The sequence below is a fragment of the Eurosta solidaginis genome, chromosome 3 (assembly GCF_040869045.1).
Source record: "Eurosta solidaginis isolate ZX-2024a chromosome 3, ASM4086904v1, whole genome shotgun sequence".
In the NCBI taxonomy this organism is placed as follows: Eukaryota; Metazoa; Arthropoda; class Insecta; order Diptera; family Tephritidae; genus Eurosta; species Eurosta solidaginis.
The window spans coordinates 15,314,706-15,376,269 of record NC_090321.1 but is presented as its reverse complement, the minus strand read 5'-3'; the positions used below and the strand labels follow the sequence as shown (position 1 = coordinate 15,376,269).

The window sequence follows — 61,564 nt, the reverse complement described above, 5'->3', positions numbered from 1 at the left end:
GGCGAAATCAAAAGCCCTTGGAACCTTGGCAGGAATACTGTTCGTGGTATGACATATACAAATAAATTAGCGGTACCCGACAGATGATGTTCTGGGTCACCCTGGTCCACATTTTAGTCGATAACTCGAAAACGCCTTCACATATACAACTAAGGGCCGCTCCCTTTTAAAACCCTCATTATACCTTTAATTTGATACCCACATCGTAAAAACACATTCTAGAGACACCCCTGGTCCACCTTTATGGCGATATCTCGAAAAGGCGTCCACCTATAGAACTAAGGTCCACACCCTTTTAAAATACTCATTAATACCTTTTATTTGATACCCATATCGTACAACACACATTCCAGAGTACCCCCTGGTTAACCTTTATGGCGATATCCTGAAATTGCGTCCACCTATTGAACTATGGCGCACTCCCTTTTAAAATACTCTTTAATACCTTCCATTTGAAACCCATGTCATACAAACACATTCCAGGGTTACCATAGGTTAATTTTGCTAAATGGTGATTTTCCCTTATTTTGTCTCCAAAGCTCTCAGCTGAGTATGTAATGTTCGGTTACACCCGAACTTAACCTTTCTTACTTGTTTTGAATTAATCACGTGACTGCTATTAGTCACTGTTACTTTATAATTTTAGAAGATTTCGTTTTTTTTTGTTGTTATGTTGTGATATAAATAAAATAAACACGATTTTTTGTATATTTATTTAATTGTTTCTATTAACTTGTCTAGTTTATCTATTTATTAATTAAAACAAAAAAAAATATTAAAAAAAAGATGACGCATATTTAATATAGTCACTTGCATTTTTTGTAGAATAAATAATTTAGCAAGCAAGTGAATATTTTATACAGAACTTAGCGAAGAATGCTTATGAGTCTTATGAGTTTTGATCACATATCACAATTTGAGTGAGTCACAGCTTAGCTGCATTATGAAAAGTATACATTAAACAAGACTTTGCAATCCCTAGTAGCGAATCCATCACTCACAGTCAAGGCCATTTAAATTAAAACTTCAGTTTAGAATAACTTTGCAAGTATGTAATTGTCGATCTTTCAAATTTCTTGTGAAAATAAAAAACTTGGTAGAATCAATCGAATTACGTGTGAATTTATCCATTGCAAATAGCTGTTGAATAAACTTCATACAAATTGATTATTTAAGTGTTTCAACAGTCAAATCAACAAAAAAAAATTTGTTTCCAAAATCTATTTCTAAAGATTTTGATTTCGCTTTTTCCAGAGCTTAAACCCATAATTTTCGGTGTGATAGGCATACCACGCTACTATCACACCGCGTTGGCTACATAGCTTTGCTCTGTTAACTAACAATTATTAATGTTACCCTAATAATACTAATAAAAGCTATTGAGACGAATATTATCATCACTAAGTTGCTACTAAATAGATGCACAACAACTATAAAGCAGCCACTCTTGTGTAGAAGTCGACAAAGAGATACATATCTCACACACACAAATATGTAGTCATCAGACGAAGTAGTTACTCACACATACACACGCATATGACTATGAGAAACGTATACAAATACAAATATACATGTATATAACTAATTACCAAGCAGGAGATACAAGAGTTCTAGAAGGTGAAACATCTAGACTTTTGGAGAAATATGCTGACGAGGCAACAGAGAGTATAAAAGCAGCAGAGGAATGACTAATCAGTTTGATGTAAACACGCTGTTGTGAAGTACGTGATATTGATAATGAAGTAGACTAAATAAAGACCATATTGCAATATTGAATATTGGAGTGATTTATTCAATAGTTTAGCGATTCGAACGTTAGCAGAAGGTTTGGATTAAGCGGAATTTCCCTAAATTCGTTACACTATGAAAATAACAGATTGTCGTCGATATTAGAATATGAGCGGCTGTTGATGTGACAGAGATTTCTGTGACACGATAGTCATAAGCATGGTATAAGTATACGAGGTTAAATCACTCTTTTACGTAAACAGTCATCCGAACCGTTTGACTTTAGCTGGGACTATGACATTTCATGCTACCAGAGTGAATATCAAGACCACGGTTGCCACTTTGGTCCGCTCCGACCCCATTTGGTCCGCTGGTCCCTTTTTTACAATTATAGTCGCTTTTAGGAATTAGCCACGATTTTGGCAATCTTCTTTTTTTTAATGGGGTAAACATTCACAACACTGCTTACAACATTTCCCACCTTCAGTAACCCACATATAATTTTCAATTTACTTCCATGGAATTCTTACCACACAAATTGCATAGTCAACTAACAACTAATTGCGATTAAAACCAATTTATTTTTGTATTCAGATTTTGAAGCAAATGTAAAAGAGATTTGATTTCGGAAGAAGTGTTTTGTGAAAAGTTATTCACGCAGGTACCGAACCCCATCAACTTAAATAATGATTTTTAATCCGAAGCCTGGGGCTATATTTAGAAAATGTGAGTTTTTCAAAAATTACACTTATTTCAGTAGGCTTTGGTATGAAATTTTAACGTTAAGGGCAAACTGCTTCGAAGAATTGCTTGGTTTCATTTATGATTTACTGAGTTTTCCACATAGTTCGGCAAAACCAGAACGCAGATTTTTAAACCGTTTCTTGCTAAAACCTCACTGCGCTATACATTTTAACAACATAATGCTGGAACTAAGAGCTTTGTCAGCAAAACTAGATTCAAAAGGTTTGGCTGTTAAAATACATAGACTTATCCTAGAAATGTGAAAATGTAATATATTTTGATTGTGGATCAATAAAATAAAACACAAATTTGGTTCTTTTTCTTGATATTTGGTCCTTTTTTCGATGAATTTTGGTCCCAAATGAAAACATGGTGTGGCAACCGTGATCAATACATTACTTGCGGTTAGTAAACTAACGTTCGTCACAGAATAAAAAGAAAATATTCATTAATTCAAATTCAATACAATATCATGTTCTTTGCTATTCTTCTTCTTGTTACAGTAAATCACCCCATCCCCGTCCCATCATCGTTGATATCCTTTAACGGAAGTTGAAGGAAATTTGCAGGCTCAAAAGGTTTGAACCAGAACGCAGATTTAGCTGTTGTTGCCATCGGACGGCACATTATATGCAGGATATTTTTTGAGTACCCCTATTGAGATTTTCGGATATTGAATTTTGAGAACAACGTTCACTGGGTATTTATGGGCATAAGACTTTGACGATTCTTTGTGGATGAGGTTGAGGGCCTCTCAATGCTCATCTGATTCAACTGGCTGAATTCTTGTACGATGTGTGTGATGTGCCCTTATATCCGCGAGGCGGGGCCTCATCAATTAGTTGTTAGTTGTTAGCGACCATTACCGTACCTTTGAGCGTTTCCTTGTCTTCGGCCTAAGTGCTACCGGCGAGGGACTTAAGGTTTTGTAACGGCTCTGAACATAAGTTGCAATTCTGCTGCATGCTCACCAAAATGAATATAATTATCGAACGTCACTCCATTTATTTTTGGTTGGCGTACAGTCGGTAGCGTAATGCCATCGACGTAGATAACTTATGTTGTCGAAATATGTATAGTCCGCGTCATTGACAAAATCGCCCAAGACTTGGTCGGTGCATACGCGAAAACTGGAAATTCTAAGAAGAGTGTTGCATATTTTACAGCATATCTCATCTATGGAAGGGCCAGAACCTGTTGCCAATATCATGCAGTCATCGGCGTAGGAAGCAATAGTAACTTCTTCTGGTGGGAAAGGGAGCTTAAATATAAAAAAACCAAAGGTTTGATGTGAAATAGTGGAGCAGGATGGCTTTCATGTTTTTTTGAGTTATATTCCCACAAAAATTGTTTAAACTCCCATTATACAACTTAAGCAATATGGCAAGGTTAATAGAAATCGGACTTAAAATACGTTCTGTTTCCGTCAAAAATGTCCAAATCAATAAACATAAAATTCTTATACCATGATCATAAGTACAAAGGAGTGAGCGCGGGACCGTAAGTTCTCTTTAAAATTAGCTGATGCATTTGCATAATATTGCAACGAATTTTGGAAAATTCCGCTTATTCCAAACCTTCTGCTAACGTTCGAATCGCTAAACTGTTGAATAAATAACTCCAATATTCAATATTGCAAAATGGTTTTTATTAGACTACTTTGAGAGTACTTCACAATAACACTTATAATTCACAACCAATATCGTGCCTAAATCAAACTGATTAGTCATTCCTCAGCTTGCGCTGCTTTTATACTCTCTGTTCCCCGTCCGCATAATATTTCTCCAAAGGTCTAGACGTTTCTCCTTCTAGAATCTCCTGCTTGGGTATCAGCTATATGCGTGTGCATTTGTAGTCTATAGCTTCTGGCATAGCCATATGCGTGTGTGTGCGTGAGTAACTACTTCGACTGATGACCACATGGGTGTGTGTAAAATATCTCTACGTTGCCTTGTATGTATGTGTGTAAATGATGACTGATGTATTCATGTACACCAGTGTGGATTGCTTCATGTTTTTGTTGTTGCGTCATCACCTACCAACAGCCTAGCGATGTCAACATTCGCCACAATCTTGATAGTTGTTCGCTGTTGAAACTACCAACCAGTTAGCAGTTACTTTAACAGAAAACAGTTAGATTGATTGATGAAAATCTGTAATTTTTATAGAATATGTTTTTTTTACCAAAAGAATTTACCACAATGCTATGAATTTAACTGAATTCCTGTTAATTCAAAAACTACAAAACTGATTTTTTAATTTACTAGCTTATTTTTTTTTCGGGGAAACGTGATTGTTACTATACATGCATTAACTGCAAATACATATATACATACTTATATTTAATAATAAGTTGTGCATTGAAATATAAAATGTTTTCCGTTAATGCAATTTTTTTGCAAAAACAACAATCGTGCAGCAACTGCTTATAACACAAAGGCTATAATATCCGGGTGAGGCTGGGGTGTTGGGAATTGGATTTTAAATACATATTGTTTCTTTACCTATTAAATTCTATTTACTTTCTTTTTATACTCAGCGTGCTTTGCCCACAGAGTATATTAACTCTGATTGGATAACGGTTGGTTGTACAGGTATAAAAGCATCGAAACAGATATAGACTTCCATACATAAAAATCATCAGTCTCGATAAAAATTTTATTGAGCCCTGTTTGTCCGTCCGTTCGTCCGCCCGTCCGTCCGCCCGTTAACACGATAACTTGAGTAAATATTGAGATATCTTCACCAAATTTGGGCTTATATGCACCCAGAATAGATTGGCATTGAAAATGAGCGAAATCGGATGTTAACCACGCCCACTTTTTATATATATAACTTTTTATATAAAAAATACACTAGCAGACCCGGCAGACGTTGTTCTGCCCTAAATTTGGCCTATCTCCATACATTTTAATAGGCTTTTTCCGTCTAACTCTGCCCTCCCCCCTCTTCACTCTTTCTTAATACTTTTATTCACCCCCACCTCCGTCTTTTTCGCTTCATATATCTCCATCTTCGTCTCATTCTATCTCTTTCTAAGTCTCCTCTCTTTTCTCTTCTCTCAAGTTCTTCTCATTCTTCTGCATCCCTTTTTGCCTGTCCCAGAGGTTGGTACGTATTTTGTTCCTGTCCCAGTCCCAGTCCCACTCCGAGTCTCAGTTCCAGTCTCAATCCGAGTCTCGGTCCCGGTCCTAGTCCTAATTCGAGTCCCAGTCCGTCTCTGATCTACTTTCCGGAAAAAAGGATCGTAAATACTAATATAGGCAAATTTATATACCAAATTTCAGGCAAATCGAACAGGACGTATGTAAATAGGTATGTGGGTATTATTAATTCATGTCTGTATTTCAGCTTCGCATGCATATTTATCAGTTTTACCAGGTTGATGCGACTAAATCGAATATCACAATGAAAATTACTTTAGAGCTCCACACAACAGCTTTCATTTGATATTCAATTTACCCACACATTCTAGGGGCATCCGGGTCTACGTTTTGGCCTATATCTCGAGACCCTAGTCACCCAGCGTTATAATATATTACTCTGTACTAAAGCACTTATCAAGAGCTTTCATTTCATATCCATATTGTATAAACATTGTCTAGGCATTCACGGCTCCACGTTTTGGCCTATATCTCGAGACCCTAGTCATCCAGGGGTATGAAAATTATCTTCTACTAAAGCACTCATCAACAGCTTTCATTTGTTATCCATATACTATAAACACATTCTAGGGATACCCGGGTCCACGTTTCGGCCTATATATCGAGACTGTGAACGGCAATCGCAACCAAACCTATGTAGTAACCACCCGCGTGAGGTATACGCAACTTGTGTGAAAGTTTGAACAAAATCGACCGACGCATCTCTTCAAAAATCGGCGACCAACTAACACACATTTAAGGCTTTCTTTTTATATATATAGATTTTTATTTTTCACACTTCACTATAATATTAAAACGAAATGCAGATTTTCGTTGCTTTTGAAATTCGGCTTAAAAATTGCACATGGAACAACTAAAGAATCTCCTGAATTAAAAAAAAATGTCATAGTACCTCTAAATCGCGGCCCCTTCAGGAACCCTGGGCCCGGGGCTAAACCCCCACTATAATATTTTTTATTGATAAGCACGTTGTTTAATTAAACACCAACTAATTATACGGAAGTATATCCGCACCACCTGAAAATAAGAGTGCCGGTGAGTATACGAAACATTTTATTATTACGTATAAACATATAAAAAAAATTGCAATAACATAATATTGCGACTATAAACTGAGATATAAGCTATCCTATATTTCAAGTTAGATCAAACTACACACTGGGTGCAAAACAAATTAAAAATCGGTTCAGTAGTTTAGGAGTCCATCGCGGACAAACAATGTGACACGTGATTTTTATATATATAAGATTTTGGAAATTTTACACGTAGACTGATATTGAGACTCCTGATAAAAATTTGGAAACATTTTTTTAAATGGGCGTGGCACCGTTATTAATCCTAAATCAAAAATGGTTAAACCTATCGTAACAAAATTCGACAGAGAGGTTTCCTTTACTATAAGAAATGCTTTGAAGATTTTAAAAAGGGTCGTAGACGAAAATAATAAGCTATATCTTAGCGAAAAAGAGCTTTGTATCAGTGGAATTTTACTTTTTAAATTGAATTATAAAATTAAATTGGAAAACACTAAAATTTTTGAAAATGGGTGTGGCACCGCCCCTTTTACGACTAAGCAATTTTCTATATTTCGGGAGCCATAACTAGAAGAAAAATTAACGGATCGTAATAAAATTTCGAACACAAATGTTCCCTATAGCAGAAAATATTTCTAGTAAAAATGGACCACGCCCACTTTTATATAAAAGATTTTTAAAAGGGTCGCAGACTAGAATAATAAGCTATAACCTAGCAAAAATAGTTTTGAATCAATGATATTTCACTTAACAAGTTTTATTGTAAGAGGAAATGGGGAGACATTTTTTTTAACGGGCGATGCCACGTGTTATGTAGAAAAGTGATTTATCTGAAATGAAGTGTACAATTGAAGCTCACGCTGAGTATATAATGTTCGGTTACACCCGAACTTAGACACGTTTACTTGTTATTGCTCACTTGATTTCTTTGTTGTTTTTTGTTTTTACATCCAAGCCGTAAATCAAAAGCATAACAATTGCATTTCGCGTGTACTGATTGCCTCCAAATGAATCTCGATTAGGTACTGTTGGGGGGAAAAATAGACAAAAAAATGCAATTTCTTAAGCTCTTGAATGAACACTGAGCTGCGATGTCTTATAAAAAAGGCAAATATTTCGTTAAAATGTAGAAAATAGTAAATTTCGGTTTTAACATATTTTACCATAAGGGGAAAAGTGCACGCCTCGCTGTCAATATAAGGTATGGAGATTCGGTAACAGATTAGTTGCTTGATTTAAAAGCTTTGTTCTTCAATACAAGTTGAAGTGAGGTATATTTGAAAAGTACTTTCAAAAAGCACAAATTTAAAAAAATTTACCCACAGTAATTGCTAAAATGGCGTTATCGATGTAGATGCTTTGAGTAGAACCTATTTAGTGATCGCTGCTCTTGAAATATAAACTTTGCTTTCTTTTAGTATTTGTGGGAAAATAACGTTAGTTTTTTGACAGATGTGTTATTAGTATTAGCAACCCAAAATATGCAAAAATAAATCGATTTCAGGCGCTTGAAATATGTTATTATATGCTTAAAAATATGCATTTAAGGTCTTTATGAGCCAAACAATATTGTAGTGGATTTTGGAGGACTCGGATTATTTTGCACCTTCTGCTAACGTTCGAGTCACTGAACTATCGAATAAATAACTACAATATTCAGTATTGCAAAATAGTCTTTAATTAGACTACTTTGGGAGTAGTACTGCACCATAACAATTATACTTCACTAATAGCGTATTTAAAACAAACTGATTGATTACCGCTTGCACCACGCTACTTTTATACTCTCGGTAAGCCTCGTTCACCTATTTCTCCTAAGGTCTAGACTTTTCACGAGCATGCGTTCTGGAACAATTGTATCTCATACTTGGTTATTTAGTTATATACATGTGTAGTTTATGTTTTTGTTCTAGCTATATGCGTGGGTTTGGATGAGTAACAGCTTCTGCTCTTAGCTGATGACTACATAGGTGAATGTGAAAAAATAAATTATAAAAGCGATAATCGACACTGATGATGGTACAACGCCGAAATCGGTTTGTCTCAAAACCAAATTTGACAAGGGATGACGGAAAATCGTTCCAATATACATCAAATTATAAAAAATCTCTTTGTTTCAAGCTGCTGGTTATGGGTGTGAAATAGTCTTCGTTGCCATCTATGTATGTGTATAAATGACTTACTGTTGTTGTGTTTATTTACTAACAGCATAGTGATGTTAGAAATACTAATATTCGCCACAATCAATTTGTGTCAATTTGGCAAACCGACTTACAACTTATGTATGACTTCTGAAATGCTCTACATATCATACACGTTCTCACACCAAGTCTAAGCACCGTAAGGATTTGGATTTATAATTGGCGTAACAGAATACATTCTTCAAAATCCTTGTGCGAGTTAATGTCGTCGCAGCAATAATAAAAAAATGCCTAAAAGATAAAAATGCACGTACAATAAATGAATCGTCGGCTTATATTCAATACCCTCTATTAGCAAAAACACAATTCTTAAGGAGAGCAAAAAAAACATTTTGACAGCTGTAATATGTAAATTGCTAATAATATGAAGTATCCCAATGTATGATAAAATATCCCGTTGTGTATTCAAATCCATTTTTTATTCTAAACTCTGCTTAGTTTAGTTTAAAATTCAGATAGAAGTTTTTGCTATTCGATTGGTAATCCTTTTCATATAAAATTTTGTTGATAGAGGTTATTGCAGTGCAAAACAAATATTAGTTTTTTTAGAGCTTACGATTTCTTCTCGGACATAAGCGAAATTTTCGAGACCCGATAAATCGAGAACTCGACTTCCAGCGAGATTCTCATGTCTCGAAGTACTCGTTAATCTCGCGAGCTTCTCGACATACACTTAATCGCTGTATGCACAGTTTTTATACACTTGGTTTTTTTACTTGTTACTTTTTTTTTGTTGTTTATTTTGCTTTCCAATGACACTTAACTCAAAACATATTTAATATACATATAATTTTGTTCACAATATTTTATTTTTTTAACGAGACATCGAGAACACGGCTTCCCGCGAGATTCTCGAATCTCGAAACACTCGTAATACTCGCGAGCTTCTCGACTTTCACTTGAGTCGCTGCATTGACAGTATTCTTTACATTTCGGTGTTTTTTACTTGTGATTTTGTGGACATTTTCGCTTGTGCTCCAGGAGAAATCGTAAGCTCTATAAAAAACAGGCAATAAATGGATTAATTTGGATGTCGAGTAGCTCGCGAGTCTTACGAGTATTTCGAGATTCGAGAATCTCGCGAGAAGGCGATACTTGCGATAAATATCTTCTTGAACAAGTTCGAAAAATCGTAAGCTCTAGTTTTTTTCCTGAAGCGTTTATATCGAACCGAACGATTTGAGTAACCTTTCTTTCCGAAAAGTGGATCATGGCCCGACCTATTTTAAAAAATTTTATTTATGGTGTTAATCTTCGACAAGCTTAATATTTGGAAAACTTTCTATCCGGAATGTGGACCAGGGGTCAACCTATTCCAAAAAATCATATTTAAAAAATAAATAAATGTAAGGCGCGATAGCCTCCGAAGAGATCTAAGGCCGAGCTTCTCTTCCAATTTGCGTCGTGCTCCTCTTGATTTTCCCTACAAATTGGCCGGATGGGACCTACATGTTTTATGCCGACTCCGAACGGCATCTGCAAGGCAGATGACTTTTCACTGAAAGCTTTTCATGGCAGAAATACACCCGGAGCGCTTGCCAAACACTGCCGAGGGGCGACCCGCTTAGAAAAATTCTCTTCTAATTGAAAAAATGTATTTCTAAAATTTTGATGTTACTTTGCCCTGGGTGCGAACCCGGGGCATACGGTGTGGCAGGCGGACCACGCTACCATCACACCACGGTGGCCGTCATATCATATTTATGATGCGATTTTTCGGAGACGTATTGTTTAGGCAGCCTTTTGAAAAGGGAAAATTAGCGATAAGGTTGAGGGGAAGAAAGGGGTGAGGGAGAAGGAAGAAAGTTTACATAGGAACTGGTGATAAAAATTAAGAAATTTGCGTGGAGAGATAGGAGGGAGAGGAAGCAAATGAAAGAAAGGAGATGAAATAAAATTGAGGGTAGTCAAGGAAAAAAGTGGGAGTAGAAGCGAGTAAAATCTATAATGTGAAAAGATACGTAAATGCGTAAAAGAAAGAAGATAAAAAGTATTTTTGCAGAAACTCCAACATGGAAAATACCTCTGCTTACTGGAAGAGAAGTTACATCGCAGGGAGTAATATTATGGAGCAGGAGAACGGGTCATTTTTTATTTTTATTTAATATGTGAAAATGAAAGCGATTTTAAAAACTGCGTTAGTTTCGTAGCGATTTCGATATTTAGTATAGAAACTCCATACATGTATGGGAAATTGAGGTGAGAGAAGGAGAGGGAATGGAGACGGACTTGTAGTGTGAGTGGAACTAGGAATGGGAGTGGAAGTGGGATAGGGATTTATTTTAATAAAATATCTTTTAAATATATTTGTTGGCAATATTTATGGAATCGCCCCTATTTGCAGAGAGTGCAGAGAGTGAAAACTTTATTTTGGCGCCTAGTGTATGCTTTCCACATATACATGAAATTATTTGTTTTGACAAGGAATTGCATTAGAAAAGTACTCATATGCACATACTTCCATACATAAATATTTTAATTTGTGGGAATTTTCACTATTAACATAATAATAGATGTGAGAGAATCTATTGTTAAATCGAAGAAAATAATTGTATTCCTTATTGTTTCTATTGAAACAAAAAATCCATTGCACGATCTGACGGATGTTTTGTAATTGTATACTTATATTTATGTATGAAGTTAGTGAAAGTATGTAAGTGTACATAAATATTTGAAAAAAGTTTGAATAATTGTTTTATGGCCATATTTAATTATAAGACAAATATTTTTCAAAATACCGCTTGGTGAAGCTTCCTCAAAAGAAAAGTTTTAAATAAAAAAAAAAAACATTTCTTTCTGTTATGAAAATTCGAACAAGTTCGCGTTCTAAGTCTTTGGTTAGCGGTAAGAGTGCGCTCTAAATCTTCTAAACAGCAAAACAGCAAGAAAATGGAAAAACAACAATTAAAGGTGTCTAAGTTCAGGTGTACGAAAATTATATACTCAGTGTGAGATTCAATTGCACATTTCATTTCAGATAAATTACTTTTCTACATAACAGGTGGCACCGCCCTTTTAAAAAATGTCTCGCCATTTCCTCTTACAATAAAACTTGATAAGTGAAATATCATTGATTCAAAACTATTTTTGCTAAGTTATAGCTTATTCTAGTCTACGACCGTTTTAAACTTGTTTTATATCTAAGTTGCCGTGGTTTTTAATAGGGAAAATTTGTGTACTGAATTTTATTACGATCCGTAAATTTGTCTTCGAGTTATTGCTCCCGAAACATAGAAAGTTGCTTAGTAATAAAAGGGGCGGTGCCACGCCCATTTTTTAAAATTTGAAGTTTTTCCTATTTATTGTTATAAATCCACTAGGGAAATGAAATACCATTCATATAAAGCTCTTTTTTGCAAAGATATAGCTTATTTTATTAGTCCACAACCCTTTTAAACATCTTTTATATAAAAGTGGGCGTGGTCCTTAACTGATTTCATTAATTTTTCTTCAAAGCATTCTTTAGAGTAAAGGCACCCTCTCTGCCGAATTTTGGATAGGTTTAATGATTTTTGATTTATGTTTAATATTATTTGTAAAATTGATTATATCACAAGTAGGCGGTGCCATGCCCATTTAAAAAAATGTTTTCAAATTTTTATCAAGAGTCTCAATATCAGTCCACACGTCAAATGTCAACATTCTAGGTGTATTATTTACTAAATATTCAGGTTTTTTGTGTTTTCCAAAAGTTGTATAGATAAATAGTGTGCGTGGTTATCATCCGATTTAGCTCATTTTCAATACCAATATATTCTGGGTCCAGATTGGTTCGTGTACCAAATTTGGTGAATATATCTCAATATTTATTCATGTTATCGTGTTAACGGACAGACGGACGGGCGGACATGGCTCAATCAAATTTTTTTTCGACGCTGATCATTTTGATATATGGAAGTCCATATCTATCTCGATTACTTTATACCTGTACAACCAACCGTTATCCAATCAAAGTTAATATACTCTATGTGCAAAGCACGCTGAGTATAAAAAATAATAGATTTCGTCAGCCCCAGCAGACATTTTTAAATGCTTTTGTAACTAAAGTTCTTTTCACTACATAAGTTAGACAGATGCTTGAATAGGGTTCAATAATTTTGAACCTAAATTACCAAGTACACAGATATTAAATTGAATCAGTCTACAAACGGTTCTTTACTTTACCTGCTCTCCTAAATGGGGGCAGCGATGTACGGCCCAGGGATGATGATCCCGCAATCGATGATAATGGAATTAATGTATCCCCACGCTATTATGGCGAAGTCAGAATAGCAATAAGTAGATTAAAAAATAATAAGACCACAAGCGCTGGTAGATTGCCTGCGGAGCTATTCAAATACGCCGGCGTTGAGTTGGTAAGGCGCATGCATCAGCTACTTTGCAAAATATGGTAGGATGAGTGCATGCCTAACAATCGGCATGTTGTTGTTGTTGTTGTAGCAATGCTTCGCCCCACCTAACAGCCGCGACAGATCACAAATTGTCATCAATATCCTCTAACGTGAGTCCAAGGAAACTTGCTGTTTCAACAGGGGTGGACCATAAGGAAAAGGGTGTTAGAGGCGTTGGTTCCACATTACAATTACAAATGGTTGGTGTCACGTGGGAACATATTGCAAGCGGGGCATACATTTTGTATGTCGGGGTTGATTCTGGATAGGTAAGAGTTTAACCTGTTACAGTATCCAGAACGAAGTTGAGCAAGAGTGACACGCTTTCCCTGGGGAGTATGCGTTCCTCTTCCGCGAGTTTTGGATACTTTTTTTTGAGTACTGGATTCACCGGGCAATTCCTGGCATAAAGGTCCGACGCCTGTTTATGGAGTTCACCAAGGACCTGCTTGTGTTTTTTCGCTTCATACGGCTGGGTTCTCAGGTGCCGTATTTCCTCAAAATGCTTACGGAGATGACTCCTTAAGCCCCTAGGCGGTGCTGATTCATCAATCAGATATCTGTTGGGATGCTCAGGTTTCTGGATATTCAACAGGAACTGTTTGTTCAGCATCTCATTTCTCTCCCTGATGGAGAGTATTCTCACCTCATTATGCAGATGGTGTTCTGGGGACATAAGAAGACAGCCCGTTGCAATTCTGAGAGCAGTATTTTGGCAGGCCTGTAGCTTCTTCCAGTGGGTAATTTTTAGGCTTGGCGACCATTTGGGTGACGCGTAGCACGTAATCGGCTGGCTATTTGCTTTGTATGTAGTAATGAGCATTTCTTTATCTTTTCCCCAGGTACTGCCAGCGAGGGATTTGAGGATTTTGTTACGGCTTTGAATTCTCGGAACAATTGCGGCTGCGTGCTCACCAAAATGTAGATCCTGATCAAACATCACACCCAAGATTTTGGGGTGTAGGACAGTCGATAGCGTAGTGCCATCGACGTGGATGTTCAAAATGGTCGACATTTGGGACGTCCATGTTGTAAATAAGGTTGCGGAATATTTAATCGTTGATAATGCCAGGTTTCGCGAGGCGAAAAAACTGGAGAGATCAGGGAGGTAGCCGTTTATTTTATTGCATAATTGTTGTTATTGCGTTATTGTTCTATGCCCAGTCCCAAGAAATGGGATCCTGCAAACTGAGCCAACTATCGAATCAGACTTCTTAAATCGCATATAAGACCCTGTCAAGAATATTGTACGAAATATTGAAGCCACCTTGAACCGACTGATTGGATCTTATCAGTGCGGCTTCATACCTGGCAAATCTATATTTGACCAGATTTTCCATATGAACCAAATCTTGAAAAAAACCCACAAAAAAAATTGACATCCATCACCTCTTCGCCGATTTTAAAGGCACCTTTGACAGCGCGAAAAGGAGCGGCATATATTCCACTATGCCTGAATTAGGTTTTCCCACAAAACTTATGCGGCTGGGCAAAATGAGGTTCAGCAACACGATCAGCTCAGTCAGAGGGAAAGACCTCTCCGAGCCGTTCCAACTAAACGAGGTTTCAGACAGGCTGACTCCCTATTAAGCGATTCATTTAATTTGATGCTGGAGAAAATAATCTTGATCTGCTTATTTCCGGATCAGCACAGTATACCGCAGACTCTACTACTTCCACTACTTTGGAAATATCTGTGTACACATGTATCGCCTCGTCCGCCATTTACGCACCCTTGCGCCAACCGTCCACCTCTATTGTGGCCTTAAGATTAACCTCGAAGCACAGATAGGGAATCAGGTAGTCTGTTCGTCTTGTGATTGATGACGCTATACTACTATGGCCATATGGTCGGCGCTCAAGCTGCCCGAGACACCGAGCCTGGTTGCGGTTGTTAATGCTTTGTTCTTTGCTACCAGGTCTACAGGTCCCGTAATGATCCCAAAATAAATATAAAAAAACTCGAAATCTTCCAAAAAATCATCCCCAAACAGTCCAGCATTGATTTCTAATTGGTACTGGAATAGTGCCTGAATAACCCATGTACGCAGCGTACAAATATAAAGCATTTTGATCGATATGTAGACATTAGAGTGTCCGTAATTTCTAGTTTATGCCAGATATATAAGATTATTTGACAAACTTAGTAGAAAATTTGAGTATAATTAATTAAAATCAAAAAATAAAAGATATCTTATTATAAGAAATGAACATCGTTTCCAGACGAACTTGAATTTATAGAATGAATTTAAATGTACTATATAAAACTTGACTGCCAAGCTCATAAAATTGTATGTGCATACATATGCATAAAGCTTTTAATTCAGGTATTTCGCAAAAAAATTATTATTAAGTTACGAACCAGTTTCTAAGTGAAAAAACAAACCGCAGATTACTTGCGGCTCAAATGTCGCCAAAGCGCGTTATTTTGTGGTCATAACCATATTGAGATGACGGATGGCCATGTGGATGACATCGATGATTCTGATGTTGGTAATTTTGGATTTCTCCTTTTTTTGTGTTGTTTTAGCAGTGAATTACAACAGAAATTATTATTTTGTAACAATAACAAATTGTACGCATACATAGTATAATTCACACAAGAAGTGTGACATTTTTGAGGCCACGCAAATGCTGTTAGATTAAAATTTTGCTGAAGAGTGCTTCTCTACCTCTAGGCTTCGTGGTGGTTTGCATAGCGAATTAGTCAATTACATAGCATTCTGAAATATCCGAAATAAACTGAATGACTTCAAGATGAAATGATAGAAACGCTATTGTTGTTGTAGCGTTAAGTCCCCCAGTGAGTTAGGCGACTGAAATACCCAAATGGTTCAAGATGCTATGTAGGGTAACCCTTTCAAGCGGATGCCAGCGCAATTTATAGCTTCTAAAATTGTCAATCTCGCCTACCTGTGGCGAATCCTGTTTTTCAGCAGCCGAAGCTCTCCATCGAACTAGGGGCTAGCAGCGGAATGGCCTAGAAGGTTCAATGCGGTTATATCGAATTGATTTCGAGATGGTTGGGGATAATACCTTAATCATGCTTGTTACCGGTACGTACCGGATCTATATCTGGTAAAGGACCACCAACATTGATAACTCTTCCCAAAACTTTCGGGGTGTGTCTTATCGCTACAACAACATCAACATGATAGAAGGGCCTACCAAAGGCGGTAAGTTTTTAATTTTATTCTTTCCCATGGAAATAGAACTCTGGCGCTTTTACCCGTCTGCCATACATACAAATATAAGATAAAATCTTTTGATGAGCAAATAGAAGTTAAAAAAAAACCAATAAAACCTGTTGTCAACGCTTCGTCGGTAATAAATTTAATATAGTAAATTACCCAAAATGCGTAGTGATTCACATATTTATACGCATGCCAACTTAAATGCTCGTTGATATGCCCAGCAAAAACTGGCATACGGAGTTGTAAGCAATTAGGAATACTGGTTTCACTCCTGACAGATAAACTTTAGATTCAGGTAAATAAAGTAAATCATTAAAAATAACGCCTTATTTTAGGTTTATTAACGCTACAAATAAGTATTATTCTTAAGGTAAGTAAAAAACAAGTAAGGAAGGCTAAGTTCGGGTGTAACCGAACATTACATACTCAGCTGAGAGCTTTGGAGACAAAATAAAGGAAAATCACCATGTAGGAAAATGAACCTAGGGTAACCCTGGAATGTGTTTGTATGACATGGGTATCAAATGGAAGGTATTAAAGCGTATTTTAAAAGGGAGTGGGCCATAGTTCTATAGGTGGACGCCTTTTCGAGATATCGCCATAAAGATGGACCAGGGGTGACTCTAGAATGCGTTTGTACGATATGGGTATCAAATGAAAGGTGTTAATGATTATTTAAAAGGGAGTGGGCCTTAGTTCTATAAGTGGACGCCTTTTCGAGATATCGCCCTAAAGGTGGACCAGGGGTGGCTCAATAATGTGTTTGTACGATGTGGGTATCAAATTAAAGGTATTAATGAGGGTCTTAAAAGGGAGTGCCCATTAGTTGTATATGTGAAGGCGTGTTCGAGATATCGACCAAAATGTGGACCAGGGTGACTCAGAACATCATCTGTCGGGTTCCGATAATTTATTTATATATGTAATACCGCGAACAGTATTCCTGCCAAAATTCCAAGGGCTTTTGATTTCGCCCTGCAGAAGTTTTTCATTTTCTTCTACTTAATATGGTAGATGTCGCACCTATTTTACAAAGGTTTTTCTAAAGTTAAATTTTGCGCCAATAAACCAATCCAATTACCATGTTTCATCCCTTTTTTCGTATTTGGTATAGAATTATGGCATTTTTTCATTTTTCGTAATTTGCGATATTGAAAAAGTGGGCGTGGTCATAGTCGGATTTCGCCAATTTTTAATACCAAGATAAAGTGAGTTCAGATAAGTACGTGAACTAAGTTTAGTAAAGATATATCGATTTTTGCTGAGGTTATCGTGTTAACGGCCGAGCGGAAGGATAGACGGCCGACTGTGTATAAATACTGGGCGTGTATTCAACCTATTTCACCTATTTTATAGTCCTAGAATCTATGCCCCTACCAAATTTCAAAAGGATTGATAAATTTTTGTTCGACTTATGGCATTAAAAGTATTCAGACAAATCAAATGAAAAAGGGCGGAGCCACGCCCATTTTGAAATTTTTTTTATTTTTGTATTTTGTTGCACCATATCATTACTAGAGTTGAATGTTGAAATAATTTACTTATATACTGTAAAGATATTAAATTTTTTTGTTAAAATTTTACTTAAAAAAATTTATTTTTAAGTGGGCGTGTTCGTCATCCGATTTTGCTAATTTATATTTAGAACACATATAGTAGTAGGGGTAACGTTCCTGCCAAATTTCATCATAATATCTTCAACGACTGCCAAATTACAGCTTGCAAAACTTTTAAATTTCCTTCTTTTAAAAGTGGGCGGTGCCACTCCCATTGTCCAAAATTTTACTAATTTTCTATTCTTCGTCATAAGGTCTACCCTACCAAGTTGCATCGCTTTATCCGTCTTTGGTAATGAATTATCACACTTTTTCGGTTTTTCGAAATTTTCGATATCGAAAAAGTCCGATTTTGTTCATTTTAAATAGCGATCTGAGATGAGTGCCCAGGAACTTACATACCAAATTTCAATAAGATAACTCAAAATTTACGGACAGACGGACGGACGTACGGACATGGCTAAATTAATTTCTTTTTTCGCCCAGATCATTTTGATATATAGAAGTCTATATCTATCTCGATTAGTTTATGCCATTACGAGGTACAGTTATGCGAACAAATTTAATATACTCTGTGAGCTCTGTTCAGCTGAGTATAAAAAGGAATATTATAAGGAATACGCCGTAGCCCTTCATGAGGTTCAAACTTTTTGCTGGGTGATTTTAAAATTTTTTTAATTAGTATATGCAATTAGGGTTACCCTTACATATGAAATAAGCTATTTTTTCCAGTCTCATCCCTCATACGGGAATATCTGGGTCAAAAATGCAACATACAAATTGTGGTCCCGTTTGGAAATGGTTAAGGGCTCAAAGTAAAGACTACTCTATGGAGACTCAACAAATTAAAACGGCTTTTTTGGATTCTAATCCCCAAAATCGATAATGCTAAACTTTGGGAAATAGTTAAGGCGCGCTATACAGGGTTCCAAACTCTACTTCTCAAGATACATCATACGCTTTCTGCTCCTTTTCTCTTGATTTTTTGGCAAACGTGGACCAAGGCGAATTCAGTATAGATATAGGTATAGATTCGCCTTGACGTGCACAGGGAAAGACTGGTTTCGCCAAGAAATATATGTGCGTCTCATTATTTCTTGAGTAACGACCCTGTAAGAACAGTGATTAAGACCGTAGCGACGTTAGACGGACACTTTTTAACGAATTCGCAAGTCGCCACCAATCACTGGAATTACTAACTGCGTTAAAGAGGTTAGTATTTTTATTCAAATTTTCTAATATTTTTGCGTTTGCAAGAGGCGTATGAAAGGATATGTGATTCGAAAGCTGATATTTTATTCGCAGCGCAATACAGGGCAACCACTCAGGCAATATATTGCGCCCTTGGCACACCTTAAACTGTAGGTGCAGATCGCTTTTATTATTATTGCTTTCGTATGCTATAAAGTAATAAATTATTAACGCCCATTCAACTCCTTGGCCAAAATTTTGTTTAATATTTATTGCAATTTTTTCGTATACCATTTAAGTCAAGTTGTGTATTAAAGATTTGAGCGTGTACATGTACGCAACGGATTATAACTTTGGTTGGATAACGATAGTAGATGATGGCATAAAGGGCCAATTAATGGTGACTTATAATTATAAAACCATAACCAGATAAAACAGCTGATCGAACCTACCTTATGGAAATCAATGTAATCGATTAATGGTACTATACCATAACGCTAACGATATAACCATACCATAGCCAACCAAATAGTTTTTGTTTTCTGCCATATACATAACCTAAAAATATTTGAGTTAGTGAATTTAATAACTTTTTGTAGATTTTATTCATTTGTTTGGATACGTTATGACTAAGAGACTAATTTTTTTGTGGAATATGTTTGTAATTTTTGCGTTTTCTTCATTTTTATGAAATTTTCACGATTTTTAGGTTATGGCACCATTAATCGATCACATTGGATATGGTTATGGATATGCGTATGGTTACAACTATGGCGTTAGGGTTAAGGAAGTTTAATTGGCCCTTAAAGGAACAGAGATAGAAGAAACAAACTTTCTTTTATCAAAAATTATCAGCATCGAAAATATTTCGATTGAGCCATGTCCGTAAATCCGTTAACACAATAACTAGAGTAAAAATTAAGATCTCTATTCGTAATTTGGTACACTGGTCAAGCTAAGCCCCAGAATAGAATGGTATTGAAAATAAGCGTAATCGAACGATAACGAGATACCTCCTTTTTCGATATCGAAAATTTCGAAAAAGTGGAAAAATGCGATACTTTAATACCGTAGACATATAATGTGATGAAACTTGATATGTGGGTTGACTTTATGACATGAAATAGAAATTTGGAAAATGAGCGTAACGTCGCCCGTATTTAGAAGAGGTCCGCTTCTTTTTTCAAATCGTAAATGAGATATCGTTGAAAAGATCATGTTGACATTTGGGCGTGACAGTTGTTCTGCCATTATGCTGACACTTATGGAAATTGACAATGTCGGTTGGTGACCACGCCCACTTTTAACAATATATCGATATCAAAACTTCGAAAAAATTATTACGAAATACCGATAAAATGAGTAGATTCGATACGTGATTTGATTTTAAAATATAGAATAGATTTTTTTAAATGAAAAAAAAAAAATGGGCGTGACGCCGCCCACATTTAGAAAGGAACACATAACAACGTTAACATAGATGTGTTAGCGAAAGAACGATGATTTCAAAGAATTGTCGATGTCCTGGTTTGCTTCTTTTAATTGAGCCCTTAACAAAACTTTCGAACAAAAATCGACCAAACTTAGCGAGATTTGGTAAAAACGTTTCTTTAACAGTAATTGGACCCGCATTACGTTTTATGATTCGTGATCGAAACTTATTTTTAAATCACTATAGCTCTGAAATGTTGGAGCAGCTTACGGATGACGATAACTACGTATGTGTAGGTAGTGTGTTCCAGCATGCATATCATTTAATTTTGGTGACATTCAGTATTGTTTTTTTTTTTTTTTGGGTTTTGGGGAGTGTTTTGGTCGAAAAATTTACGCTATTACCATTTTTTTCCGCAGGCTCGAAAATTATTTTTTTGGGCGTAGTGGAACTTTTTTTTCCTGAGCCCAAATCTTATCGAAAAATCGATGGTGCGATGTCGGTTAACTTTCGTCCATACAAATCGACCCGGCCCAACATGTATGTATATACATATAATACATATAAGAAAACACGTTGGGTATGCAATGTTCGATTCAGCCCAAACTTAGACTTCCTTACTGGTTGTTGTTGGTGATACATTTAACACTTTTTGAATTAATACATACATACGCAAGAAGTAAATGCTATATATGTACGATTTTGCACATATTCCCTGGATTGAAAAGCGGCAGCTACTGGTAATACCTGTAGTTCATTACCTAGATTATAATGGATTTACTACCGCTTGTCTGAGAGGCAGGATTTACATACTTAGAACGCTGTCGCATTGTTTCTTTGACCACGAAGATGATTTTTAACTATTTTTTTACTATTATTTATTTTGTCTTAAAAGTAGGGGGATACAGCTATCAGATCTAGCATACGCCAAGAGCCTGAGTTATCTTATAATAAGACCCTCGTTTTTGAAAGGGCTCCTCGTCGCCGAGCAAACTTCTGGGAATATTAAAGACACTTTTAGTCTACACCGGTCAGTTCAGCCTAAATTTTGTTAAAACTACTCGGAAAGAAATCCTAAATTAAATACGATTCAAAGGTTGTTTTTAAATATTTTTGTTTTATCTAAAAAGCGATTTTTATGGTCATCGAAACACAATTGGGGCAATCAGTTCAACTCATTATATTACATTGACAAAAAAATTTAAAAAACAGTTTGCTGTTAGTGATAGTAGTGACGTAGTTACCAACTAGTTCGTTTAGGTGCAGGGTTCATACAACCTACTTGCAGATTTACTTATAAATATGCCGGTTTGTCTGGCTAATTTTATTATTTCTCTTTGGTTTGTTTTTTTTTTACAAATTTTTTTTGTTGATGTATTTAGCACCGCTGCATTGTGGATTGGCTTCACCCTGACCTTAACACACATTTAACAGCTCTCAGATGACATCACATCTTGGAAGATGTCAGCATTATCAAAGATGTGCATATTTTGCTGTTTTCATTGTAAAATTAAAAAGGTAAAGGTAATAATAAATAAAACTAAAAAACGCAAATTAACAGTTTAATGCCGGGTTTTTCAGGGCGAGTTTGAACTAAAGTTAAAATTGACCAGAGTTTAACCCCACCAATTCGGCCGCTTAAGCTGAGATGAACAAAGTGGCAAGGTTAGACCTAGTTTACATATAACTAGATTATCTTCATTTTCGTACTTACTCGATAATCAGTAATTATGAACTAATTTTAGAGATGCGGAGTAGCACTGCATTGAAATAATTAAAAAGAAATTGGATTATTTTTGACGCGAAAAGAAATATAAAATAATGTGGAAAACCTTTGTACTATCTGGGTATGGCTTAATTTTGCCCTCTGATGGATCCAAGTTTACAAATAAAGAAATGAGCTTTGAGAGAAGTGTCAAAAGACGCGGATGAGGAAAATTTTACTTTTGCCAGGAGATATTTTCAAAACAAGTTAAAATTTGCATGTGGTTGTTAGCATTTTGGGGATTTTGCTGCATACACACATTCTTATGCAGAAAGGTGTTATGCGCTGGCTAAATTTTTCCAACCAAACTAAAAAAAAGTATTGGGGCAAAGCGTTCCATTGTTGAAAGCCATGAAAAGTGTGTAGTATTGTTGTTCCGATACAAGTATAGTCAATTATCTCGTACAAAAACTTCCTTGGGTAATGAGTACGTAACGCCTCCTGTACCTTTGCTATAACACTATCCGCCATTTTTTTTTTTTAAGATTTACAACATTTGGAAATTTTTAGTACCCGTAAAAAAATTACTCAAAAAAGAATCTATTTTGCGAAAATTTCCATCCGCTCATAACTTAGTTGGCACCAAAAAATCGTCCCCATACAAAAACGGAAGTAGAACCACATATAGTTGAGAATAAAAATAGGAAATCTCACGTCATTGTGGAGTTTATGGAATTTACCGAAATTTTACTAAATTTTTTTGTGGTATAATAAATGACGCGTATTCACTCCAATGTTGAGACCTTGTTTATATATAACAAGATTATCTTCATTTTCGTACTTAACACCTAATCGTTAATTATATAACTACGTTTTCCATATAAAATTTTTCTCTCGATAATCGGTAATTTTGAATAAATTACACTCATAATACACATCCAAAAATATCGGGAGGGGTGTCAAAAGATGCGTTTTGGACTCAGATTCGCGAATCTGAAAAAGGAAATAAAAAAATGTGTGTCTGTGCAGAGATCTGTGCAAAAGAAATTGCAACTTTTCATGTGGTTGTTGTAATGTTTTTGTACACAGGAAAGCATTTTGTGTACAATGGTATTTTGCATGGATTTAATTTTGATCCCACCCCTTTGTTGCACCAGCCAAGGTAATATTTTTACAAGCGCGGCCGAAGCCCGCCAACGCAGAAAGGTGTTCTTCCCAAAAATACTATGGATCACACCCCCGGTTTCGGAGGCACCCGGGGTAATTTTTCGGATTTTCGTTAATATCTTTTGAACGACTCAAAATTAAATTTTTCCGTTTTCGGATACGTAATCCTGACATCAAAAAGCGCCTTTTCTAAATCCCTCCAGATATTTTTAGACGCATATTAAGAGTGTTCTGCTGTCGTATACAATTACCCAGTTAATAGCTATCATCCGGTGGAAAAGAGCCTGAGCCAGGTAAATAATTTTGCATGTAAATGCAACAACGATTTGAGCCAGATAAATCCAGATAGAAGTCTGGTTCAATTTGTGAGCCAGATAATTTGTTAATTACTTGTCTTTAGTTTGGCCACGCTGCCTTTAATAAACCTACTTTTTCAAAAATAGATGTTGCTGCTTAGCCTTTCGCCGTATGAGTTAAATGAAAAACAGCGGTGACATCTGCCTATCAGATTTCACGTGTGCGAAAATATCACGACCTCTGCTTCTCAAGTGTCTCAATGATCCAGAGCAATCCCGTGAAAATTGAGCGTGAGCCGGAGCTGTAAAACTCACTGGATGACGGCAGATATTACAGTTCCTAGGGATGGAACATATGTAAACGCGTATATCATCTATTGAGAATTTATTGTATATTAGAGCATGTATAAACTTACGACCTTTTTATATATAACGAGATTATCTTCATTTTCGTACTGTCGGTAATCTAATGTCGAATTCTTATTATGATTTGCTTGCAAACAAAAGTTGGAAGTCGGCTATGTTATCATGTCAGATGATGCCAGTGTCGATCAATGTGCCATTCTAAAAAAAAAAAAAAAAAAACAAAAAAAAAACGTGCAACCTCCCTGCAAAAATCGTTGCATCATGTGGTCCACTTGTGTCATACTGGAGTACTCTTTGGATTACTCTGATGTAATGCTGAGCTGCAGTATATGGTCCAGTCCTGGGACATCGCAATGGTGATTGGACCATATTTTTTGTATGAATTGTGGTTAATTTTGGGGCACTCGCATACATGTATGCATGGAGTATGCGAGATTTTTGCAGGGCTACTCATCACGCTTATGTGACAGGCTTTAAAAGAGTAATGTGACAGATAATCATTACGTTCCAATGAACAGTGATCCAGATACCGATAAAAAATTTATCATGCAACTGCAACAACAAATTGATCCATATGGTCATTACCCTTCAAAAAACGCGAGTACTCTATAAATAATGTAAGGAATACTCCTTTGGGAGTATAGGACTGCTCCAAATCTAATCTGTATTCATACAAAAAATGTGCTCCAATTAACATTGCGATCTCCTAGGAGAGGAGTAGGTGATCTCACTCTCGCTTTGTTTGTGAGTAATCCATAGAGTACATACGTGAGAGTACTTTCCAAAGTACTTTCACTGTAGTACTCCATGGAGCACCCACAGAGGATCATATGCCAAAGTACTAAAGAGGAATTGTGTCGGAAAAAATTATCGGAGTGAATTTAATTTAAAATGAAAGTAAATGAAGAGGGGCAATACAACTTTTATATTTTTTACTACAAATATTCTTATGTTATTTAGCATTTGCGTGAATAAAGAAACTAATAATTCTCTATATTATAGTATGTATACATAAAACCAATGCGCAGTTGCATTATATCAGAGTTGCCATAGTAAAATTTTATTATCAGTTATTTGTATGCAATATTTTACTTTTGGCAACTCTGTTCGATCGTCATCGTGTCGTGATCACGGCCGTTAAAAAACGAGCAATGATTGGCTGATGGTGGTCCGCAAACGTATTGCAAAGGAGTATTGTTAGAGTACTCCAACATGAAGAAAATGGAACACGTAATCCAACAATTTTTGCAGGGTACATGTTAAATTTCCATCCGTGTCTGTATCACACTTTATTGGAACGCGAGGTATATATTGAGAATTTATTGTTGATTAGCCGTGTTTTTTTTTTACACGCGTATACGTTTACATTTGCGCGTAAAAAAACGCTTATACGCGCTTAGATAATGCTTAGGAGACCCATCTAGCGGCAACTAGCTACACAACATTTGCGCGAACGTTGAACGCGCGAAATTGCCATATCTGCTCCAATTTTGTGAAGAACGTTATGCGCTGTCATACAACGTAACACTGCTGCAGTTCGAACACAACCTACATCGCGCAAATAAGAAACAAATGGACAAATTAGCTTATTTTACACATCGCTTGGCTGAGATTTCCATTTGTTGATTTAACTGAAGCTGTTACGCCAATATTTTTCAGACAGCTTATTTTCAAATAGGTAATTTTTCCATAAGCAAAATAACAGAGTTATACAGCCTTAAAAATTTTTTTGAGGCGGACAGCATGGCAAAAGGGATGGTGAATTCCTAATACAGCCGTCCTACAATTTCCACAAAGTTTTAAAACTCTACAATGCACCATTTTATATTTAAAGAGTCTTTGATTTCAGTATAATGCGTATTGAAATTACTAGTACCTATTAATTTTATGCGCAGCAATTTCGGAAGAGTAGATACAGTTTGACGCTTAGCAGTCTATATAAAGTTTAAGCGTAAACGTACATAGATATAAAAAAAAACCCAGCTATTAGTGCATACTTAGACCACATAAGTTCAAATGTTCTTGCAAAACTGCCTAATCTGTCCTTTGAAACACCCTGTTATCAGGTTCTGTCGATAGTTTGTTCCTATCTTTATCGATTGAACGTGTGGCGTTGTTGTCATTTATCCGTCACTTTGCGAAAAGAAGAGCTCAACTTTCCAAGCTATTTTCTTTCGGAGGAAAATTCATGGTAAGTAAAAATTATTATTTGGAAAAAGCGTACGAATGCTCGTAAATAGGTTTTCTTTAAAAAAATACATTTTTTCTTGTAAAACTGGAACAGACCTTTGGTCTTTAAGCTTTTTCAAAAGTTTCTGGTGCCAGGAAGGGTGCTATCAGGATCATTTGAAAGTGAGGTTATGTGCAATGCTTTCACTTCACAGCGCCAGAATGAGCTTGAATCTCTCCCTAAACAAATTTTTTGGTGTTTGAAAATTTAGATCATGGCCGATTCCGATGATGAGTATGATCGCAAGCGTCGTGATAAGTTCCGTGGAGAGCGTAGCTCAGGAGGAGATAGTTATCGATCAGAGCGTCGAGATGATCGACGTGGCGGAGGCGGTACAGGCGGTAGTAGTCGTGATGACTGGTCGGAACGGTAAACATTGCATTTTCGTAAATAAATATTTGACAAAGTTTACTCATTTTATAAGCAGTAATCCTTTTCGTGGTGGTGGTGGCAGTAGTGCCAGTGCAAGACCAAGACCTGATTACAGAGATTATCGTAGTGGGGGAGGCGGACGCGAGCGATATGGTTCACCTGGACGAGAAATGCCACCAACAAAACGAATGCGCCCAGATTGGGGTGAAGAATTGCGTGCGAATCCCCGTTATGGTAGTTAAAAAAGCTTATTTACTGGAAGAAACTTATAATTGTTGTTGCTATTGAACTATAGGCTATGACCCATTTCTAATGCATGCTTGGAACGAACATTATGCTGCTCATACCTTTCACGCTGGTTTCGGTGGACATGGACATGTTCCGCATGCTCCACGGGAACCAGCAAGCACCACTGATCTGCAAACACAACCAGCGATGCTCACTTTAAAACAGTTTTTAGATACCCAAGATGATGGTATTTCAGACTCTGAAGTCCTTCGAAAGTACACCGAGTACAAAATTGAGTTTAAACGTCAACAGTTGAATGAATTTTTCGTGGCGCACAAGGACGAGGAATGGTAAGATATAAAATAATGTAAAAGAAAATTAGCAAATAACGCCAGATTGCTCTTGGATATGATATGTAGCTTTAAAATCTTTTCCTGCTGGTTTTATACGTCTAATTAGAACAAAGGCGCAACTGGAATTAAAAAAAAAATTGTTAACTTTCTTTTACTATAATTTCGATTTGCTTAAATCTATGAAACCAATTGATATGAATTTCTATTTTAAATTATTATGAAGTTTTTCTCTGCAGCTATTTGCGTATGGAGAGCTATACGTTACTTGAGATTTGCTGTTCAACTTATGTATGTGCATAATATTGTGCAAGCTGGTTGCAGCAGCAGCTCAATTTTAGAGAAAAGGCTACAAAAGCACACGCTCGTAGCTACCACAATATGTACCCAAGTACCACTTCTACTACAATCACCTCGATTTCGCGATTCTCGTATATATTCAGAAATATATAACAAGGTTTTCGATTTTTGTAAATTTTGCACTGGGCGAGCAATGCTCTAGTGTGTTAGTTTGATCGCGTTTTAATTTTATCCGTTTTTAAATTCAAACGAATACACATACAAATAAATATGAAAAATTTTGAGTAAGAGGTAAGATTTGGGTATTTAAATCATAACTAAATTTAAATGATATGGAACAAACTTTGTACTTTTCAACTATGTTTAGTGCACGAAGGGGAATTCCAAATTTTTAGATTAATGATTATTCAATATTTCCTAGATGAAGTAGGTAAACCTGGAAAAGTAACTTGATCTTGAATGTATCAAAGTTTTTTTTTTTTACGAAAAGACGTGTATATTAGATTAATGAATATTTTAAGTTATATGTTTATATAAAAACTGAATTGAGAAGAAAAATATAATCTAAAACATTATTCCAACTGCGTTTCTTATTAGGTTTAAAAACAAATATCATCCTATAGATAGTGTTAAACGGAAGGAGGAACAACTCGGATTTTTGAAGGTAAGGTATACTAAACACAATAGCCGTGCAAACTTTAATATATATTAAATTTAATTCACTTCCATTAATACAGTTTTTTTTTTTTTTAATTTATTTAAAATTTAGAATCGACTTAATGTTTTCAATGAAGTTTTGGAAAATGGTCAAATAAAAGCGGTAACGATCGATACATCACAAACCGATCCCTTGTTACGTCTGCTTGATACGGTGGTTATCAAATTGGAAGGCGGTACGGACAATGATCTGAAAATATTAGATGAAAAACCTCGAGAGTATACTTTTCCGGAGCGCACATTTGAGAAAAAAAAAATACACGATGATGATGTTATTATTACAGCGGTAGGGAAGAAACTCATTGAAGAGGAGGAGGAACCCAAAATTGTGTCGCCGCGTCCAGTTCGCCGTGCAGCCGCTTCAGATGATGAAGAGAACTGGGACGAAGATGATGGTAAAGAAATCAAAAATTCATCCAAGAAAAGTGATGACAAAAAAGACTCATCATCCTCATCATCTGATGATGATAAAAGCGAGGATGAAAAAGGCAAAATTAAAAAGTCTTTGAAACGTAAACGCACAAGTTCGGAATCATCTTCCTCATCTTCGTCAGATTCAGACTCGAGCAGCTCCAGCTCGAGCGATGAAGATGATGATGACGAAAAGTTAAAAGACAAGTATGATTTGGCTCGCGTTAAAAAAGAAAAAGATACTGAGAAAGAAGATGAACCTATAGAAAAGGAGAAAATTGCGGAAGACAAAGCAGTAGAAGCTGAAAAGGAAGTTGACCCTCCGCTAACAGAAGACCATACCAATGATGAGGAGACAAAGGATCCAGAAGTGTCAGAAAATGGTTTTACTCCGGAAATTCCTGCCACACCTGAAAACATAACTGAAACGGCTAATGGGGAAACAAATCCAGAAGAACCTCTTCTTGAGAAAGGTGGCGAGACGCCTCTAGCAGATGAAAACAAAAAAGATGAAAAGGCTAGTGAGGAAGAAGCTAAGCATGAGGAAAGTAAACAAGATAAGGATGAATCAGTTCCTCAAGAAGAAACAAAGGACAATATTTGCGCCGAGAAAGAAGAAGGACCAAAAGAACAAGATGACGAACCAGAAACTATCGATTTGGACAAGGTGAAGGAAGAGGGGCCTAAACCTCGTGCACTTCATCGAACGTCCTCAATATTCTTGCGTAATCTTGCACCATCTATAACTAAAGCTGAGATCGAAAAACTGTGCAAACGTTTTGACGGTTATTTACGAGTAGCCATAGCCGATCCCTTGGTTGATCGGCGATGGTACCGTCGCGGTTGGGTAACATTTAAACGGAACGTAAACATCAAGGAGATTTGTTGGAATTTGAACAATACACGATTGCGTGATTGCGAAATGGGCGCGATTGTTAATCGAGATTTAAGTCGACGTGTACGCCCAGTGAACGGTATGACTGCACATAAAACAATTGTTCGAGCTGATATCAAATTATGCGCAAAGATTGCGATGAATCTAGACGAAAAATTCGAGCTATGGGTATATAAGTGTGCAGCAATTAATATTTGTTTATAAGTTTATTTAATAATGGTATATTATAGGATAAAGATGCTGTTACTGTAAAGATAGAAGGTGAAAAATCCAAAGGCAATGGAGAAGCCGCTTCATCATACGGTTTTCAATCAAATAATCCAGTGCTACAAAATATAACGGATTATTTAATCGAAGAAGCTTCAGCAGAAGAGGACGAATTACTTGGCATTTCTGGTGAAAATAAAGACAGCGATGCAGAGGCAATAGAAAGAGATGCCCCATTGATCTCCGTACTTGATAGTCTGATTTTATATCTTCGAATTGTACACTCAGTCGATTTTTATAATCATTGTGAGTATCCATATGAAGATGAAATGCCAAACAGATGCGGCATAATACACGCAAGAGGACCGCCACCATCGAAAGTCTCTCAAAATGATATACAGGAATATATAAAAAATTTCGAAAGCAAAATGCAAACATTCTTAGCTAAGACAACCACTGTTGATGATGAAGAGCTTAAGAATTTAGGATGCAAAGACGCGGAGGCAGAAGTTGAAAAGTTCGTTCAAGCGAATACGCAGGAATTGGCAAAAGACAAATGGCTATGCCCGCTATCAGGCAAAAAATTTAAAGGCCCTGAATTTATACGAAAACACATATTTAATAAGCATACTGAGAAAGTGGATGAAGTGCGTAAAGAGGTAGAATTCTTTAATAATTACTTACGAGATCCCAAGCGCCCGCAACTTCCTGAACATTCGACCGCTACGAAGCGTACTACCTCTGATTCTGGTGGTTTAGGGTAAGTGCTTCGTTTATATTATTACATTACAATTACTATTAAAGCAAACATTTTCAGTTACCGACCACCTATATATCCGCCTGCATTTATGCCTCCATATGCTGCTTATGTACCGCCAGTTATGCTACCCGGTCGCGGAGGACGTGGATTTGGACCTGTGCGCAGGTAGTTTAAAATCAGCTACATATATGCCTATACATATAGTTTGATGCTACTCGCAATTTACTGCATACACATCTACTTAAGTATCATTGTGAAATTTTCAGTTAATTTTGCTTATGTTTGATTTTCTTTAATCATCGTATGTTTTACGAATGTATTGTGAAATTTGTTGTGTACAACCTTCTTACAGAGAACCAATGGAACAACAACGTCGTATAATTGGTTATCATGACTTGGATGCGCCTGCAAATTTCGATATGTTTGAATAAATTATCTTAACTCGTAGAAGTACTACTACAACAACATACATATGTACAACTACAAAAATTTACTCAACACAAATCAGAAAAAAATAAACATTTACACGCGTTTTGTAGAATTCGATAACGCCGAAAAAGGAAATGTGCTATAAATAAATTTGAAAATAAGATTTAGCAATTGCCAACCCGTCATAAATAATTTATGATTCTAACATTAAAAAAAGCCAAATCGTTATATAACGATTGAGATTCTTGTATAGTTTGTTTCGTTCTCTAATTTTAAGAACGGATGTTTTGTATATCACACAATTTTTTATGCATACATTTTACTACATCTTGATGTCAATAGGGGTATTCTCTCTGGCTTAGAATCTATAGCAAACGTAGAAAGTTTTCCATTTTACTTTCAAAAGTTCTCTACTCGCAACAACAAAATTTCTACGGTGGTTTCTACATTGTCTTTACTATATACCTCATATGTATTTCAATAGTAAATTTATAATTTTGACAAATTTGTTGAAAACTGAAACTTAAAAAAAATCAAGTATTTCTGTGCGCGGCACCTTCTAAAATTGTGACGTTGCGGAAAATCTGCATTTTATATTTCATCTTCCGCGCTAATTACATTTTAAAATCGAAAGGGAGTTGCCTATGTAAATGGTGTGTTCTCTGTGTGTGTCAAAATTAGCCTAGAAAATATTCTACACTTTCTATGGATACTAGACTGAGAGAACTGCCCTAATGTTAATTTTCACATTTCTGAAAGTTTTTTCCCCTTTATTTAATAAACTAAGTCATTTTAAATATAAAAAGAAAAAATTAAAATAAACGAAGTTAAATAAAAATAAATCGTATTTATGTTTTATATGCTTACAGACCCGCGAATAAATATCGTCAATTAACACAGTACAGGGACTTGGATGCCCCTCAAGAACCAGTTGATTTATTTGACTAATGCTGAATGAAAATCTTTAACCATTGTAATACATTTAAAATTAAGAAATTGCGCTTATAAAAAATTAAATGTGAACAAATAATGAGATCAAATGATGACTTTCAAAACAAATATTCAACTATGTAATATTTAGAATTGTAGAATGCGCTCATTGTATGCATGTTTTGAATGTCCTCTAATATTTTATAATTTTAAGCTTTTTTTTATTTTTATTAACAAGAAAAACACAAATACAAGTGTAATTAACATTAGCTAAACTCATAAACGTTGGTTAATAAAGTGGTCAGCGTCAATCAATAATGTTAACTATTGTTCTTGATTACTGTATCCATGTCGTTTAGGGACTTAAGCACAGCATCACTCAACTTGCTGCCGGCAACATTATCCAACTCTTTTTCCAAAATCTTTGCTGCTCTTAGCAATTTTTCACGTGCCAAATTAAAATCAGCTAATGCCTTTGTTGTGACCTCTACGCTCCCTTTTGGATTTGCGAGCAAACGTCTACCTCGTTCAACTAGAACGGTTTGCATTTCATACAATATTATGCCAACATAAATGGATAAACGTATGGTATGAGGATCTAATTTTTCACATATATCATATAATTCCTCACACATTTTTAACTTTCTATTTAGAATACCTACGGATAGAGTTTTTGTTGAAAAACCACTTTTGTTACCGTATAATTGCAAAAGGGTGTGTTTTAAATTGAATAAATGAAAGTGATTCTGATGTAAGAATTTGGATAACTTTTCTATCAGAGTCTCCAATTGTTTCACAGTGGGTTTGCGTGTCAAAAGGTTGTCCACTTCCTCAGTCATTTGTGCCAAAATATATCGCACCTATAAAGAAGAAAGTAAATTGGCTCAAACAATATTTTGCCTATGTGGGACTATATTCACCTCGGTGCCACTGATCGTAATAGGACATTTATTGCAAGCCCAATCGCTTTTTATGTCGAGTGGATCTTTTGGTAGTTGTATGCCATCACAGCGCTTACCTTCATCGCCCATGCATAGCATTGCGCTAAAATTCGTACCGAGCTCCGAGGGATCGCGACAACGTTCACATTTACAAAGAAAATGTTTAGTCATCGCCAAGTGCTCCTGACGCATTTGTGTACCCCACAACATATTTGAGTACATAATAATAAGATGCTCGTCATTTGCAATCTCGCGTCCGGCTATAATAGAAATCTTAAAGCCATTCCGTTGATCAAAGCGAAAGAAACAATTTGGTTGACAGGCATGTTCCATCATACATGCTGTATAATACACGCCACTCAACTCGATTCCCGTTGGCAAATTTATGCACATGTAATTTGTTTCAATAATGCCACATATACGATGTAATACCTTTGTATCATACTCTTGCAAGTATTTTTCCTTTTGTTTTTGTTCAACACTTCTAAGACGTTGCAGGAAGTTCCGTTGCAGATACGAGACAATGCGCTTCTCGGCATCGCTAAAAGCATAAAAATATTGCATGCAACAGAAAAAAAAAAGATATAAGATATGCTTACTTGTGTAACTCGGAGCCGACACGTTCCTCTTCATGGCTTTGCATGTCCATGAGTTCAGCCCATTTCTTCGGATTTTGACGTTGCAATAGCAAACACTTAAGCACAACTAAAGCATCCGAGCGATAGTAATCGATTAGTGAACAGGGATCGCATGATGCTGGACCTGGTCCCAACATAAGTATGATACATTCGGGAGCGTGCAGATTGGGATTATCTAAACCGCCACAGTTCGGTGAGCATGTTGGCCAACGACACCTGGAATTTTTAACACATACATTATTAAATATATTTTTTATTTTTATTTTATTTATTTATTATTACGGTCTTTAAGACCTAGTTTAGGTTAAAATAAGAAATTAAACATAACTACTCATGTCACATTTAGTGACGTACAATATAAAAACAATTTTTCTTTGAACTTACTAATATTTTCACAGTCTTTCAAATCAGAAGGTAACTCATTATACATTTTATACCCTAAATATTCAAGAGACCTTTTGGCGAACTCAGTTCTTATTCTAGGCAGTCTTATATTATTGCAATTTCTTGTTCCATAATTGTGGATTTCATGATTATAATGTATTTTACTACTCAGGTAATTCGGTAACATTCCTAACCTAAGTTGGTGTATAAATTTCAATGTGAAATAACTAACTGACTGTTTAATACTAAGCCAGTTTAATCTATTGAGCATTACAATTTTTGACGTTCTTGGAGGACATTTTAAAATAAATCGCATTGCCTTGTTTTGCTGTATTTGAAGTTTCTTAATATATATATCATTACTTAATAGCAGAATAGTAGGACAATAAATAAACTGTGGTTCAATAATTGAACGATATACCAATATTTTATGACTTTGACTGATATGTTTACATGTTCTATACATGAAGCCTATTTTCTGTGCAATTTTTCTTTCCAGATAAGTTACATGCTCTCCAAAATTTAGATTATCATCAATCAAAACTCCTAAATACTTAATTTTGTCTACTCTTTGGATTTCCATGTTTTTTACCTTCAGCGTAATATTATTTAAACTATTGTTACTTATGATATTGGTGTTTTTACAAAATATCATGAACTTAGTTTTTTCGACATTTAATTTCAGTTTTCTAAGGCATAACCATTTGTATAGCGAGTCCAGGTCTTCTTGTACTTTCAGCATGGCACATTCTGCATATTTTTCACTTATGATAAGCAATGCATCATCCGCAAATAGACGTATTTTACAATATTTTAAGCATCTTTTGATATCATTGATATACAATGTAAACAATATTGGCGCCAAGACCGAGCCTTGTGGTAAACCAATGTTAACATCCACCACTGATGAAACCTCCTTTCCAATTATCGTTCTCTGTTTTCTGTCACCCAAATAACTCCGGAACCATTCCAAAGCCTTTCCTCTTATACCAATTTTAAACATAACGTCCAATAGCTCAGATCTATCGACAGTTTCAAAAGCCCGTTTTAAATCCAAGAAGACAGACACCGTAAATTTTTTGTCCGCCATGTCTTCTTTCCAATCTGCAATTACCATATTCAACGCTGTTTCACAAGAATGGCTCTTCCTGAATCCCGATTGTTTTGGGATAATCACATTGTGCTTCTCTAAGTATGCCACAAGTTGATCCTTCACCACTGTCTCCACCACTGGCCTTATCACTCAATTCAAAGAGAGATAAAGCCATATTCGCGCCAAAATTTCTGTATGGCTTTATTTCCAATTTCAAAGAGCGATAAGGCCATATGGCGTTATCTCGTATGGCTTTATCTCTCATATGATTTTCCCTTTTACGGAATATTTTCGGTGCATTCGTGAACGAGTTGATATTACCTTATAACTCTTATGTTTATCATGTTAGCCAATCCAACACCGGCTGCGCCATGTACAGTAATTCTGCGTAGAACACCTTTCTGCATAGGCGGCCTTGGGCCTCGCTTATAAAAAATAACCCTGGGCTACGCCATGCCAAGTCCGGGTGTTTGGTATAACCGTGGCTACCGCCCTGGTGATGTCCCTCTGCGTAGTAGACTCTTCTGCGCAGAAGGTTGTACTACGCAGAAGGACATCACCGTGGCGGTAGCCACGGTTACACCACACATCCGGACTTGGCATGGCGTAGCCCAGGGTTATTTTTTATAAGCGCGGCCGAAGGCCGCCTACGCGGAAAGGTGTTTCAACTTCTCATATGAGAGATAAGGCCATATGGCTTTAACTCACAATTGACAAAAAAAAAAAATATGGCATTATCTCTCAATACGAAGCGTGATAATGCCATATGGCTTTACCTCGCAATTGGATGGGAGATAGAGCCATATGGCGTTATCTCGCATGGCTTTATCGCACCCCACCGCAGATGCCGTTCGGAGTCGGCATAAAAGATGTAGTTCTCTCCCCGCCAATTTGTAGGTAAAATTTAAAAGTAGCACGACGCAAATTTTAGGAGAAACTCGGCCTAAATCTACTAGGAGGTAAATCGCGCCTTGTTGTTGTTGTTGTAGCTATAAAGACACTTCCCGAAGGTTTTGAGGAGTGTGATCGATGTTGATGATCCTTTGCCGGATATAGATTCGGTACGTTCCCGTGAGAAGCACAATGATTATTTTAAGCCATTCCGCTCACCACCCCCTAGTTCTATGAGGTACTTGGGGTCGCCGGAGCCTCGGCTGCTAAAGAAAGGATTTGCCACAAGAAGGTATGAATTGTGCTGGCAATCTTTCGAAAGGGTTGCGCTACACAGGTTAGGTTAGGTTACCACAGGCAAGAGTAACTCAATTAAAAGTAATGGTCAATGGATATGTTTAAAAATTTAGATACTGTCTTCAGTTTTCTTTTAATTTCTTAATGGTACTGAATCTTGGATTACTAATATGTTGTTATAACGGTAAACTTATACAATATTTTTAGAAAAACTTACTTTGGACAATGATGAACGCCCATACGACATGGTGTGAAGCAACCCACACATGGCATAACTGCCACCTGTTCCTCACGTTCGGTCAAATACCATTTTGGACCAACAATAGTTGGCATCTCAGCAAAAATCACACTGCCCGCCTTAATGTTGCGCGTAGCCTTCAAATAACGACCCAAAACGTTATCTTTGGCAATACGAAATGGTCGACATTCGGTTTTGTGCTGCTTCCAGTGCTTCTTTTGGTGATCGGCTCCGCAATAATTGACCAGCTTACATGCGGAGCAATAGAGTTTTGCAGGTATTTGGCATACAGCACAGGTTGTGGGTAAGACCGCTTCAGGCGGTGAGGTGCTCATGTTTGAATATAAAATTTGTATTTTCCAATTCGACTTGCATACAATTTTTTTATCAAACTTTTGACTGGACGATGCTTTTATAATATTCAATTAATGCATTAAATTTGTCTTAACTTAAGCGTATATACATATATACACATATGTATACTGTGTATTATTTTTATATCTCGGTAGTTTATTTTTAGCACACATCAACTATTTCCACACACTGTCGCTTTTCATGCAGTTCTGTCCGCTAGTAAAGATTTCCCGAATTATAATGTTAAATACTTTGTATCATTGTTAAGCTCATCAGGCACAGGATTGTGAAGATATCTCGATATGTTGCACTCAGCCTGGCAATCCTCATACGACTACCGATCAGCATTGGATTCGGCGATGTGCAAACTGAAATGAAAAAAGTTCATACTCACCAATTGAAAACTTTCTCCAACGTGCGTTGTCGAACCAACAATACATAAAAGCATATATGTACTCTTTAATAATCATAATAAACAAATACTCCAAACAAATACTCAAATCTTGAAATAGACTAGCGAGCGCAAATAAATAGGTATACGTAAAATTAAAAATACTCTTATAATGCGCAAGAATTCTCTTAATGTAATCTGCGAAAAGCAGCATACATTATATGTAATTCAGTTAGCAATTCCTTGATTTTTTTTTTCAAATCAAAATTTTGTATTTAATGCCATCGAAAAAACATTTAATTTAGTATGCTCACATATAATTAATTAACATAATATTAAAATTCATCTTAATCACTTCTTAGTTCGATCTTGTCTTGCTCTAAAAGATGAGGATGCTGCTCAAGAACTAGTCGCTGTTGTGCTATATTTCTCATAACTCCTCGTAAGCTCCAACCATGTCTCAGCAATGAATTCTCCACACTAAAACGACCATGTCGTATACAGCGTATATTTGTACAGTGTGCCACTGAACGTAATTCTATACCCATTTCATTTATTACCGCCGCCAAATATTCTTCGTTTTCGTTAATCGCATGTATCTCTAATGTGAAATTGGGGCGTTGAAATTCAATTAGTTTAATGCTATAAATTACGGGTTCTGCATTATTTGCTGGGCGTATTAAACCTTTGCAGGCGATTTCATAAGCCGCTTGTGATTGTAAATCAACACCACAAAGTTCGTACATTTTGCGTAGATGTGAAGCTTGCATAGAGGCAGCTAATGCGCTTACACGTTCCGGATGAACATGTAGATAATCAGATCGTACGGTTATACGTGAATCGGGTAAATTTGTTTCTGTCGCAACACCCAAACAACCGGAGACATGATAAGCACGCAGTGGACGATTACGCTGTATCTTTTGTGATTGGTAGACTCCTTTGTTAAGGCCAAACACTACAGGGCGTTTCACCAAAGGATTATTCGTCAATTCAAGAATAATATATAAACTTACATAGTACACCGCTGGTGTGTTTTCCTAATCCCGCTACGAGTGCACAGCGTATGTCAGACAATTGATATCGTGGACCTGTGGTTAGCATATGATCAGCCAAATCAATTGTTTCAAGTTTTTGTAACAATGGATTGGCGGCGCCACCGGGTTGCAAAAGTGGTGTTTCTAATTTACGTGGCTCTCGAACTTGCATTTCATTCAAAGCTTTTGGTTATATACTATCAGTTACAAATACGTGACTTGAAATATTATTCGTCTAACCTTTAGTTATGTTATGCAAAACCGCGTTTTTGACATGTCCTACTTTCATTCCAGCTGGCTTGTAGATATTCATAATTCCATTTAAATGTTTAAAGACTGTGGGCGCATCGTAAACTTTAGTTAACGACATTTTTGTTTTAGGCTGCCTTTCTTTTTTTTTGGTTATGGGAATCAAATCTTCGAATTCCAGGTGTTTTCAAAGATATCCTATTTGTCCCTAGTTAGCAAACTTTTAGATCGTTTACAATTGTGTAAACAATCCATTAATGGATTTATCAGCTGATTTTATGGTTTCCTAGTGCTCGAAATCGGAATAAAAACGTCAAGAGATAATAAAAGCTGTAACAGATTTCCAGCAGCACTGCGTGTGGTGCTGCTTTTTCAGAACGTCATTAGCGCAATTATTTTTCAATAATAATTTACAACAGGGATCGACTGATAACACCAGATTCAAGGGGATGTGTGGCGCATCTCTTTCATTGGGTGGTAATTTTATACGATAGCATCACACTGCTAATACGCGTCCAAAAATAGGTGTCAAAAGGCGCGCATTAATTTCGAAAACAATAATCCGAAGCCAGAAAATAAAAATTTTATCTCTATCCAAAGATATTTGCAGTTGAACTTAGAGATTTTCATATGGTTGTTTTAATGTTGTTGTAACCACAAAAAAATTGTGAAAATAACTGTTTTGCGCGGATATAGTTTTGGTCTCCAAACCGGTGTTGGATCCACCCAGGGTAATTTTTTATAAACGGGGGCCGAAGGTCGCCAACGCAGAAAGGCGTTCTGCGCAAAAATACCACGGATACCACTCCCGGTTTCGGAGGGACCCGCGGGTCATTTTTCGTTTTTTCGGTAATATCTTTTGAACGAGATAAAATTTTTATTTTCCGGTTTCGGACGCGTATTAGCAGTGTCATGCTGTCGTATAGAATTACTCAATGGGTTCCAAGCGCAATATATAGCTTCTCCAAACCCAATTGTCAACCTCAACTATCCGTGGCGAATCCTGTTTCCCTAACAGACGAGGCTCTGGCGTCCCAATGCTCCTTATGGAACTTGGTGGTGGGGAGGGAGGGATGGCCTGAAGGTTTAATGTGGCCATATATAAATTGTTCCGGAGATGTTCGGGCTGGCACCTTAATGGTACTGTGTTACCGGAGCGTTCCGGACCATCACATCGATACCTCTCCCGAAAGCCTTCGGGGAGAAACCTTATCGCTATAACAACAACAACATGCCATCATATAGATTGATCACCTTAAAGGGCTAATTAAACTTCCTTTACCCTAACGCCATAGTCGTAACCATACCCATATCCAATGTGATCGATTAATTGTGCATTAAACTAAAAATCGTGAAAATTTCATAAAAATGAAGAAAATGCAAAAAATTACAAACCTATTATAAAAAAAATAAGTCTCTTTGTCATAACGCATGATGAAATGAATATTCAGGTGTCCTCATCCCGTTGACATTTTCCACAAGTTAGGCATGCATAATTTAGAGGGTTGTCTATCATACATAACTGCCTTTGAATTCTACTACGATCGGAGTAGATTTTACTATACGTTTAGTAATATAATATGTAATGTGTAAGCTACCGGAATTTTTTAGGCATAAACATAAACGTAATTTTGTATTCCCCAAAAGATTACAGACAAAATTTTGCAGAAAACTTGTACTTTTGTAGTACAAGCAACAAGGATAAATATAATAAGAGCCACCAGTCTACTACGAGTGGCGAGTAACTCACTGGAAGTTAAAAAAATGTATGCCTAATGTTTTCCATGAGGGACATTTTCAATCGTCTCGCATTTATTCCTGTCGTGTAGGCACTTTATGTATAGGTGATTTTTTGGAAAGAGAATTAATTAATTAATTAATTAAATACAGTCGGAAAAGTAAACACAAAATACCGCACTAAAATGTACAAAGACATTTATGCACATCTCGCAAAAAAAAAAATCCCTGCGAGTACCCTAACGAATAACATTACGCAAAGTAAAGAGTGACGTCTCTTATTATATTTACCATCTTTGGTACAAGTAAATACTGGCAAATAGAGCTGCCGAAAAAGTGATGTTATGTTATGTTATGTTTTAACGTATTCAAAAAAATGAATAAAATCTACAAAATGTTATTAAATTCCCCAATTCAAATATTTTTAGGTTATGGATATGGCGAGAAACCAAAAACCACAAATTGGTTGGCTATGGTATGGTTATGGCGTTAGCGTTATGGTATGGCAACATTAATCGATTGCATTAATTTCCATAAGGTAGTCTCGATTAGCTGTTTTATATGGTTATGGTTTTATGGTTATAAGTCACCATTAATTGGGCCTTAACATGCAGCGACACATCTAATCAAGCTATGTAACACTACTCCTGGACTCAGCTTACAGCTGTCATTTGTCAACATCTGTTTATACACGTGCAATTTCTTCGTAATTGTTTTATTTTCATTTTATGTCTGTAAAATAACAATACTGGAAAATGAAGTGGACAACAGCAAATTTAAAGAGCCCCAATTACACAGAAAGTCATGAGATATACGTTGGTACAAGCACAGGAACTTTCAAAAGTAGGTATCCCTGTTTTGGCCATCTTTGTATTTACATACCTGAATAGTCTCAATATTCCGATGTATACTCTTAGGATTTTTACCCGCGCTTGAGGATAAACCATTTGCCCAACGCAATCTATACGATTTAAATGAAATTGACAAAGATGATCGAGTTACTGCACTGGCATTTGGGAATGATACATCCGAAATATTCATTGGAAGAGCAAAACAAAATGTTCAAATGCATTCATTACATACTGACAAAGTAGAAAAGACAATCAATTTCAAATTTGCTCCTATAGTGGGTTTTGGAAGTTTCGACGACTATTTGGTGGCTGGTTGCTCGAATGGTCAAGTGCAACGTTTGTCCCTTGAAAATAGTTCAAATGAAACAGAAATTTTAATTAGTAGTGGCGATGACATGTCACACTTGCGTCAATGCCCTACCGATCGAAATCTTGTAGCCACAGGAGGAAAAGGTCGACAGAATAATTTAAAAGTTTTTGATATGGCCGTCGAAGGCAAACAAGTATTTACATCAAAAAATCTACCAAATGATTTTCTGCAATTGGAAGTAGCAGTATGGGATAGCGATGTGGGATTCATAGATTCACCGCATATTTTGGCTACTTGTTCACGTCATGGTTATGTGCGTATGTATGATACTCGTAAACAGCGCCGCCCTGTTCAGTGTTATGCTACCGAAGATCTAATGAGTTTTGCTACACTTGTTGCAAACGGAAACTATATATACACAGGCACCACTATGGGTGCCATGAAGGTAAACTAAAACAGGGCATCCAATAATTATTAATAAATTAAATTTTTTTTTTTTAGGCATTTGATATCAGACGCATGAAAACATTTGTGCATACTTATAAGGGTTTTACTGGCGCCATTAGTGATGTTACACTGGATAGTACTGGTAAATATTTAGCTTCTGCTTCGCTGGATCGTTACGTACGTATACATCATGTAGATTCAACCGTACTTCTGTATCAGTGCTATGTAAAGTCGAAAGCCACACGTGTTTTAATACGTCAATCGACAGAAAATACAAATTGTGTCCTAACTGCTGAAACAGCGGAAGATGTGGAGCAGGTCGAAAGTTCAAATAAATTGAACATAGAGAAACAGTCATTATGTGTGGATAAGGAGTACGAAGACTTATTTGAGAATATGCAAACAGTTCGGTAAGCATTTACATATTTCGACTTTTTAAGGGAATTTTCTATTGCTAATCTTTTAATTAAATTTCAGTGAAAAAGAGGATGCAGCGGATAGTGATACTGAAACGAAATCAGGTGAAGTGACGAAAAAAAACACAAAGGCGGGTGCTAAGCGAAAATCTGATAAGCAACTTGATAAAACTAAAAAAAGAAAGAGTGAAAATAAATAAAAAAAATAAATAGTATTAAAAATAATATAGTTAAGCATAATGGTATGTATAAAAATGGGTAAAAACAAAATATATGAGTCTTAGTGTATATAACACGTTATTTTGCCAGGCAATATCTTGACAGTTACATATATCGGTTTGTAATGTAACATTTGAAATGTATATACTCGATAAGGAAATATTTTGATGAATAATGCCCGGTTTTTCAGTACGAGATTGACCTCCAGTTAAAGTTCGCTAAAGTTTCACCTCGCCACTTTTTTCGATAACATAGAATTTTGCTGTTCATCTCGGTTGAAGCGGTCGAACGGGCTGGGTTAAACTCTAGTCAACTTTAACTTTAAAGTTTATATAAGAAAACGGACCTTTTTAAATGTTTAAATCTCATAACTTTATTTCAAAACTGCTGTGCACATTAAAGTTATAAATTTAGGCTTTGCATTATACATTTTTCATATTAAATAGCTGTAGTATATTACTTGTTAATTTTAACGGATGAGTTAAGTAAAACGCATCGGGCTTTATAATTTATATATAACCGATATGTGCAATAGTAGAAAAACTCTATTAGAGACACCATACTGATTCCCAAGCATAAATTGAACACTCCGCCCAAATCAGCTGAAAAATATAATTATCCTCGTAAGCAAAACAATAATTCTATCTATAAACTTTTCGCTGCGCACATACATAACAAACCGATCCATGACATCACGACCACTTTGCGTATCGCTGGTACCGTCTGTTTGGTTAGATAAGCGCGTACTATAAATGTATCTCTGGCGTTCATATCAGTTTGACTGCAAATACAAATCGCTGGTTTACTTGCTGAATATTACAATTTAGGAAGTAGACAATTTTAACAAAGAATATAATGTATGTATAAGAAAATGGCCACTTACTAATGAGAGCTGACCGAATAATTGTGCAAATTTAAATCAGTTTTGTAGGCTAAAGTTGAATATGTGACATCATAGCAGTTAGGCAAACAATTTTCGCATTTAACACTTTTAAACTCATCTAATCAAAGAATTTTACAGTTTTATTGGTATATAATTGTATGAAAGTGTGTATGTTTTGGTGATACTCCGAAGCATGTCAAATTAGTTTCGAAACATGTGTTAATTGGACTACACCATTTCCAGATGTAAATGAGAAAGCGTCAGATATAAATGCGAAACCGTCATATGAAAATGAGAATAGTAAATTGTAAATGCGAAAGCGACACTACGATATGAGAATAGTCACTTGTAAATGAGAATACTGTAAATGAAATTTCAAAAGCGTCAATTGTAATTGAGAAGTCAGTTTTAAATGAGAATACTGAATTGAAGATGCAAGAGCGTCATTTGGAAATGAGAATAGTCAATTGTAAATGCGAAAGCGTCATATGGAAATGCGAATAATCAGTTGTCAATAGAATAGTCACTTGTAAATGAGAATAGTGAATTGTAATTCCGAAAGCGTCACTTGCAAATGAGATTAGTCAATTGTAAATGCGAAAGCGTCACATGGAAATGCGAATAGTCAATTTTAAATGAGAAAGCTACAAATGAAAATGCGAAAGCGTCATTTGTAATTGAGAATACGTATTCAATTATAAATAAGAAAATATCACTTTAAAATGCGAAAGCGTCATGTGGAAATGAGAATAGTCACTTGTAAATGAGAAAGCAGATCAAAACCAATTGCTTAAATAACTTGAAAGCGTGGTTAGCTTTTAGTATGGTATTTAACCTCTATTTACTTCACTAAAATAACACTAGGTATTAATAAGGATTTGTTGATTATTCCCATTGTGTCCCTCGGACTTCGGATTCCTTATGCATTTTTTGAAGAGAAGTCCAATTTGTTGTTGTAGCGATAAGGACACTCCCCGAAGGCCTTGGGGAGTGTTATCGATGTGTATGGTCCTTTCCCGGATGCAGATCTGGTACGTTCCGGTAACAAGCGCCAAAAAGGTACTAGCTCGACCATCTCGGGAACGATTTGGTATGACCACATGCAACCTTATAGACTACCCCCCTCCCATCCCCTACATCCATCAGGAGTTCGGGGTAGCCAGAGCCTTGGCTGTTAATGAAACAGGATTCGCAACGGGTAGGTGAGGTTGACAATTGGGTCGGAGAAGCTACATATATATTGCGCTGGCAACCCCTTGAATCAATTTGATATTTTAGTCGCCTCTTACGACAGGCTACCGCGGGTATATTCTAAGCCACCTCACCCGCTGGGGGGAGAAGTCCAAGTTGTTGTACAGTGGTGGGAAATGGGTAATGAGAGGGAACCATTACATTATAATTTTACATAAAATTGACAAATTTTATTCTTAATAACAAATAAGTCTTTCGAATTTTCATTTAATGCTTTCTCATTCAAAATTTACTTACTTTTCTCATTTCTATAAAACACTTTCGCATTTACAATTGACTATTCTCATTTCCATATGACGCTTTCGCATTTTTAAGTGATACTTTCTTATTTATAATTGACTACGTATTCTGAATTACAAATGACGCTTTCACATTTTCATTTAATGCTTTCTCATTTACAAGTGACTATTCTCATTTACATATGACGCTTTCGCATTTACAATTGACTATTCTCATTTACAAGTGACTATTCTCAATTACAATTGACGCTTTCTAATTTTGAAATGACTTTCTGATTTACAAATGACTGTTCTCATTTCCATATGGCGCTTTCGCATTTACAATTCACTATTCTCATTAACACTATTCTCAATAACAAATGACGCTTTCGCATTTACAATTGACTATTCTTAATTACAAGTAGGACAGTAGGGGTGAGATGTTGGCGGATCAAATAGAAGAAACGACGTTCTGCACAATAAACGGAGACGCCCCCACACGTATGGTAGGAAGCTGTCACAGCTCGCCAGATATCTCAATCGTGAGCGCAGAACTCGTAAACTGCGTCAACTGGCAGCCGATGGTAACATTGGCATCCGACCACCTGCCCATACTTATTTCGCTCTAGCGTACCGCCGACTTCATCGTCACTGAAAAACGCACTTTCATAAACTTCAAAAAAGGAAAGTGGGAAGAATATAAATCCTTTACAGACAACCGCTTTGCTGCCCTCCCTATCCCGACTGATGCCCGCCAAGGGGAGCGTGCCTTCCGTAAGGTCATTGAATCCGCCTCGGCACGTTTCATTCCCGCCGGGAGAATTCTCGAAATCCGGCCCCACTTCCCGGCGGAGGCCGCAAGCTTAGCGAGAGAACGTGACCTTATAAGACAGCTTGATCCAGGCGACCCCCAAATAAGGGATATAAACCAACGCATCAGATTGTTTGTGGATGAACACAAGCGGGGGAAATGGGAGGAGCGCCTAAGAGGTTGTAACCTCTCTACCGGTGTGGGTAAACTTTGGTCCACCGTAAAGTCCCTATCAAATCCGACTAAGCACAAATACAAAGTTTCCATCGCCTTTGGCGACAAAGTGCTGTCGGATGCGAAAAAATTCGCGAGCGCTTTCTGCCGACAATAGATACGCACATAAACACAAATTCAGCGCGTCACCAATCACCATCACCGCTAAAGAGGTTGAGGACGCCATTGGTCGTGCTAAACCATCCAAAGCAGTGGGCCCAGACGGCATAGCCATGCCGATGCTTAAAAGCCTAGGGAAAGAGGGTTTCAAATATTTAGCGCATGTCTTCAGCCTGTCTCTTTCCACCTTTGTCATACCCGAGAAATCGAAAATGGCCAAGGTGGTCCCGCTACTAAGGCCTGGGAAACCAGCTAACATAGGTGAGTCGTATCGTCCGATATAAGATAAATTGCGGTTTAAATCAATACCCCCACCATAGAACAGTACTCGTAGCGCTAGACCTATCAAAAGCTTTTGATACGGTCAACCATGGCTCGTTACTGCAAGACCTGGATGGGTCTACCCTTCCTCCATGTCTTAAAAGGTGGACCGCAAATTATCTGGGTGGTCGGTAGGCATCGGTGCAATTTAGAAACGAAACATCAAAACCAAGGAGAATTAAACAAGGGGTGCCACAGGGTGGTGTCCTATCCCCACTTTTGTTTAATTTCTACATATCTAAGCTACCTTCACCACCGGAAGGAGTCACACTCGTTTCCTACGCCGATGACTGCACAATAATGGCCACAGGCCCGGGCCCAAAGATCGATGCGCTATGCAATAAAATAAACGGCTACCTCCCTGATCTCTCCAGTTTTTTTGCCTCGCGAAACCTGGCATTATCAACGACTAAATCTTCCGCGACCTTATTTACATCATGGACGTCCCAAATGTCGACCATTTTGAACATCCACGTCGATGGCACTACGCTACCGACTGTCCTACACCACAAAATCTTGGGTGTGACGTTTGATCAGGATCTACATTTTGGTAAGCACGCAGCCGCAATTGTTCCGAGAATTCAGAGCCGTAACAAAATCCTCAAATCCCTCGTTGGCAGTACCTGGGGAAAAGATAAAGAAACGCTCGAGACTACATACAAAGCAATTAGCCAGCCGATTACGTGCTACGCGTCACCCATATGGTCGCCAAGCCTAAAAATTACCCACTGGAAGAAACTACAGGTCTGCCAAAATACTGCTCTCAGAATCGCCACGGGCTGTCTTCTCATGTCCCCAGAACACCATCAGCATAATGAGGCGAGAATACTCCCCATCAGGGAGAGAAATGAGATGCTGACCAAACAGTTCCTGTTGAATTCCCAGAAACCTGGGCATCCCAACAGACATCTGATTGATGAACCAGCACCGCCTAGGGGCTTAAGGAGTCATCTCCGTAAGCATTTTGAGGAAATACGGCACCTTAGAACCCAGCCGTATGAAGTGAAAAAACACAAGCAGGTCCTTGGTGAACTCCATAAACAGGCGTCGGACCTTTATGCCGGGAATTGCCCGGTGAATCCAGTACTTAAAGAAAATTATCCAAAACTCGCGGAAGAGGAACGCATACTCCCCAGGGAAACGCGTGTCACTCTTGCTCAACTTCGTTCTGGATACTGTAACAGGTTAAACTCTTACCTATCCAGAATCAACCCCGACATACAAAATGTATGCCCCGCTTGCAATGTGTCCCCACATGACACCAACCATCTCTTTAATTGTAATGTGGAACCAACGCCTCTAACACCTCTTTCCTTCTGGTCCACCCCTGTTGAAACGGCAAGTTTCCTTGGACTCCCGTTAGATGATATTGATGACAATTTGTGGTCGGTCGCGGCTATTAGGTGGGGCGAGAATTGCTAAAACAACAACAACTTAATTACAAGTGACTATTCTCATATCGAAGTGATGCTTTCGCATTTAAAATTGACTATTCTCAATTCCATATAACGCTTTCACATTTACATTTGACCCTTTCGAATTTACAACTGATTAATCTCATTTACAATTTACAAATCTTATTTTCAAATTGCGCTTTCTCATATTCAAGTAACTATTCTCATTTTCAAATGACGCTTTCTCATTTTAAAGTAACTATTCTGATTTCCAAATGACGCTTTCTCATTTACAACTGGAAATGTTGTTATACCCGCATTTGAATGCATATGATGAATTTCATATCAAAACCTTTAAAAAATGGCACATTTTTAACCCGACCCACTCAGATTTGGATGAAATTTTGCATACAGGTACACTTTATCTATACAAACACAACCTCATTTTTAGAAATTGCATTTTTGGAAAATTATGGGCGTGGCAAGGTGTCAAAGTTGTGAAAAATGCGTGAAAAATGGCGGTAATAGGTACCTTTGAGCTGTGATAACTACAGAACGGCTCAACCGATTTCAAAAATCTTGGTACCATTGGAAAGGTATTCGGATCGGCTTTCGAAAACGTACACTAAAATAAAAATTAAAATAAAATTTTAAACCTGAAAAAAACTTTTAAAATAAAATATATTTTTTTAGAAAGGTCCATATAATTATATAACATATCCAAAAACTAAAATGGCGTATTTTTTTTTATTTCAATAAATTTATTTTTGATATTATGGTACTTTTGAGCTGGGATAACTACGGAACGGCTCAACCGATTTCAACGATACCATTGGAAAGGTATTCTAATAGGCTATCGAAATCGTACACTGAGAAAATTTGTATTACCCTGAAAAGCATTTTCTTGTTTTTAATTGCTTGCTCTTTGTAATTTTTTCCAAGTTCAGTTTTTAAAAAACTTAAAAAAAAAGGGTTTTCAGCGAAATAAAAATTCTTACAGTATACATTTTTGAAAGCCTATTTGAATTCCTTTCTAATGGTACCAAGATCTCGGTTGAGCCGTTCCGTAGTTATCACAGCGCAAAGTACCATAATATCAAAAATGAAGAGATGCATTTACTTAAAATTCAAAAAAAAAGAAAAAATACACCATTTAGGTTTTGGATATGTTATATATATTAAATAGACCTTTCTAAAAAAAAATATATTTTATTTTAAAACACTTGGCCTTTGTATTTTTTTTCCAAGTTTAAAATTTTATTTTTGAAACAAAAAATTTTTCAGTCTAATAAAATTGTTTACAGTGTATATTTTCGAGAGCCGATTCGAATACCTTTCCAATGGTAAGATCTTTGAAATCGGTTGAGCCGTTCCGTAGTTATCACAGCTCAAAAGTACCATAATATCAAAAATAAAGAGGTGCATTTACTTAAAATTAAAAAAAACAGAAAAAATACGCCATTTTAGGTTTTGGATATGTTATATATATTAAATAGACATTTCCAAAAGAAATATATTTTATTTTAAAACACTTGGCCTTTGAAGTTTTTTTCAAGTTTAAGATTTTATTTTTGAAACAAAAAATTTTTCAGTCCATAAAATTTTTTTACAGTGTATATTTTCGAAAGCCGATTCAAATACCTTTCCAATGGTATCAAGATCTTTGAAATCGGTTGAGCCGTTCCGTAGTTATCACAGCTCAAAAGTACCATAATATCAAAAATAAAGAGATGCATTTACTTAAAATTAAAAAAAAGAAAAAATACGCCATTTAGGTTTTGGATATGTTATATATATTAAATATACCTTTCTAAAAAAATATATTTTATTTTAAAACACTTGGCCTTGTATTTTTTTCCCAAGTTTAAAATTTTATTTTTGAAACAAAAAATTTTTCAGTCTAATAAAATTTTTTACAGTGTATATTTTCGAGAGCCGATTCGAATACCTTTCCAATGGTAAGATCTTTGAAATCGGTTGAGCCGTTCCGTAGTTATTTATCACAGCTCAAAAGTACCATAATATCAAAAATAAAGAGATGCATTTACTTAAAATTAAAAAAAAAAAACAGAAAAAATACGCCATTTTAGGTTTTGGATATGTTATATATATTAAATAGACCTTTCCAAAAGAAATATATTTTATTTTAAAACACTTGGCCTTTGAAGTTTTTTTCAAGTTTAAAATTTTATTTTTGAAACAAAAAATTTTTCAGTCCAATAACATTTTTTTACAGTGTATATTTTCGAAAGCCGATTCGAATACCTTTCCAATGTTATCAAGATCTTTGAAATCGGTTGAGCCGTTCCGTAGTTATCACAGCTCAAAAGTACCATAATATCAAAAATAAAGAGATGCATTTACTTAAAATTAAAAAAAAAAACAGAAAAATACGCCATTTTAGGTTTTGGATATATGTTATATATATTAAATAGACCTTTCCAAAAGAAAGGCCTTTGAAGTTTTTTTTAAGTTTAAAATTTTATTTTTGAAACAAAAAATTTTTCAGTTCAATAACATTTTTTTACAGTGTATATTTTCGAAAGCCGATTCGAATACCTTTCCAATGGTATCAAGATCTTTGAAATCGGTTAAGCCGTTCCGTAGTTATCACAGCTCAAAAGTACCATAATATCAAAAATAAAGAGATGCATTTACTTAAAATTAAAAAAAAACAGAAAAAATACGCCATTTTAGGTTTTGGATATGTTATATATATTAAATAGACCTTTCCAAAAGAAAGGCCTTTGAAGTTTTTTTCAAGTTTAAAATTTTATTTTTGAAACAAAAAATTTTTCAGTCCAGTAACATTTTTTTACAGTGTATATTTTCGAAAGCCGATTCGAATACCTTTCCAATGGTATCAAGATCTTTGAAATCGGTTGAGCCGTTCCGTAGTTATCACAGCTCAAAAGTACCATAATATCAAAAATAAAGAGATGCATTTACTTAAAATTAAAAAAAAAAACAGAAAAAATACGCCATTTTAGGTTTTGGATATGTTATATATATTAAATAGACCTTTGCAAAAGAAATATAGTTTATTTTAAAACACTTGGCCTTTGAAGTTTTTTTCAAGTTTAAAATTTTATTTTTGAAACAAAAATTTTTTAGTCCAATATTTTTTTACAGTGTATATTTTCGAGAGCCGATTCGAATACCTTTCCAATGGTAAGATCTTTGAAATCGGTTGAGCCGTTCCGTAGTTATTTATCACAGCTCAAAAGTACCATAATATCAAAAATAAAGAGATGCATTTACTTAAAATTAAAAAAAAAACAGAAAAAATACGCCATTTTAGGTTTTGGATATGTTATATATATTAAATAGACCTTTCCAAAAGAAATATAGTTTATTTTAAAACACTTGGCCTTTGAAGTTTTTTTCAAGTTTAAAATTTTATTTTTGAAACAAAAAATTTTTCAGTCCAATAACATTTTTTTACAGTGTATATTTTCGAAAGCCGATTCGAATACCTTTCCAATGTTATCAAGATCTTTAAAATCGGTTGAGCCGTTCCGTAGTTATCACAGCTCAAAAGTACCATAATATCAAAAATAAAGAGATGCATTTACTTAAAATTAAAAAAAAAACAGAAAAAATACGCCATTTTAGGTTTTGGATATGTTATATATATTAAATAGACCTTTCCAAAAGAAAGGCCTTTGAAGTTTTTTTTAAGTTTAAAATTTTATTTTTGAAACAAAAAATTTTTCAGTCCAGTAACATTTTTTTACAGTGTATATTTTCGAAAGCCGATTCGAATACCTTTCCAATCATATCAAGATCTTTGAAATCGGTTGAGCCGTTCCGTAGTTATCACAGCTCAAAAGTACCATAATATCAAAAATAAAGAGATGCATTTACTTAAAATTAAAAAAAAAAAACAGAAAAAATACGCCATTTTAGGTTTTGGATATGTTACATATATTAAATAGACCTTTCCAAAAGAAATATAGTTTATTTTAAAACACTTGGCCTTTGAAGTTTTTTTCAAGTTTAAAATTTTATTTTTGAAACAAAAATTTTTTAGTCCAATATTTTTTTACAGTGTATATTTTCGAGAGCCGATTCGAATACCTTTCCAATGGTAAGATCTTTGAAATCGGTTGAGCCGTTCCGTAGTTATTACAGCTCAAAAGTACCATAATATCAAAAATAAAGAGATGCATTTACTTAAAATTAAAAAAAAAAAAACAGAAAAAATACGCCATTTTAGGTTTTGGATATGTTATATATATTAAATAGACCTTTCCAAAAGAAAGGCCTTTGAAGTTTTTTTTAAGTTTAAAATTTTATTTTTGAAACAAAAAATTTTTCAGTCCAATAACATTTTTTTACAGTGTATATTTTCGAAAGCCGATTCGAATACCTTTCCAATGGTATCAAGATCTTTGAAATCGGTTAAGCCGTTCCGTAGTTATCACAGCTCAAAAGTACCATAATATCAAAAATAAAGAGATGCATTTACTTAAAATTAAAAAAACAGAAAAAATACGCTATTTTAGGTTTTGGATATGTTATATATATTAAATAGACCTTTCCAAAAGAAAGGCCTTTGAAGTTTTTTTTAAGTTTAAAATTTTATTTTTGAAACAAAAAATTTTTCAGTCCAGTAACATTTTTTTACAGTGTATATTTTCGAAAGCCGATTCGAATACCTTTCCAATCGTATCAAGATCTTTGAAATCGGTTGAGCCGTTCCGTAGTTATCACAGCTCAAAAGTACCATAATATCAAAAATAAAGAGATGCATTTACTTAAAATTAAAAAAAAAAAAACAGAAAAAATACGCCATTTTAGGTTTTGGATATGTTATATATATTAAATAGACCTTTCCAAAAGAAAGGCCTTTGAAGTTTTTTTTAAGTTTAAAATTTTATTTTTGAAACAAAAAATTTTTCAGTCCAATAACATTTTTTTACAGTGTATATTTTCGAAAGCCGATTCGAATACCTTTCCAATGGTATCAAGATCTTTGAAATCGGTTAAGCCGTTCCGTAGTTATCACAGCTCAAAAGTACCATAATATCAAAAATAAAGAGATGCATTTACTTAAAATTAAAAAAAAAAAACAGAAAAAATACGCCATTTTAGGTTTTGGATATGTTATATATATTAAATAGACCTTTCCAAAAGAAAGGCCTTTGAAGTTTTTTTTAAGTTTAAAATTTTATTTTTGAAACAAAAAATTTTTCAGTCCAGTAACATTTTTTTACAGTGTATATTTTCGAAAGCCGATTCGAATACCTTTCCAATCGTATCAAGATCTTTGAAATCGGTTGAGCCGTTCCGTAGTTATTACAGCTCAAAAGTACCATAATATCAAAAATAAAGAGATGCATTTACTTAAAATTAAAAAAAAAAAAAACAGAAAAAATACGCCATTTTAGGTTTTGGATATGTTATATATATTAAATAGACCTTTCCAAAAGAAAGGCCTTTGAAGTTTTTTTTAAGTTTAAAATTTTATTTTTGAAACAAAAAATTTTTCAGTCCAATAACATTTTTTTACAGTGTATATTTTCGAAAGCCGATTCGAATACCTTTCCAATGGTATCAAGATCTTTGAAATCGGTTAAGCCGTTCCGTAGTTATCACAGCTCAAAAGTACCATAATATCAAAAATAAAGAGATGCATTTACTTAAAATTAAAAAAAAAAAACAGAAAAAATACGCCATTTTAGGTTTTGGATATGTTATATATATTAAATAGACCTTTCCAAAAGAAATATAGTTTATTTTAAAACACTTGGCCTTTGAAGTTTTTTTCAAGTTTAAAATTTTATTTTTGAAACAAAAATTTTTTAGTCCAATATTTTTTTACAGTGTATATTTTCGAGAGCCGATTCGAATACCTTTCCAATGGTAAGATCTTTGAAATCGGTTGAGCCGTTCCGTAGTTATTACAGCTCAAAAGTACCATAATATCAAAAATAAAGAGATGCATTTACTTAAAATTAAAAAAAAAGAAAAAATACGCCATTTAGGTTTTGGATATGTTATATATATTAAATAGACCTTTCTAAAAAAATATATATTTTATTTTAAAACACTTGGCCTTTGAAGTTTTTTTCAAGTTTAAAATTTTATTTTTGAAACAAAAAATTTTTCAGTCCAATAACATTTTTTTACAGTGTATATTTTCGAAAGCCGATTCGAATACCTTTCCAATGGTATCAAGATCTTTGAAATCGGTTGAACCGTTCCGTAGTTATCACAGCTCAAAAGTACCATAATATCAAAAATAAAGAGATGCATTTACTTAAAATTAAAAAAAAAAAAAAACAGAAAAAATACGCCATTTTAGGTTTTGGATATGTTATATATATTAAATAGACCTTTCCAAAAGAAAGGCCTTTGAAGTTTTTTTCAAGTTTAAAATTTTTATTTTGAAACAAAAAATTTTTCAGTCCAATAACATTTTTTTACAGTGTATATTTTCGAAAGCCGATTCGAATACCTTTCCAATGGTATCAAGATCTTTGAAATCGATTGAGCCCTTCCGTGGTTATCACAGCTCAAAAGAACCTATTACCGTCATTTTTCACGCACTGTTCACAAATTTGACACCTTGCCACGCCCACAATTTTTCCAAAATGCAATTTCTAAAATTAAGGTTGTGTTTGTATATGTAAAGTGTACCTGTATGCAAAATTTCATCAACATTTGTGGGAGTCGGGTTCAATGCATATCGGTTTTGATATGAAATTCATCACATTTAGATTTGTTGAGTACCAAAAATCATGAAAGGAAGACATGGTCTGCGCAGTATCACCGACTATTGTGACGTTTTCTAAATTACCATAATGTATCGAATAGCATGCACTATCCTTTAATTTGCATTCACGATAATCGTCCTTGGCATTTGGTATATGATATGGCACACACTGGCATGTCTTCATGATAGCTTCTGTTTGGCAAGCGAGCGAGCATGCAGCTTGTCGATAATTATGTAACTCAAGATCATCAGAAATAAGGCAATCGCGCTTATTTTTTGGCAATTCCAGTACTTCGGTTGCAGAGCTTTGTACAGTTGGTGAAATCTCAACAAAACTCTCCGAATTCGAAGTAATTGTAACTGATGATGTGGCATCAGTAACATAGTCCATAGGATGATGTACCAAAACGATTAGACCAGTTGACAGATTACGTTCAGAACCCTCTACACCCACAATTGTTAAACCACCATCAATGCCGAAAATGTTAGCCGAAAACGGTACATATGAGAGATTTTTTGGATTATAATTAAATGAACAACATGGACCCAAAAATGATGTGGTCGCTATAAAAGAAAGATATTCATCTTGCTGACGACATGGAAACTCGTTAATACCCCAATAACAACGTTTGACAAAATCATTGCAACTGCCGCTAACATTTTTGGCTGCCTCATAAATGGAGATGTTATTGATGCTTAGCACTTTATCGGCGTATTGAAAGTTTTCCTCTTCTGGAATTTTCCAGTTCTGATCGGTGAAAGCATTGATATATTCTAAGCCAGCAGCTACATCTTTTGGGTCGATATCGAGGGGTATATTTCTACATTTAATATAGAAAAGACGAGATGATATATTTAACAAGTAAAGGTGTCTAAGTTCGGGTGTAACCGAACATTATATACTCAGCGTGAGCTTCAAAATTGCACATTTCATTTCAGATAAATTAATTTTCTACATAACACGTGGCACCGCCCGTTTAAAAAAATGTCTCCCCATCTCCTCTTACAATAAAACTTGATAAGTGAAATATCATTGATTCAAAACTATTTTTTGCTAAGTTATAGGTTATTATTCTAGTCTACGACACTTTTAAATTTGTTTTATATCTAAGTTGTCGTGGTCTTTAACCGATCCCGTCCATTTTTACTAGAAATATTTTCTACTATAAGGAAAATTTGTGTACCCAATTTTATTATGATCCGTTAATTTTTCTTCGAGTTATGGCTCCCGAAACATAGAAAATTGCTTAGTCATAAAATGGGCGGTGTTACGCCCATTTTTTTAAATTTGAAGTTTTTCCTATTTACTCTTATAAATCCACTTGGGAAATGAAATACTATTGATATAAAGCTCTTTTTTATTCATCCACGACCTTTTTAAAAATATTTTATATAAAAGTGGGCGTGGTACTTAACCTATTTCGTTAATTTTTGTTCAAAGCATTCCCTATAGTAAGGCAACCTCTCTGCCGAATTTTGTTACGATAGGTTTACCGATTTTTGATTTATGATTAATAATATTTGTAAAATTGATTTTATCACAAGTGGGCGGTGCCACGTCCATTTTAAAATTTTTTTCCAAATTTTAATCAAGAGTCTCAATATCAGTCCACACGTCAAATTTCAACATTCTAGGTGTATTATTTAGTAAATAATCAGGTTTTTTGTGTTTGCCAAAATGTTATATATTGTCACGGATATTAGCATCACTAAGCTATACCATCACTAAGGACATGTTAAGCAGTATTTACGTCAATAATCAAATCAAGTATAGACATATATAAGGCAGCCCAGAGAGATGTCACACACAGATGCATTTACTTATACGCCTATGTGTACTCGAGAGACTGTAAACTACAAACATTCACATCAATAATTCAATCATTATGTATCTACATAAACGAATAAATAATTGCGTCTACACATATGTACGTATACGAGCAGTGGAGCGGCAATGCACAAACACATGCATATATCTATCTGAGTTGTCACAAGAGAGGGCAATAATTTGTGCACGTAGTTGTGGCTGGCGATTTTGTAGCCGAAACAAACTAGTAAGTTCTGGAATGGAAAAGCCTAGAAGTATGCAATTAGAAATCAAAAAGTATAAAAGGCGTGACAGTAAAGGCGAGGAGTTTGAGTTTGATTTGAGTTGTCAAGCAGTTACGACTAAGACGATATCTAGCGAGCAATAGCAGTATTATTTTGAATAGTGGAGTTTCATTTGAGCTATCAGTTTGGTTATTAAGCTATTCGTTGCACAGTTTGAGTGTTATTGTGAAGTATTTTAATAAAGGCCATTTTTCCATTATTCAATATTGGAGTTATTTATTCAACAGTTTAGCGATAAGAACCTAGCAAAAGGGCAAATAAGAGGAATTTGCAGCAAATTCGTTACAATATATAAAAAGTGGCGTGTTTATCATCAGATTTCGCTCATTTTCAATACCAATCTATTCTGGGTCCAGATAAGCTCGCGTACCAAATTTGGTAGATATCTCAATATTTACTCAAGTTATCGTGTTAACGGACAGACGTACGGACAGACATGGCTCAATCAAAATTGATATATGGATGTCTATATCTATCTCGATTCCTTTATACCTGTACAACTAACCGTTATCCAATCAAAGTTAATATACTCTGTGTGCAAAGCACGCTGAGTATAACTAGAATTTAAATATTATCAAAAATAAAAATGCCAATTTCAATTCGAAATCTTCGGAGGCCATATCTACTCGTACTAAGTCAATTTCGCTTAAAATATTACTAAAATATAAACTTACAACGTATTTATATAACGCTGCACCCGTTCACGATTGACCAATTTTGGACTGCATATGGTAATGCCGGGAAAAGCTACATCGGTTATAGCCAGATCACTGGATACGGTGTTTAAAATGGGATATGAATAAAATTTCAGCCACAATTGAAAAGATAAATATACACCGAGCAGCAATAGGCTGGTGAGTACCAACGACCAAATCCACCTGCAGAATTTTCCATATAAAAAGAATCTATTATCTATGTAGTTATATAGTGACCGCGTAATAAGTAACTGTAGCGAAAATGTTAGAAAGTCGCGCAAATCTACAGTTCCGTATTAGAAATTAAATGACTACTTCCGAACTGATGCTAATCGGATGGAAGGTAAGAAAGTTGACAGCCATACTTGCACTAACGGCGCTCACGTCTGAATTATGTTCATGAATTGAAATGAATTACTCTATCTAAGAACCATCTACTACTGAAACAGTTAAGAATGTGCTCAAATGGTTTCCATGGTGGAAAGGGGGGAATAGGAACGGTGTAATATAGCCAATTCGTAGGACATATTAAAAGAGTAATTTGAAACGATGAGCTGTAAGAGCTATACGCAGACATCCGCATAGTCCAGCGAATTAAAACGCAGCGTCTGCGCTGGCTAGGCCATGTTATACGAATGAAAGATGACGCTCCGGCCAAGAAAGTGTTTCTATCGGAACCCGCCTATGGAAGTAGGGGTAGAGGTCGACCCCCACTCCGTCGGAAGGACCAGGTGGAAAACGATTTAAACTCCCTTGGTTTGGCCAGTTGGCACCGGTTGGCAGAGAGAAGGAGCGACTAGCTCGCCTTGTTGGACGGTCATAACCGTTTAAACGGTTAAGCGCCAATTAAGTAAGTAAGTAAGTAAGTAAGTACAGCGAGGATATTCTCTGAGAGTGCTGGTGGAGGCGTGATTGGTTTAGCGCGCTTTTTTGATTTTCCATGCTGGCAGAGGCCTACTGGGCATTCTGCCTGCACATCCAGTAAATATATAAGGGTCCTTGCATTTATTTTTCCGATTACGGTAGGTTAGATACCCATATTCTAGCTATACATTACGGAAATTGCCCTTCGCTACAAATAGGAGCCCACGCCATATTGTTGTTTTTGTAGCGATAAGGATACTCCCAGCAGGCCTTGGAGAGTGTTGTCGTTGCTTATGGTCCTTTGCCGGATACAGATCCGATACGTTCCGGCAACAAGCACCATTAAAGGACCGTCCCACCCCCATAGATCCATGAGGAACTTTGGGTCGCCAGAGCCTCGGCTGTGAAAGAAACAAGATTTGCCACGGGTAGGTGAGGTTGACAATTGGATTGGAGAAGCTATATATTGTGCTGGCAACCCCTTGAAAGGGTTCCGCTACACAACCTCTTGAATCAATTTGGTATTTAATACGCCTCTTACGACAGGCATAACTGACGCAGGTGTATTCTAAGCCCCCTAACCCGCTGGGGACGAGCCCACACTATTTTACTTGCTTGCTGATAACAGGGAGACTCGGACCGGCCACGTTATTTCTTCGCCTGTCGCTTTGTTGGCAGCTCCCGCAACTCCTTCATGTCTGCTTCTCTATCCGCATTCGCCGAGAAGTTGCTAGGTAAGGATGCAGAGTTTACTGAGCATTGGAACTCATTTATCTCTGATGATTGATGTTCCTTTCTAAAACAGCTGTATGAAGTAGCCAGCAATTCACTTCACTTCACTTCCCAGCTTATACAACAACTTGTAGGAAGAACCATCATCGACTGCGGGTGATCTCTCCAGTTTTTTCGCCTCGCGAAACCTGGCATTATCACCGAATAAATCATATAATTGTACCGAAGATTCAGAGCCGTAATAAAATCCTCAAATCTCTTGCTGGCAGTACTGAAACCTGGGCATCCCAACAGGCATCTGATTGATGAGCCAACACCGCCCAGGTGCTTAAGGAGTCATCTCTGTAAGCATTATGAGGAAATACGGCACCTGAGAACTCAGCCGTATGAAGCCAAAAAACACAACCAGGTCCTCAGTGAACTCCACAAACAGGCGTCGGACCTCTATGGCGGGAATTGCCCGGTGAATCCAGTACTCTAAGAACAGTGCCCAAAATTTGCCGAAGAGGAACACACACTCCCCAGGGAAACACGAGTCACTCTAGCTCAACTTCGATCTGGATACTGTAACAGGGTAAACTCTTACCTATCCAGTATCAACCCCGACATACAAAATGTATGCCCCGCTTGCAATGTGTCCCAACATGACACCAACCATCTCTTTAATTGTAATGTGGAACCAACGCTTCTAACACCCCTCTCATTATGGTCTACCCCTGTTGGTACAGCAACTTTCCTTGGACTCCCGTTAGAGGATATTGATGACAATTTGTGATCGGCCGCACTTATTGGATGGGGCGAAGCACTGCTACAACAACAACAACTGCAGGTCATTGTCTCTCCGAAAGATTGATCTAAAGCCTTTTCAATATTTATTCCTATATATGTTCTAGAGAAGTCTTCGAGTGACTTAATATTGTTGGACTGTATTATAAAAATATTTCTATAAATTACCTAGAAATCCCACTAGTTCTATCGTGTCGCAGTAGCCACATTCCACTTACTTTAGTCGTCTGTGTATACTCCCAAAAGCAGTCTGATATGGCTAGTTTGAGTCGATGTGTAAAATCTTGTCGATATTTCGGATTCAAGAGTTTTGTATTGAAATGCTGAAGGCTAGGGCTTTCCAACGGATTACTGCCGCTTATTTTTTGCCACCACGTCCTGAGAAACATTTTGTTCAACTACGTGAATGTTGGAAAACTTGTAGCCTTTTATTGATAGGGATTAGTAACAAAACGCTTAACGGTACGTTTTAATTATTGTGTGTAGGTCATAAATAGCTCATTACTTCTACAACACTAATTATAGGAGACATGTACAAAGTTTGTTGTTCTGTGCGTTAGAAACTTTTTGAAATATTTGCCAAAAAAGTTGTCGCACTAAAGGCGGATATACAATGAGTTCTATGTCCATACTTCGCCTTTGACATATGAGTTCATTACATGGTTGTGGTCAAGGCGAATCGCCTTGGTTTGGGTACGTATTTGCAGTAGAGAGTTTATAAATACTAAACACTCCTAGGGAAAACAGAACAAGACCACTGATGTCAATGTGATGACAATATCGTGAAGATGCGGTTAACTACCTGAGACGCTTGTTATACGAAAACTCGGTATTGATGGTAAACGGTTCGGAGCCACAACATTTACCTGTAGTACTAGCTAACTTGGAAACTTGTAGAAAAACATCAAATACTTTTGGTCTTATGCACAAACTCGACAGAAATTGTTCCGGCTGAACATTTGCTTAACTGCGAAACTAAAACGAAAACTTAGAACTTGCTTTTTTATCCACCAGCTTCCCCTCTATGTCTTTCCAGTTTCCCTAAATAGATCAACACAAATTCGGGTAAAACTCTAGTTGAGGGGTCGACTGCTAATACGCTACCAAAAACATTGAGAGATGTGTCAAATGACGCGTTTTGATCCCAGGAAATTAAAAATTTTATTTCTGTCAAAAGATATTTCGAAAAACCAGAAAAATGGCTCCGGAGCGCTCCGAAACCGGGGGTGGGATCCATAATATTTTTGCGCAGAACACCTTTCTGCATTGGCGGCCTTCGGCCGCGCCTATAAATAATTACCCTGGGTGGGCCCAACACCGGTTTGGAGACCAAAACTAATCCGCGCAAAACACTTTTACCCACAGTTTTTCTTGTGGGTACACAAAATCATCAAAATTACAACAACCACATGAAAATTTACGCGCCGTCGAGATGTGTCATCTCGATATTTTTGGACGCGTATTAGCAGTCGACCCCTCAACTAGACTTTTACCCAAATTCACTATCATTTTCATTCTTCATTAAATCCTTCCACCTTTCTCATACTCATCCCGTTGTTGTTGTCGTTGTAGTCGCAAAAATACATCCAGAAGGTATATGAGTGTTGTAGCCGGGTTTGAATCCGGCAGGTTACGATTGTAGCACCTGGTACTAGACCGATTGCCTAGGGTGCAACTTTTTCTTAACCTGCTCTTACTCTTATCTTATCTAGCTGTCACTATTATTCTCATTCTTATATTAATGTAATTCTTGATCTTATTTACTTTTTTCGTATTTCGTTCAACTTCCTTTAATTTTCATTTCCAGTTTTTTTCTTTTTGGTTAAAGTTTTTTCTACCCTTTTCTCTTCTGCAAGTAGTGAATTCAGTACAAAGGTGAATACATTTTTTTTCCAGAAAAGGAATCAACGAAAACCTCAAAGTCAGTGTGGGACTCTAACCGCACTAAACCTCCT

The 61,564-nt window shown here is 36.0% G+C and overlaps 5 protein-coding genes across 8 annotated transcripts; 2 read left to right on the top strand and 3 right to left on the bottom strand.

Annotated features, from left to right (window-relative positions):
• Positions 1-26,268: 26,268 nt before the first annotated feature.
• Ars2 (arsenic resistance protein 2) lies at positions 26,269-32,322 on the top strand. Of its 4 annotated transcripts, none has more exons than XM_067771009.1 (9): positions 26,269-26,360; positions 26,611-26,768; positions 26,827-27,005; positions 27,067-27,349; positions 28,247-28,313; positions 28,419-29,840; positions 29,903-30,639; positions 30,697-30,804; positions 31,938-32,322. In XM_067771009.1, exons 1-9 carry the CDS (start codon positions 26,358-26,360, stop codon positions 32,014-32,016), a joined length of 3,036 nt encoding a protein of 1,011 aa, XP_067627110.1. In that variant the 5' UTR covers positions 26,269-26,357; the 3' UTR covers positions 32,017-32,322. The 4 variants fall into 4 exon arrangements, 2 of the variants coding, with proteins under 2 accessions (XP_067627110.1, XP_067627111.1); XM_067771010.1 differs by having other exon boundaries at positions 30,992-32,322; XR_010950507.1 differs by lacking the exons at positions 29,903-30,639; positions 30,697-30,804; positions 31,938-32,322 and adding an exon at positions 27,589-27,940 and having other exon boundaries at positions 28,419-28,488.
• SmydA-5 (SET and MYND domain containing, arthropod-specific, member 5) lies at positions 32,198-37,171 on the bottom strand. Its single transcript, XM_067771011.1, has 4 exons — positions 36,460-37,171; positions 33,539-33,793; positions 32,919-33,480; positions 32,198-32,858 (listed from the first exon to the last, which is right to left on the bottom strand). The coding sequence occupies exons 1-4, from the start codon at positions 36,813-36,815 to the stop codon at positions 32,319-32,321; spliced, it is 1,713 nt and encodes a 570-aa protein (XP_067627112.1). The 5' UTR covers positions 36,816-37,171; the 3' UTR covers positions 32,198-32,318.
• Positions 37,172-37,273: 102 nt separating this feature from the next.
• LOC137243340 (pseudouridylate synthase TRUB2, mitochondrial) lies at positions 37,274-38,766 on the bottom strand. Its single transcript, XM_067771012.1, has 3 exons — positions 38,500-38,766; positions 38,239-38,442; positions 37,274-38,180 (listed from the first exon to the last, which is right to left on the bottom strand). Exons 1-3 carry the CDS (start codon positions 38,627-38,629, stop codon positions 37,573-37,575), a joined length of 942 nt encoding a protein of 313 aa, XP_067627113.1. The 5' UTR covers positions 38,630-38,766; the 3' UTR covers positions 37,274-37,572.
• Positions 38,767-40,921: 2,155 nt separating this feature from the next.
• Positions 40,922-43,050, top strand: l(2)k09848 (lethal (2) k09848). Its single transcript, XM_067771008.1, has 4 exons — positions 40,922-41,088; positions 41,163-41,851; positions 41,908-42,263; positions 42,331-43,050. The coding sequence occupies exons 1-4, from the start codon at positions 41,001-41,003 to the stop codon at positions 42,467-42,469; spliced, it is 1,272 nt and encodes a 423-aa protein (XP_067627109.1). The 5' UTR covers positions 40,922-41,000; the 3' UTR covers positions 42,470-43,050.
• On the bottom strand, positions 42,953-59,998 carry ppk6 (pickpocket 6). The gene is made up of 5 exons (XM_067777062.1): positions 59,778-59,998; positions 57,207-57,410; positions 54,505-55,241; positions 43,372-43,489; positions 42,953-43,269 (listed from the first exon to the last, which is right to left on the bottom strand). Exons 1-5 carry the CDS (start codon positions 59,996-59,998, stop codon positions 43,134-43,136), a joined length of 1,416 nt encoding a protein of 471 aa, XP_067633163.1. The 3' UTR covers positions 42,953-43,133.
• Between the last annotated feature and the right edge of the window lie 1,566 nt (positions 59,999-61,564).

What these genes read in the sequence shown, in the direction of transcription:
- SmydA-5 (XM_067771011.1), bottom strand. Translation starts at nt 36,815, where the DNA reads ATGAGCACCTCACCGCCTGAAGCGGTCTTACCCACAACCTGTGCTGTA. An exon ending in GTCGGCTCCGAGTTACACAA is followed by an intron (nt 33,481 to 33,538) that starts GTAAGCATATCT and finishes TTATGCTTTTAG; the next exon opens with CGATGCCGAGAAGCGCATTG. An exon ending in TTACGATCAGTGGCACCGAG is followed by an intron (nt 32,859 to 32,918) that starts GTGAATATAGTC and finishes TCTTCTTTATAG; the next exon opens with GTGCGATATATTTTGGCACA.
- Ars2 (XM_067771009.1), top strand. An exon ending in GCGCACAAGGACGAGGAATG is followed by an intron (nt 27,350 to 28,246) that starts GTAAGATATAAA and finishes GTTTCTTATTAG; the next exon opens with GTTTAAAAACAAATATCATC. An exon ending in ACGAAAAATTCGAGCTATGG is followed by an intron (nt 29,841 to 29,902) that starts GTATATAAGTGT and finishes GGTATATTATAG; the next exon opens with GATAAAGATGCTGTTACTGT.
- LOC137243340 (XM_067771012.1), bottom strand. Translation starts at nt 38,629, where the DNA reads ATGTCGTTAACTAAAGTTTACGATGCGCCCACAGTCTTTAAACATTTA. An exon ending in TTTGCATAACATAACTAAAG is followed by an intron (nt 38,443 to 38,499) that starts GTTAGACGAATA and finishes TATAACCAAAAG; the next exon opens with CTTTGAATGAAATGCAAGTT. An exon ending in ACACACCAGCGGTGTACTAT is followed by an intron (nt 38,181 to 38,238) that starts GTAAGTTTATAT and finishes AACGCCCTGTAG; the next exon opens with TGTTTGGCCTTAACAAAGGA.
- ppk6 (XM_067777062.1), bottom strand. Translation starts at nt 59,998, where the DNA reads ATGTTTCTCAGGACGTGGTGGCAAAAAATAAGCGGCAGTAATCCGTTG. An exon ending in ATGCTATTCGATACATTATG is followed by an intron (nt 43,490 to 54,504) that starts GTAATTTAGAAA and finishes TTCTTTGATTAG; the next exon opens with ATGAGTTTAAAAGTGTTAAA. An exon ending in TATTCGGTCAGCTCTCATTA is followed by an intron (nt 43,270 to 43,371) that starts GTAAGTGGCCAT and finishes TTGTATTTGCAG; the next exon opens with TCAAACTGATATGAACGCCA.